The sequence below is a fragment of the Hibiscus syriacus genome, unplaced genomic scaffold (assembly GCF_006381635.1).
Source record: "Hibiscus syriacus cultivar Baekdansim isolate YM2019G1 unplaced genomic scaffold, ASM638163v2 tig00000003_pilon, whole genome shotgun sequence".
Taxonomy (NCBI): domain Eukaryota; kingdom Viridiplantae; phylum Streptophyta; class Magnoliopsida; order Malvales; family Malvaceae; genus Hibiscus; species Hibiscus syriacus.
The window spans coordinates 264,688-336,776 of NW_024061753.1; the positions used below are offsets into that span (position 1 = coordinate 264,688).

The 72,089-nt window shown below is 33.8% G+C and overlaps 2 protein-coding genes across 6 annotated transcripts; one reads left to right on the forward strand and one right to left on the reverse strand.

The window, feature by feature from the left end:
• Positions 1-17,685: 17,685 nt before the first annotated feature.
• On the reverse strand, positions 17,686-29,272 carry LOC120219050 (histone acetyltransferase HAC1-like). 5 transcript variants are annotated; one of them, XM_039216100.1, is made up of 17 exons: positions 29,011-29,272; positions 28,325-28,716; positions 27,365-27,479; positions 27,032-27,176; positions 26,316-26,744; positions 24,445-26,198; positions 23,988-24,284; positions 23,624-23,902; positions 23,005-23,133; positions 22,672-22,872; positions 22,407-22,549; positions 21,986-22,295; positions 21,711-21,850; positions 19,511-19,589; positions 18,986-19,378; positions 18,498-18,715; positions 17,686-18,383 (listed from the first exon to the last, which is right to left on the reverse strand). In XM_039216100.1, exons 2-17 carry the CDS (start codon positions 28,522-28,524, stop codon positions 18,269-18,271), a joined length of 4,947 nt encoding a protein of 1,648 aa, XP_039072031.1. In that variant the 5' UTR covers positions 28,525-28,716; positions 29,011-29,272; the 3' UTR covers positions 17,686-18,268. The 5 variants fall into 5 exon arrangements, with proteins under 5 accessions (XP_039072031.1, XP_039071983.1, XP_039071861.1 ...); XM_039216052.1 differs by having other exon boundaries at positions 26,876-27,176; XM_039215930.1 differs by having other exon boundaries at positions 26,316-26,798; positions 26,876-27,176.
• Positions 29,273-61,176: 31,904 nt separating this feature from the next.
• Positions 61,177-61,536, forward strand: LOC120216692. The gene has a single exon (XM_039214073.1). The coding sequence runs from the start codon at positions 61,177-61,179 to the stop codon at positions 61,534-61,536; it is 360 nt and encodes a 119-aa protein (XP_039070004.1).
• Positions 61,537-72,089: the final 10,553 nt, after the last annotated feature.

A 72,089-nucleotide genomic window follows, 5' to 3' on the forward strand; every position in this document is an offset into this window, starting at 1 on the left:
GCTTGCTTAAATACACCTTGAATCACTTCTAAACGTTGGGGATGATTAGAGAAAATAATATAGTTGTTTTAGTGTGAAAACAATTAATAAAACAGTTTGGAGCGTGGGGGGAATCGGTTCCCTAAGTGTAAAATTCAAATATTTCGACCGTTATACAAGGGGGGAATCGGTACCCCCCTGGGGGGGAATCGGTTCCCTCTGAGCATACTGGAATTCTCGGAGCCAAACCATTAAGGGGGAATCAGTTCCCTCTGAGCAATCTGGAATTTTTGGCTTTGAAATGGTTCGAAATACTTTGTAAAATTATTTTGAAATTGTTTTAAGATTAAAACTTAATTTTACACTTGAGTAAGGATTAAAAATGATCTTTGAAATATTTGGAGTAATGTTTTGATATTCGAATAGTTATATCGAATATACTTAGAAAATCATTTGGAAAAAATCTTAAAATTCATTTAACTTAATTTGTTATATCAAAATATCAAAATGTTTTCAACAATCTCCCCTTTTTTGATATAACAAAACATTTTAATATTTTAATATTTTGAAATCAAGTTTTGAAATTACTCCCCCTTACTTTAACACTTCTCCCATTTATCATTTAAAACACATTTAACACTTCTCCCCCTTTTTGTTAAATCAAAAAGACATTTTAAAGAATTAAACAAGGTTTTGAAATCATTTAGCCAATTGATTATATTTTAAGCTGCTAAGATCACAAGCAAGAGAAACGTTAGCCATTAGTTTCATAATCAATATTCATAGTTAATGTGAAATGGAAATATTGGTCATATATCTAATCATGAAGTAAATGATGCAATAAATTTAATCACACCAAATCGATAAGTTCTAACCATTCATAAATCCAAACAAATTCAAAGTCAATCAATCCACAAATTCAAACATTCCAAAATATTCAAAATGTTAAAACAATAAGTTTGGAGTTCAAAGCAAAACATAGAATCACATATCAGGATCAGGAGGAGGAAAACGAGCTCGCATAGCGGCCATTTCGTGAGTGAGGTCATTAATACGCGCTTTGGTTGCTTCGTTGTTTGCACGCATCTCCCGAAGAATTTCTAATTGTTGAGCTCCAATTGTGGATAAGTGGGACTCTATAGAAGAAAAGCGTGAATCCATGGTAGCGTATCGGAAATCGAATGTCTCCATAATGGATTGAAAATATGGAGGCATTTGATGCGTTTGTTGTGCTTGCTCCTCGGACTGCTCAGGCTCATCTTCGGTTTCATCGATGTCTCGCATTAATTGCTCAAGCTCGAGATCTTTGTCAGCTTCGGGTGGAGCTTGTGAAGAACTAGCTCCCGGAGTATTTGCAGAAGATAGAACCCATTCACCGGTTTCCTTATCCTTAATCCATCCCGCTCTCGTTAAGGAAAGAAGGTTAATTTGTTTCTTAAGGGGAAAAACGGCATCTAGACCGACTCTAAGCCCAGCTTTGGAAAATAGATTACTCAAAATGCAACCGTAAACAAGAGATGAACAGAGTTTCTTGTTAGGAACAAGATTTACGGTTTCAACAATTTCAGAAAAAATAATCTAAGGTAGGTTAATTTTAATATTGTTTTCGAAACAATGTAACCACCAAAGATCTAAGGCTCTAAGAGTAGAATAACGACCTCCGGATGGTCAAAACCACTAAGAAATCATTAGATGAAGAAAACGTTCATGAAGGTCTAAGACACTTGCACTATCCGTTCTTTTATAATGAGATCCTAAAACCTGTTTTTCATTTGAAATACCATCATTATCTAATCCGAATGTATTGGCTATGTAAGCCAAGTCAATATATAAGAATTGTCCTAGGAGGTAGGAACGAATTCCTATAGTTTCGGTTTCAGTTTGGTTTTTAACATAAACGGCATTAGAATTGAAAATACGAACAAGTTGATGGTAAACGATGGGTTCAAGGTCAAAGAATTTATCAAATTTCCACTATTGTAAAAGAGGAAGATATTTAAAATTGATAGCTAACATAGCTTGACGAGAAGGAATACGTTCTTCCCGTATTTTGTAAGAGTTGAAATATTGATAATACCTAAAATGATGATTTCTAGGACCAAGATGATTGAAACACGAATTTTGGATAGTCAAGTTAGGATCAATGGGATTAGGATTAGAAATTGGAATAGGAGGAGGATTTGGAGGTGGATTTGGTTGACGGTGTGAGCGACTAGATGATGACCTAGCACGTTTAGGATTTGACATGGTTTAGGAAATCGAAATAGAATTGATAACCTACAATTTAGAAAACACATGTATGCAATTCAATCAATCCCAAAACTCAATTGAGTCCTCAATATTTCAATGTTCTCTAAATCAATCCTAATGGGCAAAGTTTTTGAAAAACTTTTGAAAAATATGGTTTTGAGAAACAATATATGTATAGTTTTCATAACAACAACATAATTTAATCAAAACACAATAATTTGAAAATTAACATTTTTTTAATTTCGAAAATTTAAAAAAAATTGGAAAATTCTTGTGTTTTTTATGAAATTGGTTGTAATATCTAGTTTCTAATCACTAAACAATCAATGCCCAATCTAAAGTTCATTCTAGAACTAATTAAAACAAGTCCTATGTTCAAAAGCAATAAAATAGGGAGTTTAGAACATTTTACTTTGAAGGATGAGATTGAGTGGATTTTGATGTTGTTTGCATGATTTTAATGATGATTGCAAGTTTAGGAGATGATATTTGAAGTGAATTCTGATTAAAATCGATGATTTGAGGCCAGAATGGAGATAGGGAGAAAGTTGAGAGGGAATGGCGGAAGAGAGAAAAGGGTTTTGAACAAAAATAAGTGTTCTGCCCGTGTATAACCAGAACCCTAGGGGGTATCGATTACCCTGTGGGGGGAATCGGTTCCCCTTCAAAGGGGTAATCGGTTCCCTCATGGGGGGATCGATTCCCTCTGCACCAAAATGCTAAAATCCGATTTTAAACACTCAAAATGCTAAATTAATTTCCTCTAGTGGTATTGGAAACTCATATATTGAAAATTAATCATGTTCAAACAATTAAATTAATCTTTAAACGATATTTGAACATAAAATTAATTTTTCATCAAGAATCATAAACTCCCCCTAACTAATATCAATGAATGCAATCAAAAATTACTATTATAACCATTTTCATTTATTCTTAAAAGTGCCGAAATTATTTTAAACACTAAGTGAAGATAGGTTGGTCAAACCTAATTCTCTCCTAAGTGTCCAAAATCTTTCCTTGTCTAAGGGTTTTGTAAAGATATCCTCTAATTGGTGCAAAGTATCAACAAATTCTAGAACTACATCTTCCTTAGTGACATGGTCTCTAATGAAGTGATGTCTTATTTCAATGTGTTTAGTTCTAGAGTGTTGGATGGGATTTTTAGTGAGACAAATAGCACTAGTATTGTCACACTTGATAGGAATGGTACCTATTTCAATTCCATAATCAAAAAGTTGTTGTTTCATCCATAAAACTTGTGCACAGTAACTACCAGCTAAAATGTATTCGGCTTCAGTGGTAGATAATGCAACACAATTTTGTTTATTTGAAAACCAAGAAATTAGCATATTTCCAATGAATTGGCAAGTACCGGAGGTGCTTTTCCTATCTAATTTGCATCCTCCATAATCCGCATCAGAAAAAGCATGCAACCTAAAGCTAGAGTCTCTAGGATACCAAAGTCCTAAACTAGGAGTGTCCTTAAGGTATCTAAAGATTCTCTTAACAGCTAGTAAATGTGATTCCTTAGGACATGATTGAAATCTAGTACATAAGCAAACACTAAACATAATGTCCGGTCTACTTGCAGTTAGATAAAGCAAAGAGCCAATCATTGACCTATATAATTTGACATCTACACATTTACCTCCTTCATTTAAGTCAAGATTTGTTGAAGAGCTCATTGGAGTGTCATGAGGTTTCCCATTTTCCAGTCCAAACTTCTTGAGCATATCTTTGACGTACTTAGCTTGATTGATGAAGATGTCATCTTTTCTTTGCTTGATTTGGAGTCCCAAGAAAAATGAGAGCTCCCCCATCATGCTCATTTCAAATTCACTTTGCATTAGCTTAGAAAATTCTTGGCAAAGAACATCATTAGTAGAACCAAATATTATATCATCAACATAAATTTGAACTACTAATAAATCTTTACCTTTATGCTTTAGAAACAATGTAGTGTCAACCTTCCCTTTTGAAAAACCTTTTTCAATTAAAACATTTGACAATCTTTCATACCAAGTTCTAGGAGCTTGTTTTAAGCCATAAAGAGCTTTTGTCAATTTAAGAACATGGTCTGGAAATTTTGAATCTTCAAAACCTAGAGGTTGTTCCACATACACTTCTTCCTTTATAAAACCATTTAAAAATGCACTTTTAACATCCATTTGATATAATTTAAATTCATGAAAACATGCAAATGCTAGTAACATTCTAATTGCTTCCATCCTAGCTACGGGAGCGTATGTTTCATCATAGTATATGCCCTCTTCTTGAGTATACCCTTGAGCAACAAGTCTAGCCTTGTTTCCCACTATATTACCACTCTCATCAAGCTTATTCCTAAATACCAATCTAGTACCTACAGTAGATTTATTACTAGGCCTTTCAACTAATGTTCATACTTTACTTCTCTCAAATTGATTTAACTCTTCTTGCATAGCCATAATCCAATGTTCATCATTTAATGCTTCTTTAATATTCTTAGGCTCTATGCATGAGATAAATGCAACATAATTACAAATATTTCTAAGAGAAGATCGAGTTGTTACCTCTTTGGATGGATCACCTATAATTTCACCATCCTTGACATAGTTGTACTCTCTTGGATAAGATACTTCCCTTTCTTCAATGGTTGGATTCTCAAGAGGATCATGAGTTTCCTCATTTTTTGTTTCTTCCTTTGATGATGGTTCTCCAACGTCATGTCTAACGTCATTTGTATTTATAACACCTACATCATCATTCACACAAGAATCCTTCCTCGGAAGGGGATTATCATCGAAAACAACATGTATATACTCTTCTACAACTAAAGTTCTTTTATTAAATACACGATAAGCTTTAGAATTTAAGGAATAACCCAGAAAAATTCCTTCATAACTTTTAGAATCAAATTTGCCAAGGTTTTCTTTACCGTTGTTTAAAACAAAACATTTACATCCAAAAGGATGAAAATAACTAATGTTAGGCTTTTTATTTTTGAAAATTTCATATGGAGTTTTCTTTAAAATTGGCCTAATCATTACTCGATTTACAACATAACAAGCGGTATTTGTGGCTTCCGCCCAAAAATATTTTGGCAAATTATTTTCACAAAGCATGGTTCTAGCCATTTCTTCTAAAGTTCGATTTTTCCTCTCAACAACTCCATTTTGTTGAGGGTTTCTAGGTGCTGAAAAATTATGGCTAATACCGTTAGAGTTACAAAATTCAGTAAATCCAAGATTTTCAAATTCAGTTCCATGATCACTCCTAACACTAGTTATAGAGTAACCTTTTTCATTTTGGATTACTTTTGAAAACGTGATGAATTGTTCTAATGCTTCATCTTTATTACTTAAAAATAGAACCCAAGTATATCTAGAATAGTCATCTACCAAGACAAATGCATATTGTTTTCCACCCAAGCTAGTAGTTCTAGTTGGCCCAAAAAGATCTAAATGGATCAATTGTAAAACTCTACTAGTTGAAACATCATTAATGGATTTAAAAGAAACTCGCTTTTGTTTTCCTTTAGCACAAGCATCACAGATTTTATCATTATCAAATTTAAGCTTAGGCAACCCTCTTACTAGGTCTCCTTGAATTAACCGTTGCAAAACACTCATACTAGCATGTCCTAGTCTCCTATGCCATAACCAACTATCATGCTCATCCTTAGCAACTAGGCATAAATTAGTCATATCAAAAGAATCTAAATGCACCATGTATATGTTTCCTATTCTATGACCAACAAGCATAATCCGATTAGATACAATGTCAATGACTTTACAACCATTAATTTCAAATAAGACATTGAATCCTTTATCGCATAATTGACTAATACTCAATAGATTATGCTTTAATCCATTCACATATAAAACATTTTTAATTTGTATGGAAGAGGTATTACATATTGTACTAATACCTTCAATGTGACCTTTTGAATTGTCTCCAAAAGTCACTTCTCCTCCATTTTTGGCGTTAAGCTCAATGAACCGGCTTTTGTCTTCGGTCATGTGTCTTGAGCATCCACTATCAAGGTACCATGAATTTGAATTTGTTTCCTGTGCCTTGTATCAATGCTCTTTTCCCTACAAACATAGATTAATTTTTGATTTTTGGTACCCAAATTCTTTTGGGTCCATATTCATTAGTTTCCAAAATCCTAGTCCCCTTAGGAATCCATTTGTGTAGGATATTTTTATCTTTAGTAGTAATGAGTTCTTTAGGAACCCACATACTTCTAACAATTTTTCCATTAGAGTTTCTTTGGGGACCTCTATGATTGTAGTTTCTAAAACTTTTTCTAACAAAGTTGGATTTTGAATTTCCACCTTTTTCAAAATGTTTTGTTCCAACTTTATCAAAAGAAGTTTTAAGATCATCAATTTTCTTTTGATGATCATCATTGATCTTTGAAAGTAAATTTTGAAAATATAAATTTTTCTTTTCAAACTCTTCTAGTTTGATTTGCAAATCTTTGATTTTACTTTCAAGATCGTTGTTGGTTTTGGATATGAGTTTGTTTTCATTTTTTCAATTTTGAAACATCATTTTTATATTTTAAAAATAATTTCTCATAATCCGAAGCCAACCCATTATATTCCTCTAATAACTCGTCATAGGATAAATCATCAAAATTGGATGAGTTAGAGGTTACCTTAGAATCTTCCCCGAATGTCATCAAGCACAAGTTAGCTACTTCTTGTTCCTCTTCATCGAAACTTTCTTCATCGCTCCATGTAGCCACATGAGCCCTATGCTTATTCTTTCATTGACTTTTTTTCTTCAATTGTGGGCAATCATATTTGATATGCCCTGGCTTTTTGCATTCGTAGCAAATGATTGGGTCCTTCTCTTTCGGTTCATTTTTGAGGCCTTCATTTCGTTTAAATTTTCTTCCTCGATAAGGTCTCATCATTTTTCTAAACCGTTTGGCAAACAATGCCATTTCCTCGTCATCGTCATCGTCATTCGAATCACTCTCATCTTTTGTGGATTTGAGAGCAACTCCAATGTTTTTATTCTTCTCATTCTCCTTTGGTGTCTCGTCAATCTTGTCGAGGTCCACCTTATCTTCGAGCATCATTTCATGAGTGAGGAGTGACCTAATTAGCTCTTCAAGAGTTAAGGACGTTAAGTCCTTAGACTCGATGATCTCTCCATATGATTTGAGACCATTGACAATCATTGAAAATCTATCCGTCATAGCTTTGATATCTTCATTTGGTTTCATCCTGAAATTTTCATAGCTATGCGTTAGAATACTAATTTTAGATTTCTTTACCTCATCGGTACCTTCATGAGTGACTTAAAGTTTGTCCCATATTTCTTTGGCGGTTGTACACGATGAAACTCTTTCGTATTCATCTGGTCCAAGAGCACAAAAAATGATATGGATGGCTTTGGAGTTGAGTTGGAACATTCTTGTCTCTCCTTCACTCCACAACCTTAGATGAGTGAGAGGTTTGATGTATCCTTCTTCTACGGCATTCCATGCTCCCATGTCACTTGCTTGAATGAAGTACATCATTCTATTCTTCCAATAGGCATAGTTAGCTCCATTGAAGAAAGGAGGCTTGTTGACGGGCATCGAATCGAGACCGGAGTCGAAGTTTAAAGTGGAGGCCATTGATGACTTTGATTATCGATATAACTCTTCCCGAATCGACTCAAGAGGTGATTAAACCTTCAAATGAGTTAGGCTCTAATGCCAATTGTTGAGTTAATCGATTGACGGAATCGGCCAAGAGGGGGGTGAATTGGCAATAAAAATTTTGGTGGAAGCTTTTGCAGAAAATTGAAAGAAATTGCACAGCGATTTAGAGTGGTTTGACTTTATCAACCAAAGTCTACGTCCACTACCTTAGCTATCCACACTAAGGATTTTCCAACAAATTCACTAATTTGTTCTTTCTTTTGATGCCAAAGAGACAACCTTACAACTCCCTCAAGAATATACCACAATTCTTGAGAACACTCTTTTCTCAAAGAGAAATACAAATTTACAAACTTACAAGAAAAACCTCACAAGGCAAATATGTTTGCACAATTCTAGAACAAAGAAAGAACACTCAAGAATAAATACAATTGAGCACAATAAGTGTTCTTGAAAGCAAAATGAATATTGAATGAAAAATAGGCTTGAAATGCTCAAACTTGAGGTTTGATGCTTTCTCTTTGATTCTCTCTTGATTCTAATTGCTTGATGTTTCTTGTTGTTGATCAATAGCTTTTAAGCTTCCTTAAATACACCTTGAATCACTTCGGAACGTTGGGGATGATTAGAGAAAATAATATAGTTGTTTTAGTGTGAAAACAATTAATAAAACAGTTTGGAGCGTGGGGGGAATCGGTACCCCCTATGGGGAATCGGTTCCCTAAGTGTAAAATTCAAATATTTCGACCGTTATACAAGGGGGGAATCGGTACCCCCTGGGGGAGAATCTGTTCCCTCCGAGCATACTGGAATTCTCGGAGCCAAACCATTAAGGGGGGAATCGGTTCCCTCTTAGCAATCTGAAATTTTTGGCTTTGAAATGGTTCGAAATACTTTGTAAAATTATTTTGAAATTGTTTTAAGATTAAAACTTAATTTTACACTTGAGTAAGGATTAAAAATGATCTTTGAAAGATTTGGAGTAATATTTTGATATTCGAATAGTTATATCGAATATACTTAGAAAATCATTTGAAAAAATCTTAAAATTCATTTAACTTAATTTGTTATATCAAAATATCAAAACGTTTTCAACATAGAGGGAAACTGATAATCATTGGTAGCAATCCTATCCAAGATGTCAAATGCCTCTGCTGGTGATTTGTCAAGTAACGTCCCATTTGTCGAGGCATCTAGCATCATCCTCGTGGGTACATTTACTCCATTGTAGAACATCACCACTTATGTCCAATCTTGAAAACCATGGTTTGATCACTTGCGAAGCAATGCCTTGTACCGATCCCAGCATTCATACATCAACTCGTCATCAGCTTGACGAAAGGAAGTAATGTCGTTCCTTAATTGGGTGTTTATGTTTGGAGGATTATACCGTAGCAAAAGTTTTTTGCACAGATCTGTCCACAACTCCATAGAACCCGCTGGAACGCCACTCAACCAAGCCCTCGCTCGGTCACGCAGAGAATACAAAAAAAGCTTCAATTTCAGAACATCTTCGTGCACCCCTTGCTGGCGAAAAGAATCGCATACCTCCAAGAAGTTACGAATGTGCTGCCTGGCATCTTCATTTGGCATCCCCCCAAACTGCCCTATAGAATTCAGCATATTGAACATGACAGGTTTGACCTCGAAGTGGGCTGCCTGAATTTCTGGGGCCATTATTCCAGGATTTAAATCATCTAAGATCGGGTTTAAGTGATTACGAATAGCACGAGGCCTGGCTGTATTCTCAGAATTTGGATTTGCCTCGGCATTCTGATCATCCTCATGACCAATGCCTTGATTTCCGATTTGGTACATGCTTACACATTGAGCGCGTCTTCTTTGCCTAAAAACCCTCTCAATTTCTAGATCAATCGGTTCTAATGGCTCTTTAGGGTTGCTTCTGGTCATGTACCTAGAAAATAATTAAATAAAATTAAGGAAAGTAAAAAGTAAAGCTAATTAAAAAGAAAATATGAACTAGTAAAATAAGAATGCTATGACAAATCAATTTAACTTTCAGTTGCCAAGTCCCCGACAACGGTGCCAAAAACTTGTCCGCTATTTGTGAGTACTATAAATGGGTGCGGATATGTGTGCAAGTATACACAATCGAACAAGTAATAAAGTGATAAGTCGAGTATCATCTCCACAGGGAATTGGGGAAATCAAATAGGTTTGTCAAGGCACTTTACTTTGTCACCTAAGTAAAGTTAGTGATGGTATGTACAAATGAGAATGTTGTGGCAAAATGGAATAGCAGATGTGGAAATGGAATGATGGTAGAGTGATGGTCATTGAAAATGTTGTGGCAAATTAAATTGTAATACGTGCAAGCAAATGGAAATGTCAAGGCAAAATAAAATATAAATATACGATTTAATAATTATAGGACTTTAGCTTTCTCAAATGACAAGCAGCAATGAGAATGAGTGGAAGGAGTCACAAGGAAAATCGAAGTCTATGTCTCTGAATGGTATTTCTTCTAAGCTTACCCTACCCGACAGAGTCTACTGAAATACCCTATGCTATCTCTATTAAGGGACTCGACAGATTAAAGATGCCCTGGCAAAAACGATTGGCGTAAGCCCTTGCAGTGACCCTATTGGTTTAGTTAATAGGATATGTCTCGTCAATACCTTTTTACGGCAGTATTAACATCTAACCTATCTTTTATACACAACTCCTTTTAGTCGAATGAAATCTTATCCTTATCTCTAAGGTTGATTAGACCTAGTTACTATCTAGAACCCCTTGTTTGTGTAGTTCCTCCCTAGCTTCTCTCAAAGACTAAAGATATTTTGCCAAGGCATTCTCTCGAACCCTAAGCACCTTCTAAGGAAAGGCTACTCTCGTAGCTCCTACAACCTTAAATCATTAAGTTTCATAAGCAAAACAGAATAAAGCACAAAACAACAATCATTCATTAAAATAAAAACTTAAACATCCAAGTGAACTCCCACCAAATAGGATTAGTTCATGGTGGGGTTCGAAATCAACAAGCACAAAGCAAGATTCATTCGTTCTTTACAACCCAACAACAAAATATAAAAGCAAAGGACTAAGGGAAGGAGAGAGAGCCTTCGACGTGCACTGCCCAATGCTTCCCTCGGATACCAAGATCTGCTCCTAGAGAACTGGCTTCTCTCAGATGCTCAGAACGCCACTCCCTTCGACTTGTCAAGTAGAAATGCCACGACAAGTGAGATTGACGGAGAAAGATTAGACCTTCTCTCTCTAACTTTTTAAGCTCAAAACAGTGGGGAACTAAAGTCTTCTTCATTATGGCTTCCTCTTCTATTTATAGGAGAAAATTAACCCTAAGACTTGGTGTTAACCATCATAGGAAACCCCAAAACCATGGTTGATTTATTAAAGAGTCGGGCAAAGCATAGCAGTGATCCAGCCTGGGTTGCTGGCTGAGACCCAGTATAATCCCGTTGCAGGCGCCCAAGGACAGATAAGATCTGCAGGGTTAGACGGTGTCATCAGCAGGACCGGCGGTTGCAGCGCCGATCCCTCTAGGCGTATCTTTGAGGTGGATTTCTCGGGCAGAGGGCATGGAGAGTTGGGGACAGCTGGCTAACCTATCAAACCACAACACCGTCACGGCTGTCTCCTCTCATAGGAACAGAAGTAACATCACGACACTCAACCCTTTTCAGAAAATCTCGTAATTGATGATCCACATATCCATATTCGAAATAACCTCTAGTAAGACATCAACACTCACCCGCTTGCCTTTTGTTATAAGTCAAACAGAGTGAAGACTTCTGAAACCCACCAATAGAGTAGTTACCTTACTTATCTGCCTTTGATAAGAATCTCAATGATCAAAACCTCGACCACGCTTTGATTGACGACCTTGAGAAAAAACATCTCCTAACTTTTTTCCAGAAAACTCTTGAATCAAATAACTCACCAAGGTGCTCTCAACATCCCTAGCCTGATCCACCAAAGTATCAAACACCTTCGATGAACCGATAACCAAATACGGAGGAATCTCCCTCTTTAAACCATTATTGAACCACTTACATCTCTTTAGCTTAGTCGAAACTATCTTCCAAGAATGCACACTCAGGAAAAAAACTCTACCTCATGCTTAGATATCGACATCTGACCCTAAACTAAGTCGAAAAACTTCCTCTTCCTCGCGTTCGTATATTATACTCCCAAAAACTTTCACCTAAACACCTCTAGAAAATACGACTAGGTCAATCTATCCTCAATGATACTCCTCTCAATCGTCATCCACCAATGATGTGCATTATCCTACATCAGAGATACAACACATCCCAACTTCTCCTCACTAGGACAACCCATTTGATGCAAAATATACACCACACTCTCAAGTCAATCCTTAGCGATTGTCGGCTCGGTCAAACGAATACCACAAAACTCTCTAGAACCCAATACCCTCAAATAGTCTAATGGTAAACCTCTATTCACTGATGTTGGCACAGAAACAAGTGCAACATTGGGAATGACTAAATGGAAGACATCAATAATCACTTCAGTTAACATGTTGATAAGAGGATTCTAGTGTGGAGCTACAGACGGGGGTCTATTGGCACCACCTCCAACCTGTGTTGCATTAGATCCGATGGAAAGACAATTCCCTCTAGTACACCCACAATATCATGGTAATATGTCATAACAAATCTAGGCTAAACACTACACATTTAAACAAAACAAGGTAAGAAGCACATTAGTGATCAAGGCAAAACCTGTAAAAGAATTTAGTTAAAATACATCAATGTGGTTCCTATTTCCTACCCTAACATACAAACATATATCATCTTTAAATACCATATAATGTACCACCCCATCCCCGGTCACGAAGAATAACCTGGATATATGAGTGTACGTTAGATTCTAAACTTGTCAAACGTAACAAAAACCCTAAATATGCATACTATCCGAAAGCATTTAAAATAAAACATACATCGTGCAATACATGGCAATGGATTAACAAATAATAAACTTAACAACATTCAATAATCGATGAATTAAAAGACAATCGCTATTAACTAAACATAGGCAAATTAGTCATATTATACCATCAAATAATTCAAAATAGAAATGATAATGATTTTACCAATATTCATTATTAATTAGTGTCGAGCAAATTTCCAGATTAATCAGACATTAAACAGGGACCTAATTGAACATGCTTTTCTAAGGAGTAAACGTAAATAATTCAAAAGTCATATAGAAATAGCAATCATGCAATTGACAACTTTATTATGTTGTTCGATATATTAAAGTGTGACAGAACAAGTTTCATCAAATTCTGAGTTAAGGTCTAATATTAATTAGCAATTCAATTTCTGGACCATTTTAAACTTACAAAAGCATCTTATTGTCAAGCTAAGACTTAGGGATACTTAGAACCTTTAATGAATGCAATTTTACTAATTTTTCATCAAGCATATATCGAAGGGATGGATCCCTTTTCACGGGTGATCGATCCTTTACTATCCAGTAGGTTTGAGATCGATCCACTGTGCAAGCGATTAATCTTTTTGGGGAAAAGATCGATCCTTTTATTGGAAAATGCATAATTCTCAAGAACATGCATGAATAAGCCACCAAACTTTCACATAATCAATCCTAGGGACTAGATACATGCTTGGACACTCTCATATCACTCATACATGTCAAAATACACTTGTAACATGCTTTATAACACAAGCTAATATATCATAAAAAGATCTAGCATCGAAAGTTAAATATTGCATAAAAGTTTACTTTTGACACAAGTCACCTAGTTAAATTATGTATTTTGGGTCATTTCATGCATCATATGAGTCTAACACATTTAGTACACTTAGTGTCACTTGTCTAAGCAAACAAAACACTTCTTTAAGGAAAAATCAACATTTTCCCAACTTGACATTCAAACCACACATTTACATGAAATGAACATCCTCAAACAATAAAATCAATCAATTAACATGCTTTATTACAATCTAATAGTCCAATTTATCACGCCACATTTATTACAAGTTTAGCATATCGAGAACATCTAAGTCTCAATGGTTCCCACAATGTTGTTTTATGAAACCAAACAACACACGCTTTATTTAATATTGCCTTGCTCGATCACATCAGATGCTTGCTCTTTTCCTCTGAGTCAGCAACTAATCCTCTGAAAAATAATTAAACATCAAGTGTGAGTTGAAAGCACAGTGAATAAATAACATTCTAAGATATTCTCATTTCAAAGCTAAATAAAAGATCCTACATACATTAACTTCTCACTTGTTCTTACCTTAACATTCATGCCATCGTGTCATGTTTCAATGTTCATATAATGCATCATTTTTACACACATAAACCAGATTATAATCATGCTTATTTCATCACATACTTGCAGAATACACATACACTCATGCACCATTACCTTGTTGGCATTATCACACACATATCTATTTAATATATCTCATTTATAGATTAATGACCCTTTTGTTCGAAACACAACTCACTCATTAGATAAACGGGCTCCACAGAACTCCCTTTTATTTATGGGCTCATTTAGGTATAAAACCATGACTTTCGGAGTAAACTCAATGAACCAACCTTACCCCGTATTCTTCTCGGAGCATTGCTCAATGCACCAACCTTTCCCCATATAACCCTTTGTTCACACTCATATAGAAAGCCATGGAGTACTCTTTCCTAGGCATGCCTTTCATATCCAAAGGTCCTATTAAGAACAAATAGTCAATTAATCCAAGTTCATCATGAGTGGTTCTCAAATGAAGCATAGCTTATACACATATTCACTTTCAAAATACACTTTGAAACACTTATCAGAAATGGTTGTCATGCTCAACATAAAAACCCTGAGGCAAAAATCCCTAGAATGACGTGAAATAGAATATAAGTAAAATATAAGATTGATTACTTTCGTTTATGTTTTGTAAGTTTTTTCTCATCAAATTTAAAACCATAATATTTGGCCACTTTGATGTTTATTTAATTAAGATGTTAGCACTGAGGATTAACTACCGTTAGACTTTAACGGATTGTTTATGTATCACAATGAATATATAAAATTGAAAACATAAATTACATAAACAATCACTAATATTTAAGTAAGGTTTTGTTTTCCACACTCAAGTTTCAAAAATAATAAATTGGTCAAGACCATTTTGCAAGTACATGTCCGAGAATAATCTGAAGCAATACAGAACACCACCAACACAAATGGAAGCAGTTGAAGCATTTTCATTGATACATACAAATACATGCAGCATAAAGACAAAGAAAAACTTAATTACCAAATTCTGGGTTTTGTTCTTTGTATTAAGCTTGTATGTATCAATTAGCAACGAGTGTAGGTCACACTATCCCTCCAAGAGCATCACCATTTCACAGTGTGGAGTATGTGGTAAAAGATCAACAACCATTGCTTTTACAGGTTGGAAAGGCTTTGAAATTGGCATGGACTTGGCTTTGTGTCATGCTAGACAAGTCTGGGATAGACGCAAGATTTTATATTATGGACAAATTTGAACTTACAAAATTTCAAAAGTTGAACTTGAACTTATAAAATTTCGAGAGACAAAAACGGATATTCAATAGAGATTACATTGAAAAAAAATTAAAATATATAATAATTTTAATTTTTTAGAGGAGACCATCCGCCCCTCGATCTATCTTTGCCTTCATCCCCGATTGTCTTTCTTCTCTTTTTCAGGAGATGGTGTGCAAAGCTCAAATGGTATTTGCCACTAAACATTCAGGATTGCAAGAAATATGCCTACAAGAGAGAGAGAGAGAGAGATTTTAGGCTGAAAAGGGAATGGAACAATCAATGCGTGAACATGAAAACTCATAATGGAAACTTACAGAAGCCGAGAATGAGTTAGTAAAGCTTTGACCACCTGAATTTTCAGAAAATAATAAATGAGGTCCAAGATCCCAAGACAAGATGGATCGTATCTGATGAACCCAATTTTTAAGAAATTATTTTTATTTTCTCAAAAACCTAAATACGCCTAGATTTTAGAGAGATTCCTACTACTTGACAGAGATCTAATACATCAATGATGTAATATGCAATTAAGCTTGCGGGAGGATGGGTCATTGCAGAGGTAAGGAAAATGAGAAATTTGAGGTTTTATCTAAATATTTAAGATAATGTATATAAATAGTACCTCGATCATGGGATTTTTTTTTAAATCTTTCCATTTTTAAAAGCTACAAAATAATCCTTCGATTATAGATATTGTTTTGTTAAGTCTCTTGACTATTAAAAGTTACGAAATAATTACTAGACTATTCATATTTTCTAAATTTATTTTTTTAATTAAAAAAATTGATGACAAAATCTCAAATAATTATTCATCTCAAACGGTACTGAGATCATATTTTTTATATCTAAGTCAACATGTTACTTTTTTAATTAAAAAATTGATGACAATCTAAGCGATGTTAACATGCTGATTAGTATATGATAAAATCTAACCCTAAAATCTCAAATAACTATACATCTCAAACGTTCTAAGATCATATATTTTTATCTAAGTCAACAAGTTAGTGTCCAACTCATATAATCTTCAAAAAAATTAATTAAAAATTTGATGACAATCTAAGCTGGATGTTAACTTATTGATTAGGATATGGTAAAATTTGATCCTTGAATCTCAAATAACTATACATCTCAAACGGTTTTGGATCATATTTTTTATATCTAAGTCAATAGGTTAACATTCATCGGAGATGATCATCAATTGTTTTTAAAAAAATGATGAGTTTAAAATATATGAATAATCGAGTGATCATTTCATAACTTTTGGTAATCAGAGGATTCAACAAAGTAATATCCCATAATCAAAAAATATTTTGCAACTTTAAATAATAATGAAACTCAAAAGAAAAAATAGTACCTATAATTGGGGAGTATTTATATTTAAATATTTAAAAATTTATTTTGAATTAAGACTTAATTAATATAATATATAAATTATAGTACTAAAATTATTATTCTGTCAGGATATATCTCCATCTCCACTAAAAAGATTAACGACCGATAGCCGAATATTAGCACAAATATAAACAAAATGTTAAGAATGGCTTTAAAAATAAATAATTTAATAATTAAAATAAATAGATAAATTGGGAAACGTCAAAGTCTCAGTCTGAGCAGGCCGAGCTTAAACCAAGGCCCAATCCAATTTGGCTGGCCACAGACCGAATCTTGTAACTTTGCAAGAAAACATGACATTCAAATCCCATAAAATCCAAAATCAAATAGAATGGGTGAATGTTCGATCGAATCAAGTAAATTTTTTTTTAACTTATTCAAGTTGACGAATCTTATTTTACAACTCGGAGTTGACTTGAAATTTTTTCTAGTCGACTCGAGTTGAATTTTCGTGTTTGTGTTTATATTTAATTATACATTTATAATATTATGATATTATTTGATTTTAATTTAAATGATATTTTATAATCATATATAATACATATATATATAGCAACCTATTCATGTGTAATTTTTGATAAAAATATATATATATATATATATATCATACAAAATTGAGTGATTAAACTCAAACTTGAAAATACATATACTAATTACTAAAATTTTCGAGTTATTCGAGTTGTACTTTACAACTCGATTTGAACTTGAAATTTTTTTCGAATCGAATTGAGTTTATAAAATTACAACTCGAAATGATTTCGAGTCGAGTTTTTTTAATCAAGTCGAATAAAAAATATCAATTTTTCGATCAAGTTTTGCTCACCCATAATAGCAATAGAGTTAGGAATGAGTGAAAAAAAAAAGACCTTTGAACAAAAAAATAGACCTTTGAACTATGTAATACAAATTACATATATTTGTATGCATGTATGTATATATTATAAATAATTTCCCAGTATCGATTAGAAAAAGAATTGATGTACCTTCGTCAACCTACATCTTTAAATTATAAGTTATTCTGCAAAAATGGGGTCAGCCCTACATTTTTGCGAAGCAATTTAGAGGTAACATATAAGAACATAATTATGATACACTCGCCACACGGGTAGCATTCCAATTCCACAGATCCAAGCTGAAAGTTATAAAGAATCATCAAATTAGTCAACCGACACATATCGGGCATAGCTCCACTACTGCTGCAATCCGATCTCGTAAAACTTTGTTTGCATGCAGATGCAGTCCTTGTAGGGAATTCAGTCATGGGATTGAAGAAGCAATCAATCACTAGTTTGAAGTATTGTATGCTATCTCCTGCCTTATATCTGCCGGTTTTCCCCATTGCTGGCCTGGTTCTAAGCAGTCAACTGTTGGCACAGCACCAATACTATTGTCTACCTCCCTATTGGATAAAGGAGCATTTTTCATCAAAACATCTACACCTATATTTACAGTTCGTTTTACCCGGAATTACCAGCAACTTCTGCAGCTCTCTGTCTCATCATCTCCATCACAGCAGCCCTCCGCCGCGAATCAGACTGTTGTTGAAGCCTCCTCAAATGTTCCTTAAGATCCCTGTATTAATTAGCAAATTTAATGATACTAGCTTTGGATTAAAACCGTGGGTGTAAACAGAGAAAGGAGAATAGTACAGGGCTGTTCAAGGGAGTGGGAGCCAGATGAGTGTACCTGCAACGTGGTACGTGACATCCTGATTCTTTGCATGCTCGTGCATGAAGCTGCAAGAGATACCACATTTTCTTACAAAGTACACAGCCACCGGAAGCACGTGTTTTGCATTGTATTCCATGGCGGAAAAGTCCCTTCACTTTCCTACAATTTGGGTATTGGCAATGAGCAGAACGACATTGTGATGCATGCACCAAAAGGTCAAGCATTTTCCTCAGCTGCAAATTTAAAGAACCAATCATTAGATGATGCTATCTGAAATCTGACATGTTAGAACACATATAGTCAAAGCTCATAAACTCGTATTTCCAACCACAAGACATTGTCAGATATACACATTGTTGGTCTTCGAGTATTATTACACAAATGCGTACACATATATTTCAATGATTCAATTGGATTAGCAATTAAGCACACCCTCCTAATCACGCAGTAGGGACAACTTTTTTTATAACAAAGTGTTCAATAAATATATTGAAGAAAAGTACCTGCAGAACCCGTAGTTGTCTCGCCTCTTTATTTTGTGCATCATGTTCAGCCAATGATGGATTATTTGTTAACTTATGAGGATGATCAACACCACCGTCCTTTCGGTAACATGCATTGCATACATCATAATCAGGGCAAACTTCACAGTGCCAACCTTGACCAGTTTCAATGTCTAGATAACATATTTTACAGCTTGTGACATATGCAGGAGCAGTTGGATTGTGAAGATGGTACAGGATCATCATTGAAGAATGTTTAGCTCGCCTTAACGTATCATACTGATAATGATTCCCTTGACAAAGACTCAAAAATGCGTGCCTAGTATCAAAGAATTCACTCTCAAGAATTTCATCTTTATCCTTTGTATCAGTTGGTACATCAATAATTTCAACCTGAACAAAATCAATTTTCCAAAAATATATTCAATTAGAAAGATAAAAAGGAGAAGAAAAAAAGCCTGTATAAAGAAGCAACAACAGACAAAACAGATGAAGTCGATTATAGAAGTACTCTGACAAACTTACCGGATGGAGAATATGTTTTTCCCTCTGATTAATGGGATGTCTCTCTCGTTCTTCACGTTTCTGCTCTGTTTCATAGCACCTGGAAGGTATAATGAAGCAACCATTAGACCCATCTATTTAGGAAACTAGAAACTATCTCCAAGTTTGCCAAAGCAGATTGAAATAAGAACAGATGAAGATAATAATTTGACTAAAGGATCAAAGATAATAATGGTGCCATTCAGCTTCCAAATCCAACCAGGGACGCGAAAGGGAGTAAAGTATTGAATTCTTTTACTAGTTAAACTGAGAAATAATCACACTTCTAAGAGCACCAAGTGTAAAAAAAAAGAAATTTGAAAAAGGGGAGAACAATTAAATATTACAGTACTAGAATTAGCATGTCAATGCAAAGTTAAATTTTAGTACCAGGCAAGCGTTACCTGTGACGCAAGCCTTTGTGGGCAAGACAAGAAATCAAAGACACCAAAGCTGGGAAGACATAACTTTATCATATAAATTAGATAATTTATTTAGCAAGTATTTTATTGCAAATTAAAAACCTTAATTTTAGTTTAGTTAATTATAGTTTCTTATTCAACAAGTTAATTTTAGCTTCTTATTTTACAAGAATAAAAACCTATAAAACCTCTTATTTATGGGAACAATTCTTATAATAAAATAACATAGAAATTCATCCCAATTATGGTTAAGATTCTCCCCCTAGTGAGTCTAATTTCAGGAGAACCCACCGATGAGTTCAAGAATAGGACCTCCACTCAACAAGTTCTGTACATATTATTAATCATAAGTTCTTCACAAAATAGGAATTGCAGCAAGGGTAAAGCAAGTTTTCTAGTGAATTTGCCTAGTGACATAATCCATAACCCATGAACATAACAACTCGGTAATAGAGCGAGGCACTTTGTGCAATTCCAGTGCCAAAAAAGAGTTGAGATCTTTGTTACAAGAAGCTCCGGGAATTTGCAGACAAGCTCCTCCTCTAATTCCAATGCCTTTGTGGACAAGACAAGAAGTCAAAGACCCCAATGATGCAAATAAGACAAACAACTTTATTTTAATAACATTTCTAGTTAGATAAGTTATTTAGCAAGTACTTCATTGAAAAAACTTAATTTTAGTTTCTTATTCTACAAGTTAAATCTTAGTTTCTTTCTAAAACAATAAAACCCTATTTAGCCTCTATTTAAGGGGATACTCTTAGTAATAAAATAAGACAATTCATTTCAATTAGGAAGATTTAAGACACTCTCCCGAAAAAGTCTAAGGTTAGGAGCTCCCTTCGACGAGTTCCATATATACTAAGAATCATAGTTTCTTCAAGAGATAGGAATCTCAACAGTGGTAAAACTTTATCGACAAAAGCAGGTTTTCTCGTGATTACCATGTGACACGGATTCATAACCTGTGAACATAATATAGCCTTGCATATTCTGTTCCTTTTCACCCCAAATATGAAGGGTTTTTTTTCCTTTCACTTTTTTTTCTCTTCCCCCCCCCCCCTTTTTTCCAGAAAGAACTGTCCTGACTAGAGGTTAATTCAACAATAAATTCTAAGAAACCTAACAAGGGAAAGCCCATTATTCAACACCACCAGCTGCAATGGCATCTTCCATAGCTAAACGTAGTAGCTTTAAGGATGGAAAAAGAAGCATAGCCTGTAACTGTAAAGCACTAGGAAAGTCCACTATTATTCACCATCAACAAATGTGATTAATGTTTAATATCTAGAATATATTGCCAAAGGCTGAGAAAATAGTAAACTAGTAATGAATGGCCAAGGGTTTAGATAACTAGCATACCTCTATGTATTCATAATTCTTTATGATTTGCATATGAAAATGAGCAGGAATTATTACTGTCAGAATGAGAAAAACACTCGACACGTTCTAAAATGCATCAAACAACTGAACCTTAGCATTGATCAGACATGAATTAAAATATAGAAACACTATAACACAGATGCTTAACTATGTGTGTGAAGAAAGAGTGCATACTCCCTCTTGCTCATATATAGATCTAATAGAGATTATAAATTCTCATGCTAAACAATCATATTACTAAGTATACTACGCAGCTGACAAAATCATAGCCTGCTAGACTATCATATGTAGTATACTTCTATGCTCACACACACACAAAGACAAAGGGAGAGATCCTAAACAAAAATTAACGCATTGCTAAAGAGTAGATATCTTACTTATCACAAATCTGAAACTTTTTGCACTTGTTGCAGACCCAGCGGTTTCCAGATATCATTAGACAACAACAATGAGTGCAACAATGCTGCAAGTGAACCATGATAAAATCCTCCTTCATTGGGGAAATGGTTTCACCAAGCTGAAATGGGGGGGGGGAGACAATGTAACCAGTTAAAATCTTTTTTCATGATATGAAAAATCTAAGATAGCAAGAACGGTAACTGAGAACGTTATCATAGGTAAAAAATACTGAAGATTTGGAAGAAAATATTACTTTATGCATCAGTAGCAGATCCTTTGATGCATTAGCAGACAGATCAGACTGCCCAGATGCTTTTAAGGCCCTTTTTGTTAAGGTCATTTTGGTTCCTTTTTTGTTGAGCTTTCTGCCATCTTCTTCTTGACGAAGCTGATTAATTAGATCTTCAGCTGCCCCAGGCCAGTAATCACCATCAAAATATGGAAGCCTAGCTGCTGTAACTTTGGCCTTACATTCACCAGCAGATTCAAAGAAATGATCATATAAATTAGTAAGACCAACTACAACACTTTCCTTGGCAGCTTTTTTCAGCATTGACAAATACCTGAAACAGAATCATGCATAGCAGGGAAGTTAGTAATAGTGGATTAATAAAAATATAAATTGAGATGTAAAATAATGAAATAAAAAAATTATGGACAACTATTTGTCTCACCATTCTCTCAATTTATCTGATTTCGGTGTTTTCTGGATTTCTGGATGACAATATAAGATATAATCTTCACCCTTTAGTGGAGGGCAAGCCCATATATAGCAACTTGTAAAGCCACGTAGCTTGCAATATTCAAGGTATCCAATCTGGAAAAGTAAGGTTTGGAATCCAATATGTTAGACGACGATAGATTACTGACACATGGCATTCAAACTGAATTGTGAAAATAAAAATCACTAAGCAGAATTAACTAAGAGATTGGACTTACAAGAATTTCATGGTAAACAAATGTACGGAGAGCTTCTCCAGTAACTGCTTTAATCTCAGGCCAGAAATACTTTACCGAATCTAAGTATGAAAGATAAACACGGCGCTGATTTGGGAGTGCAGATTCCGATCCAAATTCTTGAACATACATGCCAAATAAACATACTTCTACTCCTTCAATCTTCTGAAACAATAAAATTACCTAAAAGAAAACCGTAGCTTATAAGCATTTCATAGTTACAATTAAAGTGTCATTCTCAACATAAGGCATGCATTACAAAGTTTATCAGAACACACAAAAGCATGTATTATACTCAATCAACATCCTTCATACCTTTGATTTATATGGAAATTCTGGTGGGTAATTCTCTTCTTGAAAAATGTCAAGAAAGTGTGGCTTCACTTCCAACTTTTTGTCAACTGATGAAACAACTCTAAATACAAGTGCTTCAGCCCCAGGAACCTGCAAATCTCAATGAAACAATAAATAGGCTTATTAACTAGAGCTGTAGAAGTCCATATATAGAAGTAAGTTGGGCCAAGTCAAATAAATCAGAATTCTTAAGTTTAATCATATAGATAATAAGCTTAACTTAGTGGCAATGGGGCCAATTACTGGCTAGAAATGGATAGAAAATTCAAACTATCACTAGGTAAGATCCAATTACCCGCTTTCCAATGGTTATATATATGTATATATATAACTCTATGCAAAATACTCCATCACTAGCAAAATATGATTTAATTTATAAAACCTACAAAGCTTCTAATCTTCAGCACATAACTAGGAACAAGCAAACTTATCTGAACATAGCTATGCATACACATATATTGGGGGAGGAGAATTTATAGCAATTCAATTCTAAACTTATTTCTGCAACATGAAAAGCAGTACAAGGATCACCACATAAAACGCAGAATCAACTATCATGAGATCATGATCCATTAATTACCTCGTCATAACTTTTTCCTTGAACCCTTGCCCTCTCTTGTCTTTCTTGTTTTAGCCTCCTAAATAACCGCTCTTCTATGTGGTCACTAAGGACTGTTCTCGGCAAATCTTGGGCCCCAAGGACAGCACTCTGTGGTAAGGGCTTCCGCTTTCCTCTTTCAATCTCAGCAATATAGCAATTGGGGCATGTATAGTCAGCTTGACCACCATCATTCCTTCTACCATTAAACAAAGCACAAATTTGATGCTGCCAAGCCTCACACTTGTCACACTGAACCCACTGCAGGATTTTATTGAAGAAGAAGAAAAAGTGAGTAAATCTTAGGAATGCTAACTAAATATTATAATAAATGTTTTGTACATACCCATTCCTCAGTCTCTTCATCATTCTTCTTCTTCTCAAGTCTTGCCTTATGAAAGGCAGTTCCCTCAGCAACAATGGTATCTCCACGAGCCTCGTTATGGCATGGAATACAAAAGTAATGTCGTGTATCACCTGATCCCACTGTGTAGTACATTGCATTTCGCTTAATGCGAGCTCCGCAAGGGCTGCAATAAATTGGGGGTGGTTCAAAAGTAAGGTTCTCAACAGCACATAACTGACAAGAGTTCTCACTCATTGAGTGCTCCATTGCTTGATTCTTTTCAGCCTTTGCCTTACTCTGAAAGCAAGAAAATAACTACCATCAATACACCTTGTTCTGTACCCAACTTCTTTTCTGGTATCTAGCACATATATTCAACTCCGACAACTTATTATGAACATAAGATGCTAAAAGAAACAATGCCTCAAACAGATCAGAACACTAAAATAAAGCATACCTGTCCAACCCATTGTCTGAGACCTGCAATATGCTCCCTAACTTGCTCAGGGGTGAACAGTTCGGTCAGAGACACTCCCTTTATTTTTGGTTTCCCAGACTTGGTTACAGCCACACTTTTGGAAGGTTGTATCATATTTTCTTGTTTTACTAAATCAGACTCTTCCACAATATTAGCATTTTCTTGCTTCGGTAGACCACTAAATTCATCATACATAATCGATTCACCATCAGTCTTCTGTTTGCAAATGTCATCTACAGCATCCTTCATTTCAATAAAAGCAGGACTAACTTCAGCAGAACTCATGGGGACCTCCACAGCCTCCAGTTTAACTGGCATAGACAGGTCAGCTAGTTGGCGATCTTGGCACCGGATATCCTCTGATATGTGATGCTCAGCCACAGCAGAACCTGATACTACTGAACCATTACTCTCAGCAGTAACAGAATGAAGAGGCTGCTCTATTTTTATTCGTTTTAGTGAAGGCTGTAGATCTACAGAGGTATCAATTGATGCAGTTGTAGAATTCATTCTAGCTGAAGTACCTACAGTTTCAGTAGATCCACTATCCAAAGATGGCAGAACAAAAGAGGGTTTTAGACAGGAACGTGCCTTTTGAGCCCGTACATAACTGACAACGGGAACACAAACAGGGCACGATGGATTTTCACAGGTCTTGTGATGACGAATCAATATCTTGGAGTGATGGCAACGAGGATATGAACACTTAGATGATTCACATATATCCATATGACTCAACAACTTTCGTACAGTATAGCAATAGCCATCACACTTACCCTCGGGGGCTTTACATCTATGAGCATGACGCAGAAACAAAAGCCACCTCACTTGATTTCTAAACTGCCGATCACGGCTTCCATTTCCGGATCTTGTGAAGGTACCCCTGGAAGTTGAAGGATCAGATGAGCTTTGTGGAACAACAAGACTGATAGAAGATCCATCTGCAGATAAATCTTTATGTTGGGCTTCATCCTGCCCCGGTACTTTCTGGCGGACGGCATCTTGAATATGCTGCTCTGATATGTTCTTCGGCATTTGAACCTGATTTTGTGAGTGAGGGTGCCACTGGCTGTGTGCACCTGATTCTGGTGGTGCTTCATCTGAAAGCTTACAATCGTTATGAGATTCTGGAATCAATTGATTTTGATGCAACATCTGCTGCATTATCGGAGAATTTTGTGGGATTGATGAAAGCATATCCTGCTGACTAGAGAGCTCTTTATAATGGATATTCGGGAACCCATTCCGCAATTCAGAATGTGTAAATGGTTCACAAGCTTGTTCATGTAGAACCTCATTGTGGCATTCCTCTCCAGGTTCACTTTTCACTTGGCTGCTTAAAGAGGCCATATGAGATTGGCTATAACCAGTATTGGTGTGCAAATTCTGATGCTGCTGAATTTGCTGATTCTGATGTTCCCGCTGTTGCTGGAACTGATTAAGCTGCTGCTGAAATTGTTTCTGTTGATTAGCCTGAAGGATATTAACTCTTGAAGAAACAGGAGGTTGAACATTCATCTTTTCAAACTGATCCAGAGACTGGGGTTTCATATGGGCAGCTGATTGCACAGCATGTAAATTTGACTTATTATTTATCAAAGAACTTGTTCTGGTCAAAGATTGCAAATTAGCTGGATTCAAATTGTGGGAGTTCATCCCTGATCCACCGGTTGTTACAGCACCATATAAGTTTCCAGACCCAAAAGAATCGGTATTCATTCCATATCCATCACCTGACACAAAATTGGTTCATTTGAGAAAATTGGGAAATCCTCATAACAAATTATATATTCAGATTCATTATTACTAAAGCAAATGAAATATACAGAGAAATTTAATCAAGACTTTACCTTGCATCGGGGGTTGCTGATGTTGGTCAAAATGTTGTTGCATAGGTTTTGACGAATTAGCAAAAGATGTGACAGTCTGATATTCCCCAGAAGTCCCTGGTTCATTATCAATTTGAATATTGTTTCCCATCATTCCCAATGCACCATTTAGGGATCCATTAGAAAACCCAAAAGTTTTCTGCTGCAAGCCAGACCTGAAGCTACTACCCATTTGTCTACCAAGGGTGTGCAAGATACGATTATTTTGACCATGAATATGTTGCTTTTGCTGCTGTGGCTGAAATACCATTGTTGATTCAACAGTTGAAAGCCCACCAACAATATTGGAAGACTGATTATTACAGTTACTAGTGCTATTATTACTATTAAATCCAGGAGTGGGAATCATTTGGCTTGTCATTCTTAGCACGCCAGTTGAAGACATTCCACCTGAAGCAATAGCAACATTTGCAGGTGATTGTTGATACCCATTAGATACATTTCCTACAAAAGTACCACTCTGTTACCATCAGTATAAAATGCTAAATAAGAGTACAAAAGATTGTAAGGATCAAATTTACCATCCGATCTACTGACAGAACCGCTATTCATGTCAGCGGTTGGAAACATGCTTCCTGCATTGACATTCGTAAGTGCTACACTTGCATTGGCAGCATTCATATGAGTATCTGTCGAAGGTGTAACAGCCATACTAGAATTGTCATTGTGCGACATACCAGGGGTTGGTATCATTGTACCAACCGGTGTTGATTCTGGTGCCGATTTAACAAACTGCAGATGTTGTTGGTTGCGCACATTTCGGATCCCTTTTATTAGAGTCTGTAAGCGGTGCTCTAAAGTATTCAAATTTATATAGTCCTCCTAGAAAACAAATTTTGAAAGTCAGAAATAAGGAGAAAGATTGGGTTGTAGCACATAGAAATAAAAAAGATAAGAGAAGAATGCTAAGTGGTTGCTTCTAAAGTGGCAAAGAAAAGAAGTGAAGAAAGGATATTGCTCAACTATAGAAATAAAATAGGTAAAAGACCAGTCAAGAAAAAATAATTAACCTTCGTATGAGCGATCTTAAACAGACCTTCTTCCAACCGTCTTGCAAAATCCCGAGTCTTTATCATTGATGCCTCAGTAACTGGATGCTGGTGCCGCAATTTCAAAATATCAATGCTGGAGAAAATGAGATCCGAATAGCATTAGATATTAAAAGTGAACATTATACCTGGATATAATAACAAAACTGTCAAAATGCCTAATCTTGATTGATAAATTGTATCTCAGAAAAAGCTAAATAGCAATGTTGATTATATGGATCATTATATACATGTTCTACCACCCATGTGGAGACTTAAGAATAATGAACAAACAAGGGTTTCTTCCTTTAGGTTTTATTTATTTATTTATTTTGGGGAGAGAGAGGGAGAGAGGACTGCCCAACAAATTGAACCAGAGCCTTATCTTTTGCGCTACACAATGGCCCCTTAGATTTGTTGAAACTGCTATTCAATTCAATGATGCATATGCTTTAATGAACATCTCAAGAAGAATAAACATTATCTACTAACTCATAAAATCCTACAGAAACAGATCTACAACTATTCATCAAAAAGCACTTTTCACCGTTTTCTTTAAACTATAATTCCACCAATTATACTTGATATAACATAAACCGCTGAGTTTGAGTGAAACATAGACATATAAGTCCTAACTATTCTGCTACTAAGTTCTTACTTATGCTCACATTTTGCAGAAGTAGAAAAACAAGTATAAATATTATCTCAACAAAAAATGATGAAATAATATTACAAACATGCAACTGAACCCCCATCAGCACTTGTGCATCGCAATCATGTACAATTATACATGCACACACACAGAAAAGAAAAGAAAAAATGAAATCAAAATAAATACGACTTGTACTCCAAATTTCTCTATGATTTAAACTAAATCAATTCACATATTTGGACATTTCATACAAAAAGGTAATCAACACCACTGCTTATAGAAAATCTTACATCTTTCCTCGCATGTATTCACGTGTTTTTAGGAGTTCAGGCTCCATCATCAACAAATTATGCTGAGAGTCTCCAATGCCACCAGAACCAGCACTTCCTGTACCTATATTCTGCATCTGAGCAAGTTGGGGAGGGTTCCCATTTTGCTGGGGCAAACTTCGATTAGGAACCTGTCCTGACATCCGCGCCCGTACATTCATCTCAATCCTTATTCCTTCTTCTTTTCCACCTTTTCTTAGCAACGAACACAATTAGAAAGAGCTGCATAAGTTAAGCCGAATTTTGCCTTACAATTGCACCATCCACAATCATTCACGTTTCCTTCTTTTTCCCCTCTTTTAATAGCCACTTCAAATACATCACTTTAATGGCAATTGAGTATTATATGTAACCTGCTTCAAGGTAATCAAGAAATTGAATAAAATAACTCAAGTTTCAATGTCTCGATCTCAATTTCAAAATTTTTACATTGTTTCAACAAAATCGACACCAAATTAGGATAGTGGATGAAAATTTGGGGAACTCCTCAGCTCCAGTCAATGAAGCAAGATAATTAGTTCGATGATAAAACACTGTCCTGATTCGTAAATTAAACACTAAGAAATGACTAAAGCAATGATAATAATAAAAAAGGAACATCAATTTCTAAAACAATTTAGGGGAAACCCTAAACCTTAAAAATGAACCTGAGGAAAAGAAAAGCTATTTGAAAGCAGAAGCAAGAGCAGTTGCAATCGGAGATTCAAGAAACCCGATGGTCAGAACGAGAGTCACGGTGACGATGACTGTAAAAAATAAAATTAAAAAAGGGGGGAAATGAATCGGCGAAACACCGATTGAATCGCACGTGCTTACGGAAATTGGCACGAGCATATGACACCAAGAAAGAGAAGGAGAAGAACGAAAAGAGGAGCCAGATTAATCTTCCTGGAGTTAGGGTTTGCAAAAAAAGGAGGGTTTTCAATTGGGAATTTTATTTTGATTTTGTCTTTCATGCACACCGAAAATAGAAACTTGTCATATGCTACATGTTTTAGCCAAATAGATATTTAAGTATATCATTTCCTAAAAAAAAGATATTTAAGTATATCTATATTATGTTTTTTAAACTACCAAAATGGTCACTAAATTTTTACAATTTCTATTAATGTATCACCATGGTTAGAAGAAAAAAAGGGTAAATTCACAGGTGATTTCTTATGTTTTTGATTCTTTCCATTTTGGTCATTGATTAAAAAAAGATCAATTTGACTCTTTACGTTATCGTTTTAATATATTTTGGTCCCTCGACCGTTAAATCTTATTTCCCTAGTAACCAAATTGTAATTTGGCATTAAAAATAAATAAAAGAACATGTGTTTTAGTATCTTCCTTATTCTTCTTTAGGTATTTAAAATAGTGGTTTGTCATCGAAATAATAATTGTTATACAATGGTAAAGATGTTCGAAATCGTTATTTCACGAATGTGATACATGCAATGACTATAATATCATACTATTTTCACAATCATAATAAATACAATACAACCGAAAACACAATCACAATTTAAATGCATGTTATTCTTATTCTTTCATTAACCTACCATAAACCTACAATATAAACAACATATATTATTCATAAGTGTAATACCACTAAATCATTTAGATGAGAACCTTGGGAGTTTATAAGATGTTTGATTCTTGTTTTCTTAAGATTTTGGGTGGAGGGAAAATCGTGTCCCGACATATGACATTAAAGCACAAAAAAGAGATGCATAAGTGAAAGGAAACATGTTTAAGCTGAAACTAACTATATTGAAATGGTGGCCATCAGGAATTTAAATTACGATTGTATTTAGATTACGGGCATGATAGGTGTTATTACAATGATTGTAAGTATTGCGGTTATTTAATAATAGTTTCAAACAATACTACTATTATTATATAACAGACATTATTACGGTAACAAACCACTATTTAAATCCCTCATGGTTGTGGTGTTAGTCGTTGCCATCGTTAGATCTATCATTGCATTGATTTGATTCGGCTGTTGCAATGATGACATCAACGATGGCCGAAGAAGAATATCCCAGGTGGAGCATTCGTCGAGCGAGTAATGGTCCTTGAATACGATTGGTTTTCAAGGAATAAAGCTAATGGATCAAGATAAAGTAATATGAGTTATATATCCTTGATAAACAATATCATAAATGTTTGGTTGTGCCATGTTGAGCGGTCTTATGTGATTTGCATGACCTCACAAATCAGTTGCCGTGTTTGAGGATTCGTACTTCCGTGTTTTGGCCTTCTTCACAAAAATTTTAGGACAGTTTGTTTGCCTCTTAATGGAATAATTCAGTGTTGAATGCTGAACGCGTTTGTTTTGTACCTCTGAATGATTCACTGCTAATTGATTCAGCAAAACAATGCTGAATGATTCAGCACAGAAGTACATTCTGAATTATTCAGAGCCATTATCAAACAACTTGTCACATTCAGAGCTAATTCATACAGAGCCTCTGAATCATTCAGCCTCTGAATCATTCAGCATTTGAATCATTCAGCGCTTAATCATTTTGAAGTAAACAAACAACCCCTTACTCTCAAGTTGCTTCGGATTGTTACCTAAACTTAGACTATATATCAATCGACGGATCGATTTAAGTGATAAGTAGTTTAATATTATTTAAATAAAATTTTGGGTTCGAGTTTTAATATATATCAAAATTTCTCACCGAAAGACCAGTGACGGAGCCACTTATTTTTTTAGTCACTTATTTTATTGATAGTGTTTACTTTGAAATTTTTCGTATCCACCTTAAATTTTGAGTTTTATTCAATTAATTACTTAATTTGCGGATGGTGTCCATCCTGAAAATTTATTTATGCCCATTCCATCAGATTGTGAGAGACTAACCCATCAAAATATTTCATAACCCACATAGATCGGTCCAAATTATTCAAGATGAAATTCCAAAACCAGAAAGGAAAAAAACTTTTTGTAGATGATGTGGGCTCTCTGTATGAAGAACCCGGATCAAAGAATGCCAAGTCTCTCAAATATGGGAGACAAAATATGAAAATTAAAATCTCTTATGCACACTCCCAATCCCTGTTTTCCATAAAAATGTCAATAGTTATGTTATATAATTTTTTTACATTATAAAAATAATTTTAATTACAAAATAATAAAAAAAGTAAAATTAATTAATTTTTTAAAAATAAAATTAATCAAATTAAATTATTAGAAATGGTTCAATTTTTTTAAATACTCAAATTTAACATTATATATAAAAAATAATTTAAAGAGAAAGAAATAAATTAAATTAATGTTAAATATATATTATTTTATTAAAAATACTAAACCATCGTTGATTTTGTTTTACAAAGAAAATAAAGTATAAAAAATAAATTTTTATTTTATTAAAAATTATTTATAGAAAACTTTAAAATTTATCGCATAATATTAAAAAAATCATAAACTAAAAATATTTAAATTTAAAATAAAACTGAAATGAAAAAAAATATAAAATATAAAATCTATCTAACTAATTTTTTTTATTGCCCTCCCGGTTCTTTTGGGACTTCACCTTGATTAATCCGGACGATCGGATTGCAGACCTGGTTTTAGGATGAGTCTCCCAATGATATATACACAAGACTCGAATTTAAAACCTACTTAAGTAACATCAAGATTCTTCCCACTTGAAATAAATCATTGTAAATAATTCAATTAAAAAAATTAAAATTAATGATAGATAAAAATAATTTAAAATATAAATTAAATAAATTATATTATTAAAACTAACCGTATTAGTGAAAAATTAAAAACAACAAATTAAAATTGACTTTATTTTAATAAAATAATAAAAATAAAAATAAAAATAAATTGTTTTAATTTACTAATATATCATTAATAAACGTGCAATATAAGTGGTAGGATATATATATATATTCACACAAGGACACAAAATGGGCTACGAGAAATCTATTAGAAGTCGGGGTTTTGGTTCCTTGATTGAATGGGAGAATTCTATCTTTAGTCCTTTAAAATAAAAAATGAATATAAACTTTTTTCAGTCGTTGGTTGATCGAAAATTTTACATTTTGACCACTTTTAAATAACAATATTTCAATTATATCCATTTTGATACATTTTTTACTTTTTAATCCTTCCAAAATTTAATATTTGTATCTTGACTCAACAAAAAATTGTGAAACCACTTTTTTTAGGAATTCTTAAACTACCTATAAGTTTCATGTCTAAATTATCCATAATCATAGAGTGACCTCTAAATTGGGAATAATTGCTCTTAAAGACATTCATTTACTAGATGTTCACCATAACAACCTTGAGCAAACTGATGCTAAATCAGCAAGATGAGAAGAGCATTAGGTGGTGTTTGTTTTTGCAGAGGTAAAATGTTTGCAGTCTGCGGACCACATCTGCAGGCATCTACAGCAGAAGAGGTGGACCAAAAGTCTGCAGTCTGCAAGAAGAAGCCTGTTTGTTTTTAACGTCTGCAGACTGCTAAAATAAACTGAAATATAAATAAACTGTTTTTTTAAACTTAAAAGAGTTTTACAATACTGAGATTTAAATAATTTTAGTTTTACAATACTAAAATTTAAATAATTCATACAACTACAATAATATTTTTTTTAGAAAAACAAACACCACCTTATTAATTCTATTATAAGTCTCACATAATCACATGTATTATTAGTTTTATAGAATAAAATTTATAAATGATCATTAAATTATATGATTTTTTTAAACATTAAATTATCTAAAGTTATATAATAATATTAAATTTTGAATTTTATTATCATATGGCACAACATTAATTATCATTAAACTATTATTAATCAATGAATCATACACCTCTATTTTTTTAAACATTAATTATCATTAAACTATTATTAAATATGCAATTATGTAATACTTTTAATTTTTTTAAATATATATTCATAATTTATTTTTATAATTATATGATATTTTTAGAAAAATATTTTGTAATTTATCAAATTATTTTGTGATTATATTTTATTTAATTGTGATTATATTTTAAAATTTTAAAAACAAAATTTATAATTTTTTATATTTTAAAATCTTAATTATCAAACAATGAAATCATTTTTTATTAATTAATGTGGTTTAAATACTTACATTTCATATAAAAAGTTTAAATATAATTTAAAAATAACAAATCCAAAAAAAATATTATATTTAAACTTAAATCAAAATAATTAAAATAAATATAAAATTTTAATAATATATAAAATAATTTATATGATATAAAATTAAATATCTATAATATAATATTAAAAAAAATAATATTTAATTTATTTAAAAAATTAATATTAATATCTATAATATAATATTAAAAATTTAATATTTAATTTATTTAAAAAATTAATATTAAAATTAAAAATCAAATATAATATAATATAATATAAAATTAAATTAAATATAAAACCTTTTGAAGAGGTTAGAAGACGTCTGCAGACATAAGGCCACGTTTACGCCGCGCAGACCACGAGCAGACGTTAGAAGAGCTTTTATCTTCTAAAAAAAACGGTCTGCGAATCCCAATGTCTGCGCGTGGTCTGCACGACGCAGACATAAGAGCTTTGAAGACTTTAAACAGTGAAAACAAACACCACCTTAAAAATAGATATTGATAAATTAGCATCTAACTTATTGCGTCAAATCAAATAAAACAATAACATGTGCTATTGTTGTATTAGGGTACGCTTTGGTAAAGCTTTCTAGAAGTATTTTTAGTTAAGATGTCTGATTTGACCGCAAAATCAATGTTAAACATACGGAAAAAAAGTGATGAAAACGGTAGTTTCTAACCAAACGCAAAAGTTGGGATTTATAGTTTTTCATTTTCAACTTTGCGTTTAGAAGCAAATTATAATTTTATCATTACTAATGCATGAACTATAATTATGTATTTATATTTTATTTTAATAATTTAATAATAACATGCTTAAAAAATAATTAACATTTAAAAATAAATAAAATTTATAATTTACATATTAAATTTATAATTATAATTTGATATAGTTCATATATAATAACAACTTTTTAAAATTTATTATAATTTAAATTGATATAATTCATATATAAGTGTAAGTATAATTTAAATGTTATGTTTTTAATTTACAACATAATATATTTAGTGAACATTTTATTTTTTCAAACTCACTTTTTAATGATAATCTCAAACAATTAAGTTTAAAATTATATTTTTATACAACGCTTTTAAATATTCATTTCTACAACACTTTTTAAAAGTCACATTTTTAAAAAGTTATACCAAATTGACCCTTAAAAAATCTAAATAAAATTAATTTTTACAAAATAAAATATAAACTAGAGATTTCATTTCATAAAAAAAATTAACGACCTAGACTAAACTAAGGTGTTTATTATATGATTAAAAATAAATAATTTTAATATTAAATCGATATTGAAGTTAATATTAATTAATATTATAAATTTAGTATAACATTAATCGATATAATAATACATATTAATTAATGTAATAGATTAATTTATGTTATAAATATATTTTTACTTCATATTATAATATTAGTATATTAATTATTAACATAAATTATGATATTACATTAATATATTTTTATAAAAAAATTCATTCATCACTAATAAAAATTAATTTTATAAATAAGATTATTAAAGGTGATATGTTATTTATATAACAAGTACAAATAAAATCATATAAACTGACTGAATTAAATATTTAATATGACCGACCCCAGTTTTTCAAATCATTACAAATTTGACAAAGTAATTACGAAAGTCTGAACATAACTTTTTGTATTATATTTTAGGGTAACTATACATGTAATCCCTTATAAATTTTGTATGTTTGATTTTGGTCATCAGTTTTAAAAAGAATGATATTGGTCTATTATGTTATCGGCCATTCAGTTTAAATCCTTTGATAATTAATTTTCATAAATCTATTAATGAAAGTCTAAATTGATAATTAAAAATAAAGGCAAAAAACATCATAGACTCCTATAATTTAAAAAATAATCAATGTAACACTCGTATTATTTTTCTCTTAATGTAGTCCTCCAACTCAGAAAACAAGTATGATGTGACTCTTTGACCAACTTTTTTCTCATTGACCGTTACGGTGCTGACGTAGCAGTTCACGGTATTGATGTGACAGTCAATGATGTTGACATAGCAGCCCACTGTGGCTGATGAAGTGACAGATGACATAACAGATAGGCTAAATTGGTTTTTTAGTTTTGTTCAAGGGTCAAATTAGTTTTTTAAAAATTCAAGGGCTTATTTAAATTTTTTAAAAATAAATTTTTTTCTTAATTACTGATATCCAATCTATTGACCGACTAGTCCAGATCGAGTAATGCAAAGGCGAAGACGACCCTCCCAACCCAGTTAGCTCCATTCGTAAACACCAAGATTTGAACCTCTGACCTTGCCTAAAGGACCTAATGCCTCATCCCACTACACCAACTGGTTATTGGTAAAATTATTTCAAATTTTAAATATAAAATTATTCAAAAATTAAATATAAAAATATTTAAAAAATAAAAATTAAATTACTAAAAAAATTAAATATACATATTAAAAATACTAAAACTATTATAAAATTTATATTTTTTAAATATATATTATAAGTTATAAATTGATAAATTATCATTATTAAAAAATAAAAATATATTTTTAAATAGATATATTATACATGGTATATACATGTAATATGTATGCATATCCTCAACATTTATACAAAATATTTTTACTGGATTAATCGAGAGTTACAAAATTTAAATTAGTTGATACTTACAAAATTTAAATTAGTTGAAACTTATTATGTTTTCTAATTATCTTTTATGTCGAAACTTATTACATAATCATCTTTTAAATTAGTCAAGACTTACAAAAAGATAGTAAGAAAACATAATAACTTTCGACTAATATAAAATTATAAATCTGGACTAATTTAAATTTAAAATTCTTTTCTCGGTTAATCTAATAAGAATACTTTGTATAATTGTTGATGATATGCATATATATTACATGTATATGTTATGTATAATATATCTTTTTTTTAAATATATTTTTTTAATTTTTTTAATATTTTAGAAGTAATTATTTTATACCCTATTATATATATTTACAATTAATAATAGTTTTAGTATTTTTAGTATTTAAACTTAATTTTTATTAATTTGATTTATATTTTTAATATTTTTATATTTAATTTTTGGAATATGTGAATAATTTATATTTATAATTTAAAATAAATTTTATTTTTTAAAGAATTAAATAAGTATTTGAACTTAAAAAAATTAATTTGACCCTCGGACAAAACTAAAAAAAACCAATTTAGTCCATTTATCATGTAATCCACCACATCATCAGTCACTGTGATGTCATCATTATGGACTGTCACATCAACACCGTAAGACGAAAAACGTTTGTCAAAGGGCTACATTAGGTTTATTTTCTGAGTTAGAGATTCAAGTTAAAATAAAAATAATATGACGATCACGTTAGTTTTTTTTAAATATTAGGGCTTTTGGTATCTTTAATATTTTGTTTAAAAAAACAAAAGGTTATTGAGGCCCTCTTATTTTTGGAAAACAGACACAATGTGGCCTTTAATCAACAGTTTCCATTGTTGACCGTTAAGGTGTTGACGTGTCACTTCATGATGCTGATGTGGCAATTTACAGTGGCATATGACATGACATATGAGATAAATTGATTTTTTTATCAAGTTCGATAGCTAAATTGATTTTTTCTAAAAGTCCACATATTTAATTTTTTTAAGAAAAATAAAAATATCTCTAATTTAAATTAAAAAAATTCAAAAAATTAAATAACTAAAAGTTAAAATATATCTGTATTTTTTACCTATATCATTAGTTTTTACCTTGAATTTAACCTGAATTTTATTTATATGAACTTGAACTCGTCCATCCTGTATAAATTATATTTTATATATTTACCTCTAATTATCTTTAAACTCTAAATGTTTTTGTCATTCAATTTCACTAAATTTTTCTAAAATTAAATAAAATAAATATTATAAAGTCTTATAAAAATTAAAATTTAAAAAATTATAGAATTACAATTTATGTATAAATTATCATAAAATATATAATTAAAAATATAAGAAAAATAGTTATACAATTAAGAACATTTTAGTTAATATAACATGTCGAGGGCCTCACATACCCTTTTGTCATTTTTTTTAATTTTTCAAGAAATAAAAAAATTATCTCTAAACTCACACTAAAATTGACATGTACGAACATAATAATATGATTATGTTGCTAATAAAATAAAATTCACATTATATTTTGTCTCTAAATTGAATGAATAATTTAACAATAACATTTTTAATCACTCTAGTTAATAATATATATGTTTTAAATTTTATTAGTAATTCAATTTTTTAATATTTATATATTTATTTTTCTATATTTGTATAATTTCAATTTAAATTTTAAAATATTGTTTTGAAAAAATTAAATAAGACCATGAACTTTTAGAAAAAAATCAATTTGTCCCTCAAATTCGACCAAAAAAATTAATTTAACCCATTTGCCACATCACCAATTATGTCACTCGTCACCGTGAATTGCCACGTCAGCATCGTGAAGTGTTACGTCAGCACCTTAATGATCAATGACAAAAACTATTGGTCAAAAGACTACATTGAGTCTGTTTTCTAAGTTTGAGGGTCACGTTGAGTAAAAGAAATGACGAGAGTCACATTGATATTTTTAAAAAAGTGCGAGGGTCTCGCATTCGCTTTTGGCAAAAAAAATCATGTTTTCCTATCTTTCTCTTCATTTCTCTCTCGTTTTCCTCGTTGCCAAACAACCGAAAAAATTGAAATACATTCCATTTGCTCTCAAGCTACCACAGTTCATAGATCAAATTTCACCTTCGATTCTTGCTCTCATGCTTTACCTATCTTCAAGCCGATCAATCTCCGTTTCTGCGGACTAAGAAAGGAAGCCTTCGGGTTCTCCAGTTTGACTCACTCTTGTTCTAACCGAGTTCCGTTCTCTTGTAAAGGGAATTCAAAGAAAATCTCCGCTTTATTATAAAACAACCAAACTCCGCCATAATCATTCAATTATGATTTGATTATCATTGGAGCTGACGCTAGTGGCCATGCAGTTGCCTTGCATACCGTTGAGAAGGTACTTTGGTTTTAACGCTATTTATTTTTTTTATCGCACAAAAAAGGTTATATTTTTTTTGTTAAAGGGAGGCGAAACATCATATCTAAGTGTTTACTATAAAGTTCAAAATAGTCCACAATCGAAAACAACAAAAAGCTCAAAATAGAATAATAGAAAGTTCCCTGACCACCCCGACACAAATGGGTACAAAAGAAGCATAATAACAATATACCCAAACAAAGAAACAACAAAATCTAAACGTTGCTTAAACCCAATGCATTGACTGTAACTTCAAAGGGTAGAGCAAAGCTTTCACTAATACCATAACTTATATCAGCATCGCTCAAATGGTAGTCACCATCATAATTCCTTTAATGTACTTTTCACCAAAATATCGATACAAACACACAAAAATATCAAACTTTCGATGTAGCTTTTCAATTCAAATCCCACTACGTAAAACCCTTAAAACCAAAACATGATAACTTAGCCACACGTTACAAAAATCAATCTGAACCTCTATTCCACCACCTCATCATGGATAACCACACAACGCTAGTTTAGTATCATAACCACAAGACATTAACAATCCTTTTTCGAAACTTGATCAATAGAAACTGGTAATGCACAAAGTGAAGAAGCTCCAACTACTTTTGGGAGTTCAGGATGATAAGGCTGACAACCAACACCTAATTGATGAGGTAAAATTAATCAATGATGAAAAATGCAAATCCATTCATAGCCATCTTACAGACCTAATGACAATAGTCGAATTTGTCAAATAAAAATAATTTTTAATTCTCAAATAAATAAAGTAATATAGAGAATTAGGGTTGATCAACATGAACTAAGGAAGTTTGATATTATTGTTTCTCGGATTGAATCAACCGCAAGAAAATAAAAAAAGATTTAAAATTAATGAAAATAAATTAATAAAAATAAATAAATAAATATCAAATAAAAAATAATAATGAGAAAATAAATAAAGTAGAAGAATTAAATAAAGATGATATAGCATCAAGTTTTGCTTAGCCTCAATTTTGATTGGTCATCGAAATAAAATTTTTCCTTCGTGATGTATGGTGGTTACAGTCAACAAGACCCAACCCCTGCAGCTAACTCTTCTCTCCGGTTAATCGAAATTTCCAAGTCTATCTCTGAAATTTGATATTTCTTGGTCTAGCCACATCTATCGTCGTTAGATCCAAAAATAACTTTAAATTATGGAAAAGCCAGACTCGAGTTATAACATCTAACCGAGAATTGAACTCGATCTTGATTCCCATGAAGACCGCCGCTAAGTTTGTTCACAAGAATCCGAATTACGACCAGCCGATCCGACTTCCAAACTTCAAGCAAAACAGTCTTCAAATCAACGTGCACCTTTTGAGTTGAAAATGTAATAACTTTTAAGAGAATGACCGATTGCCACTCCCAGTTTCCAGAGAATCAAGAATATGATTTGAAGGTATGAAGATCAAGATTCAATTCTCACAAATGGAATTGAGTTTCGCAAAAACCTTTGTCTAAGTAGAAGTTTAGCCAAGCATGGATTGGATCATACTTACTACAGTGAAAAGAAAATAATGAAAGAAGATAAAGAAAGACGGAGATGAAAGAAAAGTAGAGCTTCAATAAATAACCAAGAAAAATAAATTCCAATTTCAGTTTCAATTGTTGAACCTAAGGGATATATATAGCATGATAGTTCTAAGCAAATAAAATAACTAATTCCTAAAATAATCAAATTAAAAATCCTAATAAGAGTTATAATAGAATAACTAATTCTTAAATAAAATTATAATAGAACAATCAAACTAAAAATACTAAATTAAAAATGTTTATCACAAAAGATAAATATTTAAGTCTTCTGGTTGAATCATTCTTCATCTTCTAGATAACCTTGTCCCATGTAAATTCCAAACTAAATATTAAAGGTAGTTATGCTTGTCTTCTATAAGACGCTGAATGGACCATCGAAATCTACTAGTTTTTAGGCTAATTAATCCAATGATGTTCCTGTAAAAAAAACTCAAAATAAAGATAAATCAGTAATATCCAAGCGATAAATAAGAGGTAAATAATAATAAAAATATGTAATATTAAACTCTCATCACCTAAATAAGATTGATTCCAAGCTTAAAATCCATATTAATTATACCTCTTACTCTTGATTGTTTTACAAACAACCCAAGTCACCAGGATAACCAACTAATCTTACACACAACCTTAACTATTAATAATTTTGAAATAAAAGTCAAATAACTTCTTACTTAATCTTAAACACCCTAGTATTTACCATCATTCTAACCTTACAAAATCCATCAATAGTTCATGTTCAGCATCTTCCGTCTAAAAACCTTGGTTTTTTTTACCAAATTCCCAAGCTTTTCTAGCTTCTATAAGAATTAACTTTTGTAGATTGCTAATATTAGAGCCACACAAGGACCACTCATTTACATCCAAGGTTTCCACAACACCAACCTTTTTACTTTTTTTCTTCTTTGCCTTATCCGTTCTTTTTTTATCAGCAGAAAACAAGAATTTATTTTGTATTCCAAACATGGAGCCATACATTTTTTCTACAGTTGAAAGATCATCCACTTTGATTGTTGCTTCAGTAGCTCCTTCTTCACATGAATGATTTTATTTTGGTAAATTATGAAATGGATCATCACTTTTTGGTGCACCAAAACTCTCCACTACGTTTTTGGTTAGGTTATCCTTATGTTGATCCATCAATGATAGATAAATCCACTAATAAAAACATCTTTATTGACCCTGTTTTGCTCGGGGGTTATGAACATTACATGAAGTTGATTTTTTTTTAGGCCTTAAATTAGATTTTGTCCTTGTTTAATTACACCTCCAAGTTCATTGTCATATTTGGTTCGACGGATACTGTCTGCCTTCCCCATTTCAACTAGCTCAACATGAACAAGTATTTGTTCAATTTCCTACATTGAGGTCCTCGCTTGAGCTAACTCTCTCGTGCCATCCACCTCTGTTGAAATATCAACACCAATATTAATTTAAGTTAAATTAAGTTTATTTTTATAGTTTAATAAATGTTGTTAAGTTTAACTTAAAATTTAATAATATTTAATATTTGTAAAGGTTGTGTGGTTCTTTGACTATATAAAGGACACTCTATGTTATCTTTCAAAAACACCAAAATAAATCAATTTATCTTTCATTACATTTGATTTTTTCTTCCTCTTATTGTTTTAAGCCATTATTGGCTTGTGGGGTGTTCAACAATTGGTATTAGAGCTTTGGTGAGGATTGTTTGGTTATTGCTAAAGTAGTGCGTAATGTGGCGGTGCATGTATAGGAAAGTACTAGAAATATTTGGTATTTAAGTGATCCGTGTGATCCATCTCTCTTTCTTGGGGACTTACCTGGTATATTGTTCACAAAGCACTTCCACTATTTCATTTAATTTTGTTAGAATTCTTTGTCGACAATATGATTGACTTACATGCCGTCGGCAGAATGAAAAGCTTAACAATGACAACTTAAATACATGGTCAACTTACATGATGTTATATATGCAAGAACAAGACCTATGAGAGATTTTTAATGGCAACGAAGTGGAGCAACCAGAAGTAGATGATACAAATGACATACTAAGAAAATGAAAGATAAAATCATGTAAAACAATGTTCGCTCTAAAGATAACAATGAAGGAAGATATGCTAGAACACATTCATGGTGCCAAAACCCAAAATGAAGCTTAAGAAGTATTCTCCAAGTTGTTCTCTAAGAAGAACGATACAAAGCTCATTCTGTTGAGAGATTTCTAAGTTAGACCCAACGACTCCTATTGGTGATACTATGATAAAACGAATCATTATCCATGGAATAAAACCAGAGTTCAAGAGTTTTGTGGCTGCTGTACATGGATGGAAAAAGCAACCATCATTTGTAGAATTCAAAAATTTGTTAGCTAGTTAAGAAGCATTAGTTATACAAATGGGAGAAGTCTCATTGACAAAAAAGAAGAGAAACTCTATGCCAATAGAGGCAAATGAAATTTCAAGTAGCATGAAAATGGTAGGTCCAATAGAAATCATGGAGAAGGGAGCTCCCGTGAAGGGGAGGTTCCAAAAACTATGACAATAATAAAAGGTTTGAAGAGAAATGTTATAACTGTAGGAAGAAAGATCACATGGCAAAAACTTGTTGGTTGAAGAAAAAAAACTCATGGAGAGTAATGTTGTTACTTCTAACAAGGAATAAGAATAGGATGCAGAGGCATTCTTCGCAATAGAAGAGGAAGATTTAACTCTCACGAAGACAACTTGTAAAATTGATTATGAAAATGATTGGATCATTGACTCAGGTTGTTCAAACGATATGACAGGTGATAATGAGAAACTATATAATATGTTAGAATATAAGGAAAGTCGTGTGGTGGTTACAACAAATAACTCAATGATACCAATAACACATATTGGTAACGCAATGGTCTCTCCCTAGAATAATGATTATGAGATGCCACTTCAGAATGTGATCTATCATGTGACAGGAATGAAGAATAATCTTCTTTCAATAGCACAATTGATATCTTTGGGTTATGTTGTTCTATTTGGTCCACAACATGTGAAGGTATACCATAACCTTGAGATTGCAGAAGAGTCAGTGATGAAAGGACATAGGTTGGAGTATATCTATGTGATGTATGCAGAAATTGCATATGTTGACAAAATAAGAAGGAAAGAGTCAGTGATGAATGGACTTTCACAACTTAAAGTAAGAACATACACAATATGTACAAGATGACAATATAGAAAAACACATCAATTACCATATAAAGAGTCTAAATACAGAGCAAATCAGCCATTAGTTTTGATCCACGCATATGTGTTTAGACCTGTTAAACAAACCTCAATTGGTGGGATGAAATACATGGTGACCTTCATTGATAGTTTTTCCTGATATGTATGGATCTATTTTATGAAGGAAAAATCTAAGACTTTTTTCAAAGTTTAAAGGAGTTAAAGGGATTGTAGAAGCAGAAATTGGCAAAAAGATTTGTTTTCTTCATACAGATAATGGAGAAGAATACACTTCAGACGAGTTTTTAGACTTCTTCAAGATTATTGAGTATGTCATCAATTCACATGTACCTGCACTCCACAACAAAACAATATAGCCGAAAGGAAGAATATACAATTGACAGAAATATGCCGAAATATACTTAATGCAAGAAATGTTCCAAGTCGTTTTGGGTCGAAAATTACAACTTTTGTAGTCAACATACTTCCTGGACAAAGATTACATTTTCTTTCACATTTTGAAAAAAAAATATGGAAAATAAAACCAACAGTTAATTATTTTCAAGTTTTTGGAAGTGTTTGCTATGTATTTGTACCTGACCAATTACGTAGCAAAATGGATAAAAAAGTTGTTAGTTTTATTTTTGTATGGTACAACAACCAGAGAAAAGGGTGGAGATGTTTTGATCCTACAACTGTAAAATTCTACGTGTCTCACAATGTGGTGTTTGATGAAGCATCTTCTTGGTGGTCCTTAGAAAAAGAGTTATTGCCAAAATCAGATACTCTCAGAAGAGATTTACAATATTCTAAAGTTCAATCAAGTCTAGATGAAATTGAAATTATTAACGGCAGTGGAAGAGAAGGCTTAAATCAAAGTCCTTGGAAATTTGGTGTTCATTAGTAACTAATCGATGATAGTGATCCTAGTGAAATAGAAGAACCAACACCACTTAGAAGATCAACAAGGATCAGAAAGCCAAATCCAAAATATGATAATTTTATCATAGTAGAAAAATATGATGCAAAAGAACCATCCTATTTTGAAGAAGCTTCTCAAAAGGTAGAATGGATTGAAACAATGAGAGATGAGATTGCTGCACTTGATCAAAATTAAACTTGGGAGCTCGTATCAAAGATAATAGACATAAAGCCTATTTCTTGTAAATAGATCTACAAGATAAAACATTGCACATATGGATCGATTGAAAGACATAAAACTCGTTTGGTAGCTCAAGGATTCTCTCAACAATATGGACTAGACTATGATGAAATGTTTAGTCCAGTGGAAAAGCTTACAACTGTTCAAGTCCAACTGGCACTAGCAACTAGTAAGGATTAAAATCTATTACAAATGGATGTGGAGAATACATTCTTGTACGAGGAGTTAGATCATGAGATTTTCACGGACCAGCTGTAACGCCCCATACCCAGTCCAGGAGTTTGAGCTAGATACCTGAGCGTACATTACTTTCCAATCATGTTGGACATACTAGGATCCATATTACGTACATTTTACAGAAGTAAACCTTTTAAAATTTATTAAACATTCATCAACATGCTACATTCAATGTAATTAACATGCAATCAAACTTTCAATTAAACATGAAACTGTTATATTTAAACACCTAAGGGTAATTTAGACATTTCATGTCACATAACAAATCTTCAGTCAATTCAAACAATTAAGGTTACCATAATTTAAACATAATCATAATTGAGCAACATACAAAGTTACAATAGAATCGTACATCAAATGCTTACCTAATTGATCATACAAGTTTAGGAACTAAAACATAAATATACAAAACTTACGTACCAAACAGTAACATACAATTGACCAGTCCAGTATGTAATTAATTATGTTTAAGATTGTTCACTCAAGTCTCATCAAATTTCGAGTTAAGAGTTAAAGTAATTAAACATATTGATTTTAGGACCAAATTGAACTTATTTAAACATGATGGGGGTCAAAAAAGACTCAAAGACACTTCTTCCCTTTACTGAAAACAATTTTCCCACTTTTCCTCGAATTCACAGAGAAGGAATCGATCATTTTCCCTGAGGGGTCGTTCATTTTCCCTGAGTGATCAATCATTTATTAAATGGATCGATCCTACGTTGGACATAAACTTTGGGATAGATCCTTTAGACCGAGGGATCAATTATTTTTGAAAGGGATCGATCCTTTCTCCTCATAGATAGATCATTTTTTTAGAAAAGTGCAAAAATCATAAGAACATGCATATTTGGCTTGATAAACAATTACCTAAAAGTAACTATAGACTAGGATCATGCTTGGACATTATCTATCCGCTTTATGTTTGGACACTATGCTTGGACACAAATCAACACATTATTCATGGATTTGGCACCAAAAGTCAATAATTTCATAAAAGTTCATTTCGGACACAAGTCACCTATTCATTTTTGGCATTTAAGTTCATATCATGCATCCTAATAGCCTAACAAATTTAGTTTACCAAGTAACACTTGCCTACGCACTCCAAACATTTCTTCAAGGCCTAAATCAACATTTGAGTATTCACATGCTTTAGTTAAACAAGTTCTTGCATAACATTCTCAAATCAACACATTATACCATCATCAATCTTCAAGTATAAAGAAAGTGTTACAAGTCTAGTCCGTACATATAAAGTCATCAATATCACATATATGCCTTAGTCCCAAACATCACCCACATTTCCACACTTAGCTTTCCGAAAAGACATAAACTTCATTGAACATTTACCTTGCTTGATCACTCCCGATGCCAAGCCTCTCGCCTCCTCTTAATTCCATTACTATAAAAAGTGTTAACAATGAGTGTGAGCAAAATGATAACTCCGTAAAAGACATTGTTATGCATCTTTTTACTCATGTTATTGTTCGTCTAAAAGTCAATTTTCATAGCATTTTAGTTGCATATAGAGCACTTAGGACATTTTTGCATGTGGTGGATAAGTTTTTTCAAGGCAAATTTTATTTGGTGTAACTGATGCTGCTGAGGAGGAATGTTATTTGCTGGTTGTGTTGATGCAGGAAATGACGAATGAAGAATTTATTTTCTGAGACAAATCAATTTGCTAGGGCTAGTGGAGCACAAGAATGCAGCATTGAGGAATATATTTTCTTTCCTAGGCGAGAGATATCTTGCAAGTCTGACGCAGCTCAATGACACTGCTGACATCACTTGCCCAACTTCAACCTCACGTGTAATCATGCCCTTATTATATTAATTGGGACCACCTCCAACCGCTATATATTCATAAAATGGGTATGACATTAAGATTTTTTAGGGAATTTCCAAGGGCACTAAACCCTAGAAATTCCCACTATAAATACCCCATTATAACCCTTCAAAAAAGGTAAATCATAATAGATAATAAGAGAGAAGAATATACCCGAGGCTTGGAGTAGGCGGCTGCAGTACTCACTTGCAAACTGTCTCCCACTCGACCATTCTTGGTGCCCTACATAGCCAGACTTCATTGGAGAGGCGGACAAGCCTCAGGAGAGGGTGATCGCCAGAGCAAGCTTGGTGGTGGTCAGAATATCACGATAGAACTATGATTTTAGGAGTTTTTTCTTCCTTTTTTTTTCATTTCCATATATATTTTAAAGGGATGTACTTAAAGAATGATTTTTAAATGATATTTTTCACACCATAACTTTTTTATTTGGTGTTGGATGACGTTTGAATGACACTTTGTTCAATTGTTAATGAATGATGTGGTTTTTGTTTATGCTAAGTGTTGTTTTGTTCATTGTTTTAAATATGTTGCCTTGACACCGTAAGAACCTTCGAGAGATCACCTGGTGCCACGGTAAAACATTCCTAGACTTTGTAAGAGCCTTCAAGAGATTTCCATTTTTCTATGAGTAGATGCCTAATATCGAGAGAGTTAGGGTATATATACATGAAAGAGGGAACTAATCCAGGATGGTGAGGTTCTAATCTAACTTAGAGATAAGGAGAAGATTTCATTCGACTAAAAAGGGTAAACACTTGAGTAAGATGGGCCAAAGACTATAGTTTACGCTGAGGAGTATTGCTATAACAACAGCTTGACAAACCAAGGGTTGTAGTTCACGTCGAGTAGTATTGCCATAGCAAAAGGCCTAAACCACTATAGTAAATCTTGTCGGGCAACACAAGCATAACATTCTAAATCACCACAAACATATAATAATTTGTCACCATAGCAAGTCCAACCCAAATGCTCCGTTATAAGTCGATTGTGTGAGGCTTTTCCAAATACTTAACACTCAAACATTTTTATTGCATTGACAACTTTTATTGTTTACTTTTTCATATTTTTATTGCCTCGACCAAACCTTTCTGCTCATTGTACTTTACAATTTTTCTTGCCTCAACAACAATTTTTCTATATGTTCATACACTTTGTTACTATTTGCTTTTTTAGAAAAGAATCGTAGGACTAGTTAGTGACACCTAGTTCTAGCTATTGTAAATATAAAAAATTCCCATCAATCCATGTGGAGACGATACTCACTCACTATTATATTACTTGCATCAATTTTGTATAATTGCATAGAATTGTGTGTCACAACACACACACATTTACACATGATCAAGTTTTTGGCGCCGCTGCCCGGGATTGGCAACTGGAGGAATTTTGATAATTTTTGTCATAGAAACTTTTATTTTCTTGTCACATTGTCTTTATTTATTTTTCTTATTTGCTTTCTTATTTCTTTTGTAGGTTTTTGTCGTTGCATGACCATGATATCTGCTGACGAACCATTAATACCATTCAACCCTGAGATCGAATAGTCATTCAGACAAAGGCGATATGCTCAGCGTGCTAGAGGCTATATGAATCGACTGCAGTTTCAAGGTAATAACCCTATGAAAGATCAGGCAGATCCTGATGTCGCGACAAATAATATTACCCAAAATGCTGCAAGACCACGAGTTATGTGAGATCACTTAAATCTTATTCTCGATGATCTCAACCCTAGAATCATGAAAATAGAAATACATGCAGCTCACTTCGAACTCAAGCCAGTGATGTTCAACTTGCTCAATTATATCGGTCAGTTTGGTGGCTTGCCCAATGAAGATGCTAGATAGCTTGTGCGTTCTTTCCTTGAAGTGTGATTCATTTAGGCAACAAGGTATGCATAAGGACGTGTTGAATTCCCATACTCTTTATGCGACTGAGTAAGATCTTGGTTGAGTGTAGTCCCATCTGACTCAATAGAATCTTGGGCTGATTTATGTAAAAAAAAATTTGCTTCAATACAATCCCCCCAATATGCACACCCAACTCTGTAATGACATTGCAAGTTTTCTCCAAGGCGATGATGAGTCTATGTACGAGTGCTGGGAAAAGTTTGCTTCGAAAATGCACCAACTGTAGATTCCACGACTGGACTTAAGTTGTCATGTTCTATAATAGTGTCAATGCACCTACTCGCATGATGCTGGATGCTTCAGCGAATGAAACTTTTCTTGACAAATCACCTGAGGAAGCCTTGATATTCTCGATCGGATAGCTAACAACAACTATCAATTCTAATCTACAAGGCTTGGAGCTGGCAGGAAAATATATGGGGCATATGAACTCGACGGTAAGGATTCAGATTCTACCCAACTTTTTGCTATAACTAACATGCTAAAAAATTTGCAGCGTTCCAGTGAGGTGAAGGAAGTCAAGGAAACAAACTCAACATGCATTCTTTGCTGTGGTAACCATCATTAGATTGAATGCTCAGAAAACCAGGAGTCCATCAATTTTGTGGGCAATTTTAACAGAAGAAACAACAACCCCTACTCTAATACATATAATTCTGGATGGCGACAACATCCAAAATTTTTGTGGGGTAATCAAAGGAACAACAATGACAACTATGTAGGTAATTATTGCGTGTTGTGAGTACTATAAAATTATATGAAAATAATGTGTAAATATACACAATCGTTCAAGTAATAAAGTGATGATTGAGCATCGTCTCCACAGGGATTGGTAGAAATTACGAAGTTTAACCAAAAGAATAACTACTCTATTTAAGTATAGTTAATGATGATATATACCAATGGAGAATGACACATAATGAAAAGTATATTTTGGTCGATATGGATTGATAGTATGATATGGTAGCAGAAGAAAATTTAGTGGCAAGAGCAGATTATAATGTTGAAAATGATAAAAATGTCAAGACAATGAAAAACGGTAAGAACAATAAATAAATGATAGTTTGATAATCCTCACACAACAAGTTGCCTAGGAGAATGAATGGTAGGGATTGATTTAATAATATTAAAACTTATCTCTCACGCAGATTTAGTATATCTCAACTTCACTTGCTCGACAAAGTTTGCTAAAAATGCTCCCGCTATCACTAGTCAAATGAACCTAATAAATAGAATGCCACAACATCTCCTCTTAGTCTTAACTATGGTAGTATACACTATTGATAAAAACTACCCCTCTTAGTCGTTGAAATCCTATCTTAGTCTCTCTCAAGCACTAAGGGATTAAGATATAGTATTACTATACCAAGTTTAAGCTTAAGAAAATACTACACCCTATTGCTTATGCAGATCTTACTTGTGTTTCTCTCGAATACTACAAGTATTAATGACCAAGTTTCTCTCAAACATCTAGCCTTCATCTAAGTAATGGACACTCTCATGCCTCCCACAAAATTAGAAGATGAAATATTCATAAGTAAAACAAGTAAATGCAAAAGATAAATTTAAATCTACCATTAAAACAAAATTAAGCATCCATAAAATAAAACCCACCAAATAAGGTTAGTTCATGGTGGGGTTTCAATCATCCATGAAATAAACATGAGAATCATTCGTTCCAACAACCCAATATCAAATGAAAAATAACAATCAAGGGGAAGGGAGAAGAAGCTTTCAACGCACGCAGCCGGATCTCTCCTCGACCACCATGACTTGCCTTAGCTTGCTAGCTCCTCTTGGATGCCTAGCTCGCCACTCATTGGAGCTCGTTACTCATTGGAGCTCGTTAATGGATTAACACCAATAAGAGAATAGAAGAAAGGATATGATGGAGAAGGTGAAGAAAATCTATCTTAAGATGGTGAGTACGTCCTTTATTTTCTCTCTCATATGAGGTGTATTAAATAATAAAAAATATCCATGGGTATTAATGGGTTTAAACACTCTAAATACCCATCATACCCCTAGAGTCACCCTTGGGCGTGAGTTTTATCTTCCCAGGTGGTAGTGTTCCCCAGTAGGTGGTTATAACCATCAGACATGTGCCTTGCTAGCTGTCATTTTATAAAAATATATGTTTGTCTTTTTTTACGCCAGAAATGCCAAGGCATTTCTATCTACTTCAACAACTTGTGATGTCACAACATTCCTTCCCAGTTCAACCTTTTGCTTGTTATTCCTGCACAACATAAACAACCACACCTTTCCATCATACAACACCTTTATAAGATAAAATAGCACAACCACCACTAATGCAACTATATGCATCTAAAATGACCTAAATGGGATTTTAAACAAGCAATAAATTAAGTGAAAAATACCTTAAAAGTAACATTTTTAGGGAGTTATCACACCCCCAAACTTAAACTATAGTTTATCCTCAAGCAATGGATAGCACTAAACACAAACAGAATGTCATGGAATTGTTCAATAACAAGACAATCAAGACAAAAATAGAATTTCAACCCTAAGAAAAATTAGGCTTCAACATGCTAGACATAGCAAGAAGTCAAGTACATTTCCCTAGGTCAAGAGCCTTTGTGGAAGTGTGTGTGCGTGATTCTATCCAATCTATACTTAACAAATTTAAATAATTTCTAATCGAGTCCCCTAGTTTTCCCCCATCATTTACTTATTCATTAAGCACATTTATACTCACTTTTTACTCTTTTTTTATTAATGCTACTACGAGGAGAGTTAGCCCATCACACATGCCTTCCCACACTCTAGGTGAAAGGGAGCATACCTTTTACCCCCAAGCTAGTTAGGTAGATTCATCATGTGACTACTTTCATTCACTCATATGCATTTAAGCTTCCCAGGAAAAAGTTTAAATCTCGAATTGTAAAGCAACACTTGTTGGCCTACATGAAAATGCATTGGCATCTTTTTTTGGTCGTGCCACTTCTTGGTTTTTTCCTTGTATATCCGTGCATTTTCATATGCTTGTGTCCTAAACTCTTCCATTTCATTAAGTTCCAATAGTCTCTGTTCCCCAGCTAACTGAGCATCAAAATTCATTCACTTAATGGCCCAGTACACCTTATGTTCGAGCTCAACAGGGAGATGACAGGCTTTCCCATACACCAAATTGAATGGTGATATGCCCAGAGGAGTTTTGAATGTTGTTATATACACCCAACGTTCCTTATCTAACTTTGGTGACAAATCCTTTCGCCTTGGGTTCACCACTTTTTCTAAAATCTGCTTGATCTCGTGATTAGATATCTCAGCTTGACCATTTATCTGTGGATGATATGTTGACAATCTTATGGTGAACTCTATATCTTGTTAGTTCCTTGGCAATCAACTTGTTATCAAAGTGGGTTTCCTCATCACTAATGATGGCTTGAGGTACTCCAAACCGAGTGAAGATATTTTTGTGTAAAAACTTGAGTACGGTTTTATAGTCATTCATTGATGTTGCTATTGCTTCAATCCTCTTGGATACGTAATCCATAACAAGCAGGATGTATAGATCACATCCAGAATATGAGAATGGTCCCATGAAATTGATGCCCCAAACATCAAACAACTCTATTTCCAAAATGCCTTGCAGTGGCATTTCATGTTGCCTGGATATGCTTCCAGTGCGTTGGCATCGATCGCAAGATTTGTAAAATGTCTGAGCATCTCTGAATAGAGTTGGCCAATAAAAACCTGATTGTAGGGCCTTGGTAGTAGTCCTTACTCCTCCAAAATGACCTCTATTAGGGGCCGTGTGACAATTGTATAAAATGTCACGTTGCTCATCTTCAAGTACACATCGTCTAATGAGCTGGTCAACACAATGCTTGAAAAATTATGGTTCATCCCAAAAATAATACTTTGCATCGTGTCTGAATTTATTTTTACCCTGACTGTTCAAATCAAAAGGCATTATTCCACTAACAAGAAAATTAACAAGGTCATCTTACCGCAGGATTAACGTGGCATATAAAATTTTCTCATCAGGAAATTCCTCTTGAATATCTACAGTGTCATGGCATTTAGAATTATTATCTAACCTAGATAAATGATCAACAACTTGGTTCTTCGTACCTTTTCCATCTACAACCTCTAAGTCAAATTCTTGCAGAAGTAAGATCCAGCTAATAAGTCTAGGCTTTGCATCCTTTTTGTTCACTAAGTATTTTATACCAGAGTGATCAGTGTGAACAAAAAACTTTAGTGCCTATTAGGTATGGTATAAATTTATCAAAAGTAAATACCACGACAAGTAATTCATTCTCAGTGGTTGTGTAGTTCAATTGTTCTTCATTCAAGGTATGACTAGCGTAATATATAACATGAAAAATTTTACCTCGATGTTTCCCCAAAATAACTCATATAACATAATCGCTCGCATCAAACATCAGCTGAAATGGTGATGTCCAATTGGGAGGAACTACAATAGGTGCTGAGATCAATCGTTGCTTCAACTCAGTGAATACGCCGAGGCATAACTCGTCAAATACAAAGGTCTGGTTCTGTAAGGTTTGAGGAAATAATCACAGGTAAAGTGTTTTTACTACCCAATAAATGTTTCTATCGAATTGCCGTGGCATTCCTCTAGCAAGATATTGTACATGCAAATCGTGGGACTAATTCCCTTCAAATCAAACATAGTCCTACCAAGTACTTTCTTATACTGCATCAAAACAATTAATAAACTTTGCTCTTGGTTAGTAGTACGTTTAGAGGAAATAATCACAGGTAACGTGCTTTTTCTACCTAATTAAACATATTTAAGATGCCCTAGCAAGGATTAAAGCTCTAGGGTAGGTGTTAGAGTATACCCAAAGACCAATCATACGATGACTGTAATAATACATTTGTTTATCGATTTTATTGAGTGAAGGCATTACCACTATTATTTTCAGTTATATGTCTGTGTTTAAAATAAATTGAAATATAATAAAGTCTATATAATAACTTTATTATTATTAAAAGATCCATAGTCAAGTATTATTATGGGCATGAATAATAATAATAAGCTTAAGACTAATATGTTATTAATTGATGACAATGAGTTATCCTTGACATTGAGATGTTAGAATTGATACATGATTATATTGTTAGAGAACAATGTATTGGATTGACCCACCATGAGCATATGTTTTGGATTATTATGTAACGATCATAACATTGCTCATGCTGATGACTATATGTATGATCCTCAGACTTGAGATCAATGTTATCCCAATATATATTGTTGTATGTTTTGATACAGTTAAACATGCTCCTTAACTGGTTGCTCTATAAAGACTGTTATTGAATATATCTCGATATGTGTAGTGAGTGTGTATGATTAAGATAGGATTTGTCCTTCCTACATAATAGGAAATATATCACAGGCCACTTGATTGAGTGAGACTAGAAATACATGGCCATGCTCAAATAAGTTGATATGAGATATCACAAATTATTCGTTAATTATATTTTACTCTAGATATCAAGAAACAATAGATGGGCTATACAAGTGTGACTATTCCAAGACTTGTGCCTATTCTAGATATAAAGGACAAAAGGATGTAATACATAAAAGAGTTAATCACAAAGATGATATGTCAAATCATAATTTCTTGTAACTTAGGTGACAATGATATATTGCTAGATGTCACTTATTGTATGTAATATTAGAATTGTTCTAATAATTACTACTAACGTTACAAGAACCTACAGGGTCACACCCTAGATTGAAATGAGCAAAGATGTACAATTTGTTGTTTGCTGCTAAAATATATCTGGAGTTAATATATGTATATTTGATATACATATGATTTTAATTATCCCGAATATAATAATAAGTAAGCATTAAAAGAATGTAATTTTGATTACAACTCTTTTAATTGATATTTAATTAAGAATAACTAAATAAGAGTTTAAATAAACGTTAAAGATTATAATTCAGGTTATAAGTCTTTAATGGATATTTAATTTGAATTAATTAAATAAGTTTTTTTATTAATTCGAAATAACTTAAAATCCCTAAGAAGTTAGGGTAACTGATATATATTTAAAGTGAGGTAAGGTCTAGCAGCCACTTCTTCTTCAGCCGTTTTTCAAAAAATTGTGTTTGGGAAAAGAAAATTTTGCTCTCAATCGGGTGAACTAAGTAGAGGCCAATACGTGTTTTCGTGAAGGCTTACGATTCGAACCGTTCGTGATCACCATTAGTCGCTGTTGCCTTTGCTGTTTTTAAGGAACCCATTGTAAGTATTCGCATCATTTTCTCCTAATTTCAGTTTTTTCGTACTTTGATCGCTGTTGAGATAGTCAAGTTTTGTTTCCGCTGTGCCATGGGGTGCGCTGACGGTCCCAACAGTAGGTGCATGCAATAATGATGGCTTAGGAGGAATAAATTCATCAAAATCCAGGGGTTCAAAATTCATACTTGATCTAGCTAGTAGTCAACTAGATTTTTCCACATCAATTGGCAATTTGTCATAGTCCTCTAAGCTTCATCATCAATCAAATATTCTTTATCTACTAACTGAAAGAAATTATTCTGGCAAAGATGGTTGGTTTCTTCTTCAATTAACGAGTTCAATTCAGACATGCCTTGGCATTCAATTCAGACATGCCTTGGCATTCTTCATGGTCATCAACATACTTTAGAGTACAAAACACATTGATCACACACTGATCGACCACTCTCATGGTGAGTTCACCTTTTTCACAATATATCAAAATATGACCAGTAGAGAGGAAAGGTCTACCTAGAATGATAGGTGCCTTGGCATCAACTTCACATTCAAAATAAGGAAGTCGATTGGAAACACAAATTTATCAACCCTTAATATGACATCCTCGACTCTCCCTTCAAGTCTAACATGGGATCGGTCGGTAAGTTGTAAAATCACCGAGGTAGGTCTTGCATCTCCTATGCCAAGCTTTAAGAATATATATTTCCTCATTAATTTCACACTTGAACCAAGATAACATAGTGCCTTTCCAACAAAACTAGCTCCTATAGAATAGGGAATAATGAAGCTGCCCAGATTATTTTGCTTTGGTGGTAACTTACTAAATGAAGAACAAAATTATGTTGCCGTGGCAACTGTCTCATACTTCTTTTTTCTTGGTGCAAATTTCCTTAAGAAATTTGGCATACGTTGGCATCTATTCAATAGTTTCCAAGAGAGGAACATTAATATGAAGCCGATCAAGAATGTCCACAAATTTCTTAAACTGAACTTCATCATTATGCTTCTTCAATCTTTGCGAGAAGGAAGATGTGGGACTAGCTTCCTTAACTGTAGGAGTAGGAATTGCTTACGCCGTGGCATCAAAATTTTGTACCTCGATAGTCTTATTAGTAGAACCATCCTTAAATGATATCATCATGTAATTCAACTTCAACTAGTTCGACAATGGGGATAGAATTATCATGTTGTGTCTCCCAACTTTAACTTGTTTGTTAATTTTCATTCCACTCCTAAGAGTTAACACATTGCAATGTTCTTTGCCATGCGTTTTAGTGACTTCAGTGTCTCTTGGAAAATGTCCTTGCTGATGCTCTTACAATGCCACAACAATCTGATCAACTTGACCTTCCAAAGCTCTTAAAGACGATCTATGGCTTTGAAGTAAGGCACTTTGACTATGAAGTAAAGCTCCTTGTTTCTTAATTGAAGTAGAATAGTCTTACAACATTATCTTCATGGTAGATATGAAATCTTGAATTGTAGCTTCCAAAGAACTAATGCTAGCTGTAGATGAAGCTCCTTTGCTGGTATTATGTCATGGTATAACATTTTGGTAGCCTTGAGATTCAGTGTGATTCTGCTGACGAGTGGATTGACTGTCATTATGGGCTCCTTGATTTCTCCATGAGAAATTTGGGTGTTTCCGCCATTCTGCATTATAAGTGTTAGAATAAGGATTATTATCTCCTCGATTGAAATTACCTATAAAGTTGATAGACTCATGGTTTGTTGGGCATTCTCTCTCGTGGTAATTGCCTTGTCATAACTGACATGTCAAGCTAGATGCTTTCACTTCCTTTACCTCAGTGAAGCGTTGTAAAATTTTTAGTGTATTATTAATAACTGAGAGTTGAGTGGACACCGAGTCCTTTGTATATAACTAGAATGTTCTAGGTGCTTTCCTCCCACTCCCAAGCCTTGAGGATGGAAATTGATAGTCATTATTGGCAATTCTATCCAAAATAGAAAACACCTCAGTAGGTGATTTATCTAGCAATGTCCCATTTGTTGAGGGATCAAGCATTATCCTCGTGGGTGCATTGACTTGATTATAAAACATAACTACTTGAGTCCAATCGTGAAAACCATGATTTGAACACTTTCAAAGAAAACTCTTGTAATGATCCCAACACTCATACATAGATTCAACGTCACCCTGGCGAAAGGATGCTATGTCATTCCTTAGCTGAGTGTTCATGTTCAGTGGGTTATATCGCAATAAAAAACTCTACAAAGATCGACCCATGATTCCATCGAACCTAATGGAACACCACTCAACCAAGGCCTTGCTTAGTCACACAAAGAATATGGAAACATCTTTAATTTCAGCACATCCTCGTGCATTCCTTCTTGGTAGAAAGAATCACAAACCTCCAAAAAATTGAGAATATAATGCCTGGCATCTTCATTTGGCATGCCCCCAAACTGCCCTATGGAATTTAACATATTAAACATGAATGATTTAAGCTCAAAATGTGCAGCTTGAATTTCGGGTGTCACTATTCCATGATTCATATCATCTAGCATCGGATTTAAATGATCATGAATAATACGAGGTGTATCAGCATGTCCAACATTTTGTAATGTCCCGGCATTCTGATTTCTGTTATCTTGACCAATGCCCTGATTTTCAATTTGATACATATTTTCTCGAGCACGTTGAGCATGTCTCCTTTGTATAAAGTGTCTTTTAATCTCAGGTTCTATTGGTTCCAATGGCTCGTAAAAATGTCTTCTAAGCATACACTAAATAAACTTGAAAAAGAATAAAGCAAAAATATCAAGTAAACTGTACAAAAATAAAGAAGCAAAAATAAAATGCATTGGCAAAACTATTTAACTTCACGCTACCAATCCCCGGTAACGACGCCAAAAACTTGTTACGTGTTGTGAGTACTATAAAATTATATGCAAATATTGTGTAAGTGTACACAATCGTTCAAGTAATAAAGTAATAAGCGAGTATTGTCTCCACGGGGAATTATGGAAATTATAAAGTTTAACCAAAACAAGCACTACTATATCTAAGTGTAGTTAATAATGATATGTACCAAAAGAGAATGACATGACAATGAAAAATATATGTTGAAGGATATGGATTGATATTATGACGTGGTAGAAAATGAAAATGTAGTGGCAAGAGCATATTATAATGATGAAAATTATAGAAATGCCGAGACAATGAAAAACGGTAAGAACAATAAATAAATGATAGTTTGATAATCCTCACACAACAAGCTGCCTAGGGGAATGAGTGGTAGGGATTGATTTAAGAATGCTAAAACTTATCTCTCAAGCAGATTTAATATATCTCAGCTTCACTTGCTTGACAAGGTTTTCTAAAAATGCTTCTGCTATCTCTAGTCAAAGGAACATAATAAATAGAATGCCATGACATCTCATCTTAGTCTCAACTATGGCAGTCTACGCTATAGATAAAAACTACCCCTCTTAGTAATTGAAATCCTATCTTAGTCTCTCCCAAGCACTAAGGGATTAGGATATAGTATTACTATGTTCGGTTTAAGCTTAAGAAAGTACTACACCCTACTGCTTATGCGAATCTTACTTGTGTTTCTCTCGAATCCTACAAGTATTAATGACCAATTTTCTCTCGAACACCTAGTCTTCATATAAGTAATGAACACTATTATGCCTTCTACAAACTTAGAAGATTAAACATTCATAAACAAAACAAGTAAATGCAAAAGATAAATTTAAATCTACCATTAAAAAATTAAGCATCCATAAAATCAACCCCACCAAATAAGGTTAGTTCACGGTGGGGTTCGAATCATCCATGAAAGAAAACATGAAAATCATTCGTTCCAACAACCCAATATCAAATGAAAAATAACAACCAAGGAGATGGGAGAAGAACCCTTCGATGTGCACAGTCGGAGCTCTCCTCTAGGATGCGTAGCTCGCCACTCCTTGGAGCTGGTTAATGGATGAACACCATTAAGAGAGTAGAAGGAATGATACGATGGAGAAGGTGAAGAAAATCTAGCTGAAGATGGTGAATATGTCCTTTATTCTCTCTCTTATAAAAGGTTTATTAAATAATAAAAAAAATATCCAAGGGTATTAATGGGCTTTAACACTCTAAATATACAAGGGTATTAATGGACTTTAACACTCCAAATAGCCATCATACCCCTAGAGTTACTCCTTTGGCATGAGTTTTATCCTTCCAGGTGGTAGTGGTCCCCAATAGGCGGTTATAACCATCAGACACGTTCCTTGCCATCTGTCATTTTATAAAAAATATATGTTTGTCTTTTTCTGCACCAGAAATGCCAAGGCATTTCTATCTGCTTCAGCAATGTGTGATGTCACAACATTCCTTCCCAATTCAACCTTTTTCTTGTTATTTTCTACACAACATAAACAACCACACCTTTCCCTCATACAACACCTTTATAGGATAAAATAACAAAACCACCACTAATGGAACTATATGCATATAAAATGACCTAAATGGGATTTTAAACAAAACAATAACTTAAGTGAAAAAGGCCTTAAAAGTAACCTTTTTAGGGAGTTATCAGTAATTTTAATAGGCCACAACAAAACATTTTTGAATACTCAAGTGTGCAGCATCAACAGATGCCCTAGCAAAATAACAATAAAGGTAATGCATCTGCGTCAAATTCTAACTCCCTTGAAGCTTCACTGTAAGAATTTATGGCCTTGACAAAGACTTTGAAACACGAACACTCATTGACAATCAAGAATAAAGGTGATTTGTTGCAAAGCCAAGCAACTCTATTACAAAGCCAAGCATCTCTATTACAAAGACATAGTTCATCCTTGAGAGCGTTAGAAAATCAAGTGGGTCAAATTGCCACGACAATACACTCTCACCCACAAGAAAGTCTCTTTAGTGATACTGAAGTCACTAAGCCTCATGGAAAGGAGCAATGCAGTGCGCTTACACTTAGGAGTGGTACCCAAATTAATCTTGATGATAAGTTTGGGGGAAATAATTGAGAAATTTAACACCAAAGCACTACACAGAAAGAACCAGAAGGTCAAGCTGATGAAGCTGAACACGAAGACTTGTTTGAGGAAAATGAAAAGGACAAGGGGTTGATAAGTCAACCCAATGATGGTGGAAAATTTATTGTCAAGGCAAAAGTTTTACCCCCACATGCACCAGATGAAATCATACCTCCACCGCCTTTCCCTCAGCGGTTGAAGAAGCATAATGATGAGATCTAGTTCAAAAAGTTAGTTGATTTCCTTGATAAGCTGTACATCAATGTCCCACTACTCAAAGCTGTTGATCAGATGCCTTCTTACGCCAAGTTCGTAGAAGACATTATCACGAAGAAGAGGAAAGTGGAAAGAATTGAAAATTTTGCCACGACAATAGAATATTGTTCATCATTATGTGAACTTCCACCGAAGCAAAAAGTTCTTGGAAGTTTTGTTATACCTTGCTCTATCGGTGATAAGTATGTTGGGAGAGCCCTTTGTGACTTGGGGTCAAGCATAAACCTGATGCCCAAGTCTATATTTTTGAAACTTGGAATAGACAATGCTCATCCAACCACCGTAATTTTACAACTGGCGGACCAATCGCATATTCGACCCGAGGGAAAAATTGAAGATGTGATAGTTAAAGTGGACAAGTTTGTCTTTCCAGCGGATTTCCTTATTTTAGACTGTGAGATGAAAACAAACCTATTATTCTTGGGCATCCCTTCTTAGCGACAGGGTGCATCTTAATAGATTACGAGATGGGAGAGTTTACGATGAGGGTAGATGGTCAAAGTGTCACTATCAATGTCTTCAACATTCTTAAGTATGTTGATGATTCTGAAGAATGCCATTGCAATGTAGATATGGAGCCTAATAAAGAATATGAGATAGATATTTGTGGTCAATGCAAAATTTTACATCTAGACGAAAAAGATTCTTTGTGCAAAGATAACTTTGCCCATATTCAGAAGTGTAAAATATTTTCCTAACGGTATTTTACAGCCAGAGAGAAATAATAATTTTGGCCCAGGCGAATTTTTTCAGAATGAGGTAGGCAAAATTAGTTACTCAGGCAAAATTTCTCCGACTAAAGCAAAAGTAGGATATACTAAAGATAGAACAAATGAAGAGTATGAGCATTATTCATTAGAGGAGGAACAATCTAGTTTACTTCAAACTAGACTAGGTATGAGATTCGAACCCCTTGATTTCAATGAATTTATTCATCCAAAACCTTCATTACAACATGTGCCTACCTTAGAACTCAAACTTTTACCATCACATTTGAAATACATTTATCTAGGGAGTTACAATACTTTACCGGTTATAATTTCTGCTAATCTAACCCTAGAGCAAGAGGGTAGTTTGTTGAATATTTTTTCATAGCACAAAAAAGCTCCCGGGTGGACTATGACAAAGTTGAAGGGAATTAACCCTACCATATGCATGCACAAGAACTAGCTTGACGAGTTTCATAGCTATTCTATGGAACCTCAAAGGAGACTTAATCATATAATGAAGAAAGTGGTAATGAAGAAAATCATAAAATGGCTCGATGCTAGGGTAATCTATCCCATATTCGATAGCTCTTGGGTTAGTCTGGTTCAATGCGTGCCGAAGAAAGGTGGAGTGATTGTGGTAAAGAATGAAAATGAAGAGCATTTGACTACAAGAACCGTCACATGCTGGTGGATTTGTATGGATTACAAGAAACTAAACAAGGCGACAAAGAAAGACCACTTCCTCTTCCTTTCATTGATAAGATGCTTGATCGGTTACCAGGCAAGGCATTTTACTATTTCCTTGACAGATATTCTGGATATCGCCATATCACCTGAAGATTAGGAGAATACCACATTCACCTGCCCATATGGCACATATGCCTTTCGGAGAATGCCGTTCGGGCTATGTAATGCCCCGGCAACTTTTCAGAGATGTATGGTGGCCATTTTCTCCAACATGGTGAAAGATTTTTTGAAAATATTCATGGATGATTTTTCCGTCTCCGGAGATGACTTTGATCGATGCCTCGATAATCTATCTAAAATATTGAAGCGATGTAAGGAGTCCAACCTTGTGCTAAACTGGTAGAAATGTCACTTTATGGTGACATAAGGAATTGTGTTGGGACACAAAATTTCATGCCAAGGCATCGAGGTTGACAAAGCCAAAGTTGAAGGGCATCAGGAGTTTCCTAGGACATGCAAGATTCTACAGACGTTTCATCAAGGATTTTTCAAAGATTTCAAAGCCTTTGTGTCAGTTATTGCAACAAAACCAACAGTTCGTGTTCAATGACGAATGTCTCAATGCATTCACTAATATGAAGCAAAAACCTGCCTTGGCACCAATTATTATTCCACCTGATTGGGACGCCCCTTTCGAGCTGATGTACGACGCTAGTGACTATGCAGTAGGGACAATACTAGGGCAAAAAAAAGGTAAAAGCTTCCATGTCATCTACTATGCTAGACGTACCCTTAATGATACGAAACTAAATTACACCACCACTGAATAAAAATTGCTTGTTATTGTATTTGGCTTTGATAAGTTTATGGCATACCTTATAGGAACTAAGGTCATAATACATACAAATCACTCTTCCATTAAGTACATAGTTAATAAAAAGGATGTCAATCCTAGACTTATTAGATGGATATTATTGCTGCAAGAATTGGATTTAGAGGTGAAGGATAAGAAGGGTATTGAAAAAAATAGCAGATCACTTATATAGGCTAGAGAATGATAACATTTGTCATTACATGAAAGAAATTCAAGAGGATTTCCTTGATGAGAAAATATTATTTTTTATGGCAGTGTCGTGGTATGATAGAGTAAAGTTTCTTGTTAGTAGTATTATGCCTTCAGATTTATATAGCCAGAGCATGAAAAAGTTCAGACATGACGTACGCCATTATTACTGTGATGAACTGTTCCTATTTAAACAATGTGGAGACCAAATAATCCATAAATACATCCCCGAAGAAGAACAAAAAGAGATTCTATTTCATTGCCATACATCCCCGTGTAGAGGGCATTTTGGTAGAATAAAGACTGCTGCGAAGGTCCTCCAATCTGGCTTCTATTGTCCCACCTTATTCAAGGATGCACACAACTTCTATAAGTCATGTGATCACTGCCAACTCACTAGGAATATATCAAAGAGGAATGAGATGCCATGGCAAAATATTTTGGAGGTCGAACTCTTCAATGTATGCGGAATTGATTTTTTGGGACCTTTTCCAGCATCTTTTGGTGATTTGTACATTCTCTTGGATGTGGACTATGTGTCCAAATGGGTGGAAGCCGTGGAAACACCTTGCAATGACTCCAAGACTGTGTTGAAGTTCTTACATAAAAATATATTCACACGTTTTGGAGCACTAAGAGCAATTATCAGGGATGAAGGCACTCACTTCGACAATAAATTAATTGCCAAGGTGTTGCAAAGAAATGGGATGCATCATAAAATTACCTAAACATATCATCTCCAAACCAATTGGAAAATTGAGGTTTCAAATCATGAGATCAAGTAGATACTTGAGAAGGTGGTCATCCCTACATGAAAAGATTGGTCGCCAAAAGTGGATGAGGCAATGTGAGCTTATCGCACGACATTTAAAATGCCGTTTGGAATGTCTCCATCCAAGTTATTCTACGACAAGGAATGCCATTTGCCCATGGAATTAGAGCACAAGGTGTACTGGGCCATCAAGAAACTAAACATGGATGCACAACTTGTTGGAGAAAAGAGATTGTTGGAATTAAACGAGATAGACTAATTTAGAGCTCGGGTGTATGAAAATGTTCTCCTTTACAAAGAAAAGACAAAAAGATGTCATGACAGAAAAAATTTGCCAAGACAATATTTTCCAGGACAACAAGCGTTGCTCTATAATTCAAGACTAAAGTCATTTTCAGGTAAGTTGAAGTCCAGATGGTCAGGACCATTCAGAGTACATCAAGTGCATAGCCATGGCTCGATCTAAATATCAAATTTGGATGATGGGACTACTTTCAAAGTGAATGGTCAAAGACAAAAAGGGTACAATGGAGTACTAATCCTACGAGATAAAGTTGTGTCGCTACTTCACGACGCCCAAGAGTTTGCTCATGTTTCCTTAACAAATTTTGTTGCCTAGGCAACATAATTTGCACTCTGTACATAAATAATTTTTTCTTACTTTATTTTGCACGAGTTGTTTATTTCAATTTTATTTCTAGTTTTGTTTATATTGGTGATATGATGACATGTGGTAGCTTAGGGTTGAATCTCATACATGGAAAGAGGCAAATCCTGATAATTTAACTGGTAGAACTTTTGAGAGGGAAAGTTTATTTCCTTCGTTATTTTATTCCCTTTTATTCTATTATTTTTTCATTAATAACTATATCCCCTTTTTTTTACCCTCAATAAACCACCCACATTCTTAAAAACACGTCTACTTTACTCTCTCTCACCATCCTCTTTTACTTACTTTCATCTTTATCTTTTATTTTCTCCCATTTTTCATCAAAACCCTCCATAGAAACCAACAAAATCTTTGCTATCTCCATAAAATATGTTATCACGAGAACGATGGCTCGCTCTAAGCCAATTCCAGGTGCGTCCTCTTCGTTTGCTGTGGCTACACGCTTTCAGGGCTTCCATAGTGCTGAGGAAGAGACAAGATTTAAGGTATTGCAAAAACACTAAGTTTATTTGGAGGATGGTTTTGTCTTCCCTACAACTGTAGAAGACCATTCAGGCCAGAAGTGATGGATGTTGTCCGGAAACATAAATGGAAAAAGTTCATTCGGTATCCAAAGGGGGTGGCACCAATGATAGTCTTGGAGTTTTATGCACATCTGGGAGACCAGTCCCAATACTCTGTGTATGTGCGAGGAAAGTTCATCCGTTTCACTCCCTCAGCCATCAATAGATATTTCAAGCTTGACAAAGTCAAAAATCAACATAAGAAATTTCTTACCAAGGCAGATTATGAGACATACAATAGTGTGCTGGAGGATTTATATTTTGGTTGGGTGAAGTTTGAAGTGAACTCCCCCAATCTAAAGTGTGTGGATCACCGAGCCCTTAAACCGGTCACAAAATTATGGAACCACTTTTTTAAAGTGCAAACTAATGCCCACATCGCACAACACCAAAGTGTTGCTTCAAAAGTTTATGTTTATATATTCCATTATCTACAGGTTCTCAATCGATGTGGGCGAGATTATCTTCGAGCAGGTCCACAAATGTGCAAAGCGCGCCAGAGGTAATTTGGTTTTTCCTAATTTAATAACCACTTTATACAGGAAGAAAAAGTCTCTGAGGAACCTTTGGAGGAGTTTATCAAATCAAAGGAGGGAATCACCGGAAAAAAGGTGCCAGAGCTGATGAAATTTGATGATAATGCCCCGACTGAAGGGTTAGAACGAGGTACCAAATCGGTAGCCACGATACGAATGGAGGTTGTGGTCACCAACACTGGGGAGACATAGAAATGCTTAAAATGTTTGGAGGGTAACATGCAAACCTTCTTCAATTATGTCAAGGCCTGAGGTTCACAACTGAATGCGTTCTTCAAGGAACTGCTACTAATTACCCTTGAAGACATGTTGTCGTTCCCTGAAGAACTATTACAAATATCAGCACCTATAGACGGTAACATATTTTTTGCCTCGGCACCAAACGTTTCGCCTGGTTCCCCAGTTGATGTCACCCCTTTCGTCACGCACGTCTCTCCCATCCATGCAGAATGATAGGGCCATACTGATTAGTACATCAGCTCGTCCTCTTCATCTTCTATGCATATGCAGGAAATCCCACTTGAATTTTTCGAAGCCAAAGATTTTAACCCAGATACCGATGTTGTTGAACCAGTTACAAAGCAGTCTAGCCCTATTCCAGCCACTAAACATCCACAAGATCTCAACACTAAACCAGTAATCAACCTTGAAGGTAGCCAGCCCCAAAATATTCCTACTAGGACCTCCCCTACCGAGGAGATAACCCTACCACACAGTCCCCCACCCGATGTCACCTCAAGCACACAACAGACCGTATTGTTATTCTATCTCCTTTATCGATTCACTTAGAGGATGTAGGATCAGCCAGCCCCTTCCTTTTAAGGGTTTTAGAATCTACGTGTCTAGCCGAACCTTTCCCCATAATAAGGTACCGTCTTTTATTTGCATTTTAGAATAATTTATCATTCATTAGATTTCATGCATTGAGGACAATGTATCCCTCAAGTTTGGGGGAGGTATTATGTCTCTCACTTAGTTGCGTTTGATAATGATTGGTTGATTTTTTTGTCATGGCACGAATATATTAGGATAGTTGTTTGAATAAGTTGAGGATGCCCGATGATGAAAGCAAATTCCTATTGCCTAGGCCATAATATTTTCTTTATGATTGTTGAAAGATAAAGCATACCCTAAGACTTGATACTTTGTGATCTTCTTAAAACGATTGTATGTTTTCTCTGCTTAAGGTGCTTAGAAATTTTTTAATAAAGAACTTTTTGGGCTTCGTGACATTAAACGATTAAAAAGATTAAGTTAAACTCCTTAATGTTTTGAATTATGTTGAATTGAAAATATATGCCTCGACATAACTATAGACGGACATTCTTTTATGCGATGGCATGACCTGGAAAACTCCTTAAATAAATGGTAGCCTCAACATATAAGTGAATGAAAGCAGTCACGGGATGAATCTTCATGACTAGCTCGGGGGTGGAATGTATACTCCCGTTCACCTAGAGTGTCAGATGGTAGGTGTGATGAACTGACTCCCCTTGAGCAGTTCTAAAGGAAAAAATAAATATAGATGATGAATAATACAACACAAAGTTTGAAGTTACATGTGAATAGGAGTGATACTATTGTTAATTAATGATTTGATGCCTTAACAAAACAAAATAACTCAGGAGTTTTCTAAACACGTTAAAGCATATAATGGATACAATCACACACACATTGATAAAGAGTCTTGATCTAGGGAAATATGCTTAACTTCTCGTACAGTCTTGCATGTTGAGGCCATATTTTTTGCTTAGGGATTAAATTTTAAACCACATGATTGTCCTAATTTTACTTTGTCGCGAGTTTAACTTTTTTTACTTCTTATTATCCATTGCTTGAGTACAAACAATAACATAAGTTTGGGGGTGTTATAACTTTGTAAAATACATTGTTCTACGTCTTTTTACTCATGTTATTGTTTGTCTAAAAGCCAATTTTCATAGCATTTTAGTTGCATATAGGGCATTTAGGATATCTTTGCATGTGGTGGATAAGTTTTGTCTAGGAAAACTTTATTTGGTTTAACTTATGTTGCTAAGGAGGAAGGTTGTTTGCTGGTTGTGTTGATACAGGAAATGACGAAGAAAGAATTTATTTTCTGAGACAAATCAATTTGCTAGGGCTAGTGAAGCACAAGAATATGACAGTGAGGCACGTCTTTTATTACCTAGGAGAGAGATATCTTACAAGTCTGACGCATCTCAACGACACTGCTGATATCACTTACCAAGCTTCAACCTCACGTGCAATCATGCCCTTACTAAGTTAATTGGGACTACCACCAGCCGCTATATTATTCAGAAAATGGGTATGACATTTAGGGTATTTAGGGAATTTTCAAGGGCTCTAAACCCTAAAAATTACGACTATAAATACCCCATTATAACTCTTTAAAAAAGGCAGATCAGAATAGAGAAGAAGAGAGAAGAATATACTCGAGGCTTGGAGTAGGCGGATGCAACACTCCCTTTCACACCATCTCCCACTCGACCATTCCGGGTGCCCTCCATTGCTAGACTTTATTGGAGCGATGACAAGGCCTTGAGAGAGGCTAGTCTCCAGAGCAGGCGTGGTGGTGGTAAGAATGTCACAACAGAGCTCCGATTTTGGGAATTTTTCTTCCTATGTTTTTTATTTCCATATCTTTTAAATGGATGTACTTAAAGAATGATTTTTGGATGATATTTGCCACACCATAACTTTTTTATTTGGTGCTGGATAACACTTTGTTCAATTATAAATGAATGACGCAATTTTTGTTTATGCTAATTGTTGTTTTGTTCATTATTTTAAATATTTTGCCTTAACACCATAAGAGCCTTCGAGAGATCACCTGGTGCCACGGAAAAACATTTCTAGACTTTGTAAGAGCCTTCGAGAGATTTCTATTTTTCTAGGAGTAGATGCCCAATATCAAGAGAGTTAGGGCAGATCTACGTGAACGAGGGAACTAATCCAGGATGGTGATGTTCTAATCCGCTTTAGAAATAAGGAGAGGATTTCATTCGACTAAAAAGGGTAAATACTTGAGTAAAATGGGACAAAGACCATAGTTTATACTGAGGGGTATTAATGCAACAACAGTTTGACAAACCAAGCGTTGTAGTTCACGCCGAGTAGTATTGCTGTAGCAAAAGGCCTAAACCACTCTAGTAAATTCTGTCGAGCAGCGTAAGCATATCATTCTAAATCATCACGAACATAGAATAATTTGTCACCATAGCAAGTCCAACCCAAATGCTCCGTTAAAAGTCTGATTGTGTGAGGTTTTTCTGAAAATTTGGCACTCAAACATTTTTGTTGCCTTGACAATTTTTATTTGTTTAGTTTTTCATTTTTTTATTGCCTCGACCAAACTTTTCTGCTCATTGCACTTTACAAATTTTCTTGCCTCGACAAAAATTTTTTTATCTGTTCATAAACTTTGTTACTCTTTGCTTTTTTAGATAAGAATTGTAGGACTAGTTAGTGACACCTAGTTCTAGTTGTTGCAAATATATAAAATTCCCATCAATCCCTGTGGAGACGATACTCACTCACTACTATATTACTTGCATCGATTGTGTATACTTGCACAGATTTACATGCCACAACACACACATTTACATGCGATCAACTAAAAAAGTCTAATGAATGATTATCATTCAAAGATAATGCACATAGTTAAGATGAATCATGGCCTTATATGCTCATGTTTAATATGCCTTTACCTCGTCGCACAAGTAACATCATGATAGGCTTAAATGATCAATTACATATTCTTAATGCATATAGTTTCAAAAATTTACCAATGTTACATAATTACTTAATTCATGAAATTCACAAGCACCCATGCACAATTACCTTCCTTAGCAACGCACACACAAAACACACATACTTTCATATTAAGGGTAATGACCTTTTTTCGAAATACAACTCACTCATTAGATAAACGGACTCCATACAAGTCCCATTTTATTTACAAACTGACATAGGTCCAAAACCATAAATTACAGAGCAAATCTCTACGCCCAACCAAACCCCGTATCTTCTCGATACAACGTTGGACGTACCAACCAAACCCTGTATAATTCCAAACCACAAACACTTATATAAAACATATAGAGTACTCATTCCTAGGCATGCCTTTCATACCCAATGATCTCATTAAGAACAAACAACCAAGTATTCCGATTCACCAAGAGCGGTTGTCAATGATGAATAGTTTTAACTTATTGGTTCAAATACATTTCGAAACACACTTACGAATAGTTTTCATGATCACCCACATATATGGACAGTGAGAAAGTTCAGTTCGTCCAATCACATATTCATATTATACACTTTTTCTTTAATATACATCGGAGTTGGTGATCATGATCAACTCACATATTCATAATATATATAGATTTTCGGAAATCACTTTCAAAATCCTATGCATAATTTACAACACAACATAACATATTCAAATTTCACATTCACTTCCTCTTTATGATATATGAGACATCATATATAATTCAACATAATTCCTATTTCATATTTACATTTTCGATCTACATGTCATCACATACAAATCAACATAACTCATATCATCATCAACATCATTATCCAATCAAATAAACTTATCAGAATTAATCAAATGCATCAACTAGAGAAACCTCAACATTGAATCATATCTATTTCTAAGAATGAGAGCCACTCACCTAGATAGAAGTATGTTTTGCTATGGTTCATATGTGTGCATGAGTCGATGTGGTGACATATTATAGTATATGTTGCATTATTATATGAGTTAACATTCTTTTGTATGTAATGATATAAGAAGTATGTGCTATGTGACGTATATATATGAACATTGGTGAAACTGAACTATGTGATTTCATGAGAAAGATATGAGCCATATGACATGATATATGTGAACATGGGAAAACAAATTATAAGATATGAACTATGTGATAAAATGAAAAGAAGCTATGTGACTACATGTATATGTGAAAGAAACTATGAGCTTATATGACATATGATATGAAAATGTATATGTGGAATGATATAAGTGAAAATGCCCATGTTATATGAAACGAGAGCTATAGGTATAGCTGGCATGCCAAGAGTCGAGGGTTCTACGTGGTCCTTTGGGACATATATGTATCCTTTGGAACATTTATAGGGTCTTTTGAGACAGATTTGATCCATTGGAATATGTATATGGTTCTTAAGGAGTGGTCATTCGGGACAAATACAATACATAGGTCCTTCGGGACAAAATTTCATAGCCCCTAGTGGGACCCCTTATGAGGTGTGATGACAGCATAGTGCACAACCTCAATAGACTCACATATCTACAGTTCTCACAGGTGTACATGGGCTAATAAGAGATAACATTGAATACAATGTATGTGATATATATATGTTTTGTGATATGAATTATATGATATGATATATGTGTGTTAATGATTATTGTATATGTTATAAGATATATGATATGAACATAATAGATCATATAAACAAGAGAATAGAAATATAAATGGTAAAAATATGATAATGATAGGAAAAATGATAATTATATGCATGTGTGGATTTGATATATGAATGGATATATGTTTGGGTATGATGTGATAGCAGTAATTGTTCATGCATGATTACAAGTTATAGTTTACATTATATATTTATTACCTCAATAAGTCATAGACTTAGCGCGTAAGTGATTTACACATAGGTTTCAAGAAGAGTGAAGATCAATGTGGAACAAGACAGGTAAGTTCTCCTTACTGAAAGTTAGATAAGAAGAGAGGTGAATAATATGAATTTTAATATATAAAGTTCTAGTTGGCATGTATTCAAAGAATATATTGTATAAGCTCTGAATAATTTTGTAAACTGTAACCCCCTCAGACCGATGCGGATAGCCCGATCTGATCTGGAGTGTCACATTAGGCCACCGGAGTGACCCACCGTAAAATAGCGGAAATTTTAAAACTTCTTATCAAAACATGTAAACTCATAAAATTATTTATGAATACAAAATAAAAGTTATTAGTATTCGAAATAAACCAGATTTTTAGACTCATATATAAAACAAAATACAATCTACATGCCCCCTAATCACATGTACCATACTCTGCAAACAACGCCGGAAGATCTCCCTTACTGAATTCGATAGATGCACTGGTACAATTCTTTTAACCTGCAATGGTGAGTAATAGAGTGAGCTTCAGAAAGCTCAGTAATACAGAACTACCAGATGATGCTACATGACATGCAGATAAATGAGAAGCCATAATTTCCTTATTGAATCAAACGTATACCAATTAGGGAATAATCTGGGGTTCCATTAGTAGTTCATCGAGTAGAAGCCATGAATCTCAGTTCATAAGAAACCTTTCATACTATCACATTTTCATGAGGTCGAATAGGATGCCTAGTGTGTTCCATCAGTATGATAAAACCATAATAGGTACACTAATCAAATGATAGTTCAGTAAAATTCCATAAACCATACTGTAGTGGAGCTTTTTAAACTAGTATTTTAAAACCATATTACAAAGAGTTAACCTAAGGGAACATCTTAGGGCCTGAGAGCCTACCCAAGATAGATTTCGAGGCCGTGAGGCCTACCTAAGAACACATCTTAGGGCCGTAGGGCCTACTCGAGAATAATCTCAGGGCCGCAGAGTCTACCTAAGAGTCACATTAGGTCCATAAAAATTTTCCAGCTTGATCAGAGCTGTACTTTACAAATCTGTATCTCCAAGATTCAATTTATACAATGATATAAATCCATAAGCCATCACCGTTAAGTCGGTGCATCCATAAAACAGTAACCATAGATTTCAGTGTACCACATGTTAAAAAAATAAAACAATTTTTCAAAATATAAGGAACACACTAGAGAATCCAAATATTTTTCAGATGCATTTTGTAGTTATCAATATGGATAACATGAAATTGTGCAATTTAATCGGATTCCAGTAATAAGATCTTATTGAAGAGAATCGATTTCTAATCGATCTAATCAGACACTTCAGATTGATACTTTAGAATTCCACTAAGTCTCCATGTGCATCATGAAAACGTTCAAGAACCTTTATACATAATAATTCTAAATTCATATTTACTACGAGTGATTC

Coding starts and splice junctions, on each gene's coding strand:
- LOC120219050 (XM_039215930.1), bottom strand. CDS start 28,524: ATGAATGTACGGGCGCGGATGTCAGGACAGGTTCCTAATCGAAGTTTG. Junction 22,873..23,004: donor AATTTCCATATAAATCAAAG/GTATGAAGGATG, acceptor GTTTTCTTTTAG/GTAATTTTATTGTTTCAGAA. Junction 21,851..21,985: donor ATCTGCTACTGATGCATAAA/GTAATATTTTCT, acceptor CCCCCATTTCAG/CTTGGTGAAACCATTTCCCC.
- LOC120216692 (XM_039214073.1), top strand. CDS start 61,177: ATGGAACCTCAAAGGAGACTTAATCATATAATGAAGAAAGTGGTAATG.